The following is a 72,089-nucleotide window of genomic DNA, read 5'->3' as shown; positions in this document are numbered from 1 at the left end:
ATCCGTACAAGTCATCACTTGGCCACAAGATCGTCACTTGATCTATGAACTGAGCTTTATTGTAGCTTCTTCACATTTCTGAACAGTTGTTATAATATCCAAAGCAAAGTTAATAACTGTGACTGTTAGAAATGTCAAGTATTGACATGTATAACCTGGAGCAAATGTTGCCATTGTCTTTTAATTTACAGAGATCTGTACAAATAAGCTATGCCTAACAGGGCCTGTGGCATCTCTTACCCTAGCAGAATCCATCGTCTTTGCAATAGCTCTCGACAATCTTTTTCTGATGTGCAGTGAATAGCCTTGTGAAAATCCCAGCACTAATGCATCAATTTAGTTTCACTCATTATCCTATTAAATGCTTTTGGCTTTAACAAAAATAATTGTGTGTTCAAGAAAGTGGGAGATGATAGCACTAGCTAGAGATGGATCTAATGGAGGCTTGTTAGCTATGGCATCCCTCAGGTTTTTTTTTTCCTGTGTGTGAAATTATCTTGGTCTCCATCAGACAAGAAGGCCATCTTTTTAAAGTTGTGTCACTCAGAGGCAGTTTTTGCAGAGATAGACGAGATGAGGCTATGCACTGCTGCAAGGGTAAAAAAAAACACCCTCTCATTTTCAACCATTTGCACATTTTTTGTTGACTTCACGGATCCTCCTTTACCTTCATTATCCTCAGATTCATTTCCCCTCTTGACTGCTTATTGCTATAAATTGGGAAAACTCACGTAGTTTTGCTGGTGATGTCACAAACTCAACAACTGAACCTCAAAACAAACACTTCATGGGTTGCAGTAGAATTAAGGGCAAATAATGGCAAGGATGTTGGAGATAAAAAGAAGAAAATAGGCACCACGTTATGGGATGAAATAACTTCAGACCAGTCTCCACTTTCATTCTGGTTTCTGGTTCACCAACTTCATTTCTGACAACAAGCATAGACATTTGGTTAGCCCAGGGGTAGGCAACCTCGGCTCTTTTATGACTCAGGGACTTCAACTCCCAGAATTCCTGAGCCAGCTTGGCTGGCTCAGGAATTCTGGGAGTTGAAGTCCATGAGTCATAAAAGAGCCAAGGTTGCCTACCCCTGGCTTAGCCTGTAGGGTTAAAGGCAGGCCAAACTATTTCCCTACCTTCCCTACCCCTAACCCCTAAACCATAATCCTAAAACCCTAAAGCCTAAATTATCTATGGGTAGATAATTGCATGGGGTTCCCAGCTCATCAAATTTCCCTGAATTTTTCTCAGGATGGTTTGTTGGCAGGAAGCTCACCATTAAATTAGGAGAGCAATGCAACACACCAAGCAAAAGTCAAAGACATGTTGCTTTAGCTTCATGTGAGGAAAGCATAAGGCAGGGTTGAGCAACTATGGCTCTTTTGTGACCTGCGGACTTCAACTCCCAGAATTCCTAAGCCAGGCATTCTGGGAGTTAAAGTCCACACGTTGTAAAGGGGCCATAGTTGCCCACCCACGTCATAAGGGAAGGGATGGCACACCTGCCACACAGTGAAAAGGGGAAATGCATAAAAGTGCATGTTTGTGTACAAGGGAAGGAAACTCAAACTTTCTCTGAAAAATGACTGCTGTGTAATCTTGGTTCTCCTCTAGTTACAAAGTCACAGTGGAGGGATGCTTTCTGCATAAATGTGGCAGTTACTGAATTAATAACTCAAACATCAAGGTATCCTGTTGACATTTTCATAATCCTGATGGCTTACAGTCATCCCAAATGCTAAACAATTTCTTTTGTGATACATGGAGCTTCCAGTTTAATTGTCCATTTACATTCATTTATTCTGATAGGTATGGGGAAAATGTAACTAGGCTCCTTATCTTATAAAACACATTTTTGCCCATGAAATATAAAGTAGGTTTGAGTCTGATGCACATAATAGGCAGTCTGGGAACATCATACTATTTTTTTTAAAGTTGCATGGCAAAATAGATGGAATAAGAGAAATAAGTTACAGCAATCATTTTATCCATTCTAAACAAAAATACACTGAAGGCGATTTGTAAATACAATTTGGGTTGGCTTAGGCAATGCATTGCTAGGAATGGGAAACACACACACAGAGATATAGATATATATATGGAGATATATATATGAAATGACAAACTCAATTCAAGATGTGTCGCTTATCTTGGTTACTGATGCTTCTAAAAAAAACCCAGCCAAATCATTGTATAAGAAGATTACAACTAGATCCACTATTTATATCCGTTTGCAAAAGTTAAAACTAACACTGCATAACCCTTTGGGGTAATACTTATGTTTGGGGAAAATAAAATCGCACAATGCATACATCGTGGTGGGGTTTTTTGTTTGCTTCTCTTCAAATGGTTCCCAAGTGACTGAACAGACTCAAGAGGAAAACAAACCCTGATGTTAATTTCAGATGTGACTTTTGGCTGTGAGCAGCTGGTCCTCGGCTGATAGAAATGAAATCTCTCAGGTCGGTGATTTCCCTGCTGAAGTGTTAGGGAATGTTTATGAACTTACTAACTAGCTCAGCAGTGCAAAAGACTTCAACAAGTAGGCTGAGATGTGGCTATATGTGTAAAAAGATCAGAGCACAGAAGCTGTAGTAGAACAATTATAATATTGGCTATTTTGAGTAATGGATATAAATATAAAAATTAGTCTCTCTCTCTCTCTCTCTCTCTCTCTCTCTCTGTGTGTGTGTGTGTGTGTGTGTGTGTGTGTGTGTCTTTCTCTTCTGATCCAGCTTAAAAAAGTACTTTTTAAATAGCAATTGACTGAGAAACAGCACTAGCACAAAACAAAAATGTCTAAAGAGCTTTTGTGAGCCAATTTAGAGTAGTGGCGAAGGCATGAAGCTAGAAATTGGATGACTGTGAATCCTAGTTCCACCTGAGGCATAAAAGTCAGCTGGATCACTTGGGGCCAGTCCCTCTCTCCCGGCCCTACAAAGAAGGCAATGGCAAAACCACTTCTGAAAAACATTGCCAAAAAACAACAGGGACATGCCCAGGCAATCACCAGAAGTCACCACTGACTCAAACACACACATACACATACAATGCTATGAGCTATATGCTCTAGATGCCCTTGTCCACCAGTGACTACTAACCATGATTTAGAGCCATTGTAGAATAGCAGTTAAGGTGTTGGACAGGAGCATGGAGATCCAGGTTTGATCCAGGCATAGATATGGAAGCTCTCTGGATGACCTCTCTCTCACCCCAACCTACTTCACCGAATTGCTATTGTGGGGGGGGGAATAGGAAGAGGAGAGTGAGGTCACCTTGAGCTGCTGGATAAATTGCAGGCACTACATCTAATAAATCATAACCAGGTCTGCATCTTCCGTGCAGAAAGCAAGATGCCTCTCCAGACTATGCAAGCTTCAGGGATTAGAAGCCCGAAATTGCTTCCATCTCCACATTTTCCTGGTTGACTGACCAAAGGCTTCAAGTGACCAGTGTGGGAGGAACGTTCTAAAAGAATTAGACCTTTAGTTTCATCCAGCACAGCTTGTATGCAATGGTACAAGAGACTAAAGTTATTTTGAAACTAAGCTGATAGTCATCACCACCCACCCTTTCACAGTGAAGGATCTGGAGAGGATGAGTTTATTTTTTTGTTATAGCTTTCATTTAGGGATTTGCCGCACAGCAGGACCCAACTGAGGACATCGATAGTAAAATCAATCTAGCAGAGAGATCTAGATAGCTTGTTTTTCAAGACCCCCACCCCCACCCCCTCCCTTCCTGTGGTTCCCTGGTTGGATTTTGAACATGTTATCTTCAAGAGAAAACACTTACTCCCCCTTGTAATCAGATTATAACACTGACTTGCAATGCCTTCCGTGGTGCCTTTAATCAGATGCAAATGCATGTAACTCATTTAGACATTTGCATAATAAAAATGTTTCTGTAAAATGCCCTTAGTGGCAATTCCCAAATGTTTTGTTATTAACTTTGTTTACAAAATTAAAGAAAAAAGGTCACTGGGAAAGGGGGGAGGGGGAAGCAGCTTTGAATGTTTCCCTTGCTAGGTAATGAAAAAGGAAATCTGATCAGGGCACCTGTGATTTGGAATGATTGAAAGGGGGTGGGGGAGGGCAACTCAAAGTGAAAATAGTTGTCCAGGTTTTCCAAGTCTCCTTGCAATGGAAGATACAACCGTGAAGAATTTTTTTATTTTGTTTTCTTTTTGGAAAAGCCCAGCGCACTCATGTGCATGTCAGATGAGACTTAAACCCCGTGTTATTTACCTGTGGGGTTGTTGTTTTTTTTCTTTCATAGGAAAGAATTATTTTGAGGGAAAGAAAACTAGAGAGCAGCTACAAAATTAGCCTGCATTTTGTATTTCTTCCACTTCTTGGGTCTGATGAAAGGGAGCTTGCTTTGAGAAGATCACCTCTCCTGGCATGGAGTCGGGTTTTTAGTTATGAGATGTCCAAGGGGCATGTGTGAACATCCTATCATTGAATGTACACTTCATTCTCCAGTCAACGGCTTCCTTGAGATTTCATTCAGTCTCAAGGCAAAGCATCTTGAAAACACTACTAATAAGAGATAGGGGTGAGAAATGGTGGAAGGGTGTGTCTTTCCCTTAGAAAAATGTGCAAAACCCGCCCCCCCATCCATCCATCCATTTTAGCCATCCATTTTTACTCAGCTATAAAGGGTAGCCACGTAACAGAATAACAGAGTTGGAAGGGACCTTGGAGGTCTTCTAGGCCAACCGCCTGCTCAATCAGGAGACCCTATACCATTTCAGACAAACGGTTGTCCAGTCTCTTCTTAAAAACTTCCAGTGTTGGAACATTCACAGCTTCTGGAGGCAGGTTGTTCCACGGATTAATTGTTCCCTCTGTCAGGAAATTTCTCCTCGGTTCTAGGTTGCTTCTCTCCTTGATTCGTTTCCATCCGTTGCTTCTTGTCCTGCCTTCTGGTGCCCTGGAGAATAGCTTGACTGCCTCTTCTTTGTGGCAGCCCCTTAGAGATTGGAACCTTGCTGTCATGTCACCCCCCTTGTCCTTCTTTTCATTAAACTACTAGACATATCCAATTCCAGTAACCATACTTTATTTATTTAATTGTTCACGTAACATTTTTTCCCCCTGGAATTTTCAGAAATGGCAGACTCACAAACAAACATCCATAGAAAAAGAAATGATAGTTTTCATCCATATTTTAGCATGTACAGAAGTGCTTTGTCAGCTCAGCAACATATTGTTGTTTTATTTTGGTTCCCTTGTCAACCATCCGCTGTGTGAGTCCTTCGAGAATAGGGCGGTATATAAAATCAATTAAATAAATAAATAAATAAATATTGGACTGATTGACTCATTATAGAAAGCAAATTCCACCATGATTAACTATCATCTGTGTTTCCATAAAATTGCTGTCTTTGTTTTGGCATTATTATTATTATTATTATTATTATTATTATTATTATTATTATTATTATTATTATTATTATTATTATTATTATTATATTATTATTATTATTATTATTATTATTATTATTATTATTGCTGCTGTTGTTGTTAGTGCAATTTTCTAGAAACATTGTAAATCTATAGAAATATTCACACCCTTTCTTGTTTTCCTGGATCTTGCTGATAGCTGTGTTTCTGCAAGAAGTATCTCACAACAGAATTATTTTTATTTTTTATTTTATTTTAATTCCATTTATATCCCGCCCTTCTCCGAAGACTCAGGGAGGCTTACAAGCTTAGCAGTAGCCTTCATTCTATGTATATGCCTGCTTATTAGGGCTTTTTCACACACACCCCAAGCGGCATTATTACAAAGTCAGCTTAATTGCACCCAACAATCTGGGTCCTCATTTTACCTACCTCGGAAGGATGGAAGGCTGAGTCAACCTTGAGCCTGGTGGGACTCGAACCTGCACTAACAGAGTTAGAGTGACCTCTAACTCTGCTGTGAGCGGAAGACTTCATCAATCACATTTGTGTATTTTCTTAATCTCCTCTGCCAGGCTGATTGCCAAATTTACTCTCTTACAAACCTACCTGTCTTTGAAGTACACCAGGGTCCTAAATTTATCCCCGGCTTTGCCAGTTTAATTCCTATCATCTTCAAACCTTTTCACCTAAAGGAAAGTACCAGCAAAGAAGTTTGCAAGCCTATTTTCTATTTGCATCTATCTTTTCAGCATGTTTGTATTGCCTCTTCTCCTGAGCAGCCTCTGAGGACAAAAGGTGAGAAGGTATTAAATATGAATTATCTTCCACCAGCTTATTTGCTTGACATAAAGCTCTGGAATTCAGCCAGCTGCTCTCAGAGGCGATGCAAAAGATCTGCTATCTGGAGAATACAGTAAACCAACGAAATGAGACGTTTCCACTGGCTCCCTGTCCATCAGAGGCAGGCAAGATTTTGGCAAGAGAATGCCATGAACCCAGCGCTATAAAAATTAATGGGCTTAACTGCAGCTGTCCATAAAATTCCACAAATTATTTCATTATTTCAAAATGTTAAGGAAGGGGTTTCATAAAATTGTGACTTATTTACTCTGGGAAGTCTCTGGCAATATCGGACCAAAACGAAACCTTCCTTTTTACTCACTAAGTCCTCTACAGATTTCATACTTTTCTCCCTGTTAATTTTTTTTAACATTGTCCAGTAGACTAATATATTATGAAAAGCAATGGATTTAGGAGGCTCTTTCATTCCATATGCAAATAGAAGATAGGGAAGAAATGGAACTTCATAATTAGCTGGATTTACATTCTGGAAGAACAGAGAGATGGAAGACCTGTAGCAGAAGCATAGATTTTTGAATTTGTACTAGTTGACTTCAATTCCATGTTTCTCTACCATACCTTCAACTCATTTGATGTAATGGGAATTGAATTACTCAGCAATAATATTGGTGAGTTTTGGCCGAAGTGAGTTGCCCCATTCTAAACCAGAGAGCATATCAAATGCTGTCTTACAAATTTTGTATTTTGCTTCAACAAATATTCAAAAACCTTCTTCCCATCTCACACAATATAACCACGTTATTTATTTATTTCCCTGCTCCCCTAGGGCTCATGATAGTGCGTGATTAAAATAAAAAGCTATTACAACAAATCAATAAACCAACCCAATAAAACAAAAACTAATAAAATCACACTTCGGCAATAGGAGCGCGCTTTAGAAAGAAATCAAGGGGAAGGGGATTTTCCCTTATTCCGTTGATTACCACGAGGTCCTACCGAGACTTTTGGGGGGAGGAAAAAAAATCAGAATGTACTTATTAACACATGCAACTTTACATCCATCACGACCACATGGACGAAGTACCCATGGGGCACAGTGATTAAAAGTTTTCCTGAAAATATATTCTTTGGAAGGCTCTTTCTTACACTGCAATCCATGGTGGTGCAGTGGTTAGAATGCAGTATTGCAGGCTAATTCTGCCAACTGTCAGCAGTTCGACTGCCAGGTTGACTCAGCCTTCCATCCTTCTGGGGTTGGTAAAATGAGGACCCAGGTTGTTGCGGGCAATCTGCTGGCTATGTAAAATGATTAGAGAGGGCTGTAAACACTGTGAAGCAGTATATATATCTATATACTCGCTGCTCATCTGAGAATGGAAGGAACCCTGAGGTTGGTGCAGGAGGAGTTGGTACATTCCAGTGACTTTCTACCTAACTAACTTACTTGGACCGATGAAGCAGAGAAACATCTCAAACTAACAAGAAAATAAGTCCAGTTGTCACGTCTCAACCTTCAGACTGATGTGGCCATTGCACAGTTGAAATCAATTGGTTCTCCTTTCCAACTTCCCCATACTTGATGCTCAACAACTATTAAATACTTTTTCAGTATTCAAAGAGCTGCCCCATTTTTGCCAACCAAGTTTCACATCCAGTAACTAAATGATCAAATACTAAATGTGGAAAGGAATTTGTGATAGTCGATCATTAATTTGGCAGAGGTTTAATAGCTGACATTTTAATCTGCTGAGAACTGCAAAGGACGGTAAAATGATTTGCACCATTGTCAGAGGGGAAAAAAAAATCCTTCCCAGATCTCAGTCCTTAACGGCATTTCCTTTTACAAAACAGCTCTCACAAAAGTTAACTATAAGGAAGGAATATTAAGAACAATTCAACGTAAACTGCAAATAATAAAGGGGAAGGAGGTGAAACAGATAAATAACAAATAAAAAAACAATAAGCCCACTAGTAGGCCCAAAAAATACAGCATCTTTGCAGGTTTTCTTTCCACAAACTTTTCTCAAGCCTCAATTCCTTTAACTAGGAAATGCATTTGATCTTAAAAGTTGGCCAATCGTAAAAAGAGCCAGAAACTTGTGTTTCTTGTAAAACTGCACAGCACTGTGTGGGAGAGAGTTCTGTTGTTGCTATACAATAGGCTTCTGTTTAGACATCTAGCCTACATGCTAAATAATTCAGTGGGAGCAGGATTCATTGATCCTTCTCTCTTTGGGTACATATCACGGGAAAAAAACCTGAGGTTGTATTACTATCACTATGTCTTTGGAAATAAAGGCTATTGGACTCAACGAACATTTTTTTAAAAAATGTGGTACATAACACTACGGTGTTCCAGGTTTTAAATCTCACTTCTCTGCAAGTGAGCTGTTGATTCCCTTCAGCACATTGCAATTTTTATTTTTTTATGAAAGTGTAACTCCTGATAGATAAGAGCCATGTGGCACGGTGATTAGAATGCAGCACGGTGATTAGAATGCAGTACTGCAGGCTAATTCACTGCTCAGTATAAGAGTTTGATCCTGACAGGGCTCAAGGTTGACTCAGGCTTCCATCCTTCCAAGGTCAGTAAAACGAGGACCCAGATTGTTGGGTCGGGACTCTGTAAACCACTTAAAGAGTGCTGTAAAACACAATGAAGTGGTATATAAGTCTAAGTGCGATTGCTATCTAACATCCTAATATCTAGTAGCCAACCAAGAGCCCTGGTGGTACAGTGGTTAGAATGTAGTATTGTAGGCTAACTTTGCCTAGAGCCAGCAGTTCAATCCTGATTGGCTCAAGGTTGACTCAGCCTTCCAGCCTTCCAAGGTCGGTAAAATGAGGACCCAGATTGTTGGGGAGCAATATTCTGATTCTGTAAACCGCTTAGAGAGGGCTGCAAAGCACTGTGAAGCGGTATATAAGTCTAAGTGTTGCTGCTATTGCTATTTCCATTGTTCCTTTTTTCCAACTCCAATTTGTAAATTATGGTATAGCCCTAAATAATGGCAAGAATTAAAGCTAAAGAGCAGCTTATAATGCTAATGTGAGATTTTTTGGGGTTGTTAGATTTACTTGTATTATGGAATGTTCATTCCTGTAGACACAGGCAATATTGCTAGTTGAGAAGTCATGGACTCGATCTAAAACACTTCTCCTTTTGGCCTTTCTGATAAAATCTATGTATCGTTCGGGAAAATAATTTATCTGCCAGCTGGGTGATCCCACAACTCCTTGATAAAAAAAAAATAATCCTCTCTCTCTCTTTTTTTTAATCCCATTTATATCCCACCCTTCTCCGAAGACTCAGGGCAGCTTACAATCTAAGAAGCACAAATCAATGTGCTTAGCAATCCTCTCTTGATTTCCATGTTTGCATCTTTGCACAACCTGAGCTTCTTATGATGTAGCAAGATGCACAAGGAGCACAGACTGATACCAATAATAGTGCAGGATACAGGATGTAAGTTAAGGAAATAGTAAGATGCTACAGGAAGACCCCATTTAACTACGGACCTGTTTGGCAACTCCTTGAACTTATAGCAGCACTAAAAAAGCAAATGTGAGGAATGATACCTACAGAGGGGGAGATGGAGATGTGATGGACTACAGTGAACCGGCCAACTCACCATGGGACAATTCACCAAATACAAAAGTTAAATTAATTTCGATGGAAGCATGGCCAATAATAAAGAAAATCAATCCAGAAATACAAGAGTTACAATAATTTCAGCGAAAACGTGGTCACCAATAATAAAAGTAACTGAACAAAACAATTAATACAACATTGAATTGTGCCATGGCAAGTTGGCTGTAGCAAGCTGACCATGGCGAGTTTTCCTAGACCCTCCTGTAATATGTGTGGCAAACAATAAAGTTACTCACTTTGGCTACTCGCAAGAGGCTATGGCTGCTTGCACAGAACAGGTAGCTAGCTAAGTTTACAGCTGCCTGTGGTCTCTCAAAACTGTTGTATACGGCTGTCAGAGCCCTTCCCTGAATTGTAATGTCCCAACTTGGCAGAAATAATATATTAAATGCTTGGAGAGGAAATGTATTCATTCTAGTCCATGCATCTAATTTAAATGAAAATTTAGGTTCCCTTCTGACCTTGGCAATTTCTTTATCATAAGTTACGTTTGTAGAATGTTTTTCCTTTGTTGTTGGTGGTGTGAGTGCACTAAAAGCATTAAAACATAAAGGAAGAGGGAAACATATTTTAGCTCCTGCCCCACTTTTGCATGCAGGCAGGAAAGCCAACTTGAACAAGATAAATTTAATTACTATGATTAAATTTTTTGGGGAAAACTAATAAGGAACAGTACACACAGCCGAAGATTTAATGAATTCATTAACTATCCATAAATATTCAAGGGGAAACCTTATGCCATTGTAGCAAGGGGAAACAGCAGATTGAAACTGCTTTGCTCCCTGAGGCAAACAACTCTATCTTGTATCTTGATTGTATGTTCCCCCCTCCCCCAATCACAGTGAAAATGTCAGAGCCTAGGGATCAATCTACTGTGCCCATCAAAGAAGGATAACTTTTCAATAATCACCCAATTTAAGTACCACGGACAGATCATTCAGTTCAGTTGGTACTATTCCTGGCTATTCCCAAGGTAAGATCCCTGCCACATTGTGAGACAACAATTGATCATTAATCTCAACTCACTTGTCAGAACCCATTATAAATCCTCTCTTTTGCTTCTTGTAATCAAACAACTAATTGCATCGTTTGCTTTAGGAGCAAGGGAGTGCAATGACAAATGGATGAGGGTAAGTAATGTGTCTGGAGCGTGTATATTCATAAACTCTGCAGGCCCATTAAGACTAAACCAAGATTTCAACCATAATTGCTTAAACAAGCTATAATAGCCTGCTTTATATATTATGCTAAGCTATAAACCACAGTTAGGAAACCATAGTTAGGAAACCAAATAATGCGACAAATTAAGCCTTTTTCCAGTATTTATGTTAGTGTAATACCAGCGAGTGCCTGTTACTTGTCCCAGCTTCTGCCAACCTAGCAGTTTGAAAGCACATAAAAAAAGCAAGTAGAAAAATAGGGACCACTACAGTGGAAAGGTAAAAGCGTTCCGTGCGCCTTTGGCATCTAGTCATGCCGGCCACAAAACCACGGAGACGTCCTCGGACAACCACTGGCTCTTCGGCTTTGAAACGGAGATGAGCTCTGGCCCCTAGAGTTGGAAACGACTAGCACGCATGTGCGGGGGAACCTTTACCTTTACCTTTAATACCAATGAGAGTTTTGTTAATATTGGATAAGGAAAAGCAAATGGCTCTGAATTCTGAATTTTTGTCTTTCAGTTTATTCATCTGAAATTGCTAAGCTCACCATTAGAGGTTCTTTTTGGAGTAACCTCATCTCGAAAGTCAAAATATTATATGAAGAACAGAACTTGTTCAGTAATTACAGTACTGAACAGGATTATAGTCTGGAAGCATTTAGCATTCCATTTGTAAGTGCTAGTATTGAAATTTAGGGTTATAAGATGCTATTATATCATACTTTGTAAGCCTCCAAGGGTTATTGTATGTGCTTCTTAGAAATCGACATAATAAATGATCATTTAAGGAAGGATAGTCAGTATTACTGAAGTGTCTTCAATGTAGATACCTTAGGTCAGCTCTTGGCCTCTCCAGATAAAATTGAAAAAATTCTGGTCAGAAAGTCTTAGGATTGTTGATATCAATATTCCTAGGTTAGATGGAGCAGACATAAAAAGGTAAAGGTAAAGGTTCCCCCGTACATGCGTGCTAGTCGGAAACGGCATGTTAAAGATTTGTATCTTCTAATTTATAAAAGATAAGATAAAGCAAAACCATCTGAAAACAGACATTTTGCTTGCAAGCCTCTTGTGGATCACTTTGAAATTTGTCAAAAATTATATTAACCACCTTAAATATCCAAATGTTGATCACCTTTATAGTTTTAAGCACAATGCAAGTAGTATAAAAATAGCAATAGAGTAGGTGTTTTATTATATCTTCCCCAACCAATGGAAAGAAAAATGTTGAAACTCCCTGAGGAAATATAATACTCTTATTTTTCCTTTTTTTATTTAAGAACAACCTAAACTTTAAAAATGGATAACACGGGTCTGTTGCAATCATGACAATTCTTAACATTTCTTCTCTTCATAACACATTTTATTCATGTTAACTTCCACTGTGGGAGGCTTCTAAAATGTCACAGTGCTACTTTGGAAACGCTGTAAATTCTTCTTGACTTTCTGCATGTACAATTGGACTATTAGGACTACTTTCTTGGCTGGAAAACATATACATGACCACTAGATGGTGGGAGTTTGAATTTTCTGTGTCTCTTTGCTGACATCTAGTGGGGGTATGAATCCGGGCAACCTAGAGATAGTTACCATAGGACAGTGGTAGGCAACCTTGGCTCTTTTATGACTCGTGGACTTCAACTCCCAGAATTCCTGAACCAGAATTGCCTACCCCTGCCATAGGATAACGTCTCCTTGAATGTATAGCCAATAGGGACAAATCAGTGATTTATTGTCCAATAAACTGGGGTACAAAGGTGGGGCTAAGTAGTCCCTGCAACAGTTAATTTAATTTAATTTAATTTATTGAATTTATATACCGCCCTTTCCCGAAGGACTCAGGGCGGTTTACAGGGTATAATTTTTAAAACATTAATACAAAAATTAAGACCAATTTAAAAAAGATTAAACTAAGTCCCTGCAACATGTAAAACCCCAGTTAAAACCCCAATTAAAACTCAGCCTGAGCCAGAAAGCTCGAAGAGCCAGGTCTTCAGGTCTCGGCGGAATGATCGAAGGTCGGGGGCAGTCCTAAGCTCAGCAGGCAGCTGGTTCCAGAGGGCAGGTGCCCCCACAAAGAAGGCCCTCCCCCTGGGTATCATCCGCCGGCATTCTGTGACCGGCGGCATCCTGAGAAGACCCTCCCTGTGGGAGCGCACAGGATGAAGGGAGCTTGATGCCAGCAGCAGGTGTTCCCTCAAATATCCTGGACCCAAGCCATTTAGGGCTTTATAGGTCATCACCAGCACCTTGAATCTCACCCGGAGGGCAACTGGAAGCCAATGCAGCTCGCGGAGCAGAGGTGTTACATGGGAGTTAGACCAGTGTTTCTCAACCTTGGCAACTTTAAGATTTGTGTGCTTAGCCAGCATGAAGCCCATATATCTTAAGGTGGCTGGGGTTGAAAAATACCAGTGTAGTGGTTATCCAGAGTCTGGGAACTCAGATATCGTATGACAAAATAATCTAGCATGCCTAGAACACTATAGGAGGAACATCTGGGACAATCAGAGAGGATCCTCCCTCCCTGCTTCCCTTCCTTCCTACCTTCTTTAGAATAGAATAGAGCTGGAAGGGACCTTGGAGGTCTTCTAGTCCAGCCCCCTGCTCAAGCAGGAGAATCTATACCATCACCGACAGGTGAATGTCTAGCCTCTTCTTAAAAATCTCCAGTGATGCCTTCTCATTTTGCAACATTTCTGATTATGCATCAATCTGTGTGTCTCGCATGCCATTTTGTTTTCTCATAGCCATCTCACAGAAGGTATGGATTAAAGGATAGTGGCAGGATCGTGGGCAGGATCTGTCTTCATTTCAGCATCAGCTTTCTCCCTCCCCCCCACACACACCAAGAAACAGAAAAGAAAAATATTGAAAACTTGTACAAACATACATTTTCAGGAAGGAATGCTTTTGTTACACGTGCAACGTATCTTTTGCCTTAATACTTATTTTTTTGTGGCACTTCTCCTTAAGATAGGAGAAGGTACAGTAGCTCTTAAGATACGCGTTCTCCAAATATTTGGAGTGTTGCAAAGTGTATTACAAAACTTTGAATGGTGAAATCTAAAACAAACAAAAAAAGGAAAAAAATGACCTCAAGACAAATGTTTCAGCCTTTCCGAGTAAATGAGCAATAACAAACTCATCACCATTTTGTATGAGAAAAAAAATGAATAATGACAGCCTGGTACAATGCCCAACAGCAAACCATTTGTCCCTTACTCCAAAATATACACAGAGAGAGAAAGAGAAAGAGGGGGGAAGAGGGAGAGAAGGAGGGAGGGAGAGAGAGGGAGAGGGATGGAGAGAGAGAAGGAGAGGGAGAGGGAGGGAGGGAGAGAGAGAGGGAAAGAGTACATTTACAGCAAAGACTGTTGTGTTTCCCCATTTACCTCTTCTACAGACTTAGGAATGAATCAAAAGATGGCTCCCATTCATTAGAACAAGGGATGTCCAATCTTGGCCACTTTGGGACTGTGGATTTCAACTCCCAGAATTACCCAGGATGGCTGACTGGAGTTGAAGTCCACAGTCCTTAAAGTAGCCAAGGTTGGACACCCCTGCTTTAGAACATGAGAAAAGCCATACAGGATCAGGTCAAAGTTCATTCTAGTCTAGTATTTTGCTTCTTGCAGTGGCTAGCCACATGCCTCTTGGGGGCTCTCAAACAGGAGGTGGCATCATCTTACCACACTTGAGCCATAGTTCCCCCACTTCATGGTATTTAGAGCTGTGCTGTCCCCAGGCAGGGCATTCCTAGTTTGGTAATGAAACGTTTACAAGAAAACAACCAAGCTCAGAGAGCACCAAGGACCCCACATTCCACTGAAATCAATGGCCTTTAACAGATTTCTCCCCTATCCAGTCCCCTCTTTTAATGGCCTCAGGATTAATGACTATCCTATGGTCACATATTCCATAAGTTAATTAGGGGTGCATAAAGAACTCTTTTTTTCAATCTTCTAATTCTCCTTCTAATCTCCTTTACAGGACAAACTCTGAACTTGTATATTCTGCTTTCTCCCGGTATATTTCATCCACACTGTGCATCATTTTGCACATCTTAATCATATTCTTCCCAGGTGCTCCTTTCAAAACTTAAAAAAAAGTCCCAACCATTCTATTTTTTTTATTATTGGCCTATTTGTAGAATTAAACCCAATGGCCTTCCAAGAAGTCAAGGTGGCGTGCACAGCAGCCTCTTTGTTCTAATTTTTCTGATTTTAATACTTTGCTCATAGAACAATGAGACACAGGTTAATCCCTTCATCTCTAACTAATGAACTATGATGCAACAAAGAGTCCCCAGAGTTGTGGGCCAAGGGTGTTGGGCTCTGAAAATCAAGAGAGAGAGAGACACAGGTTCTTCTAAGCAGTTTCCTGCATTGTTCCTTGCCCACAGAAAGAAATCTTGCCAAATAAAAGCAAACTACTTGATCTCTATTGACGTGTTGGAATCCGAAGCTGAATTGGGGGGAGGAATGAAAAGGCCTGGTAGCCTTGAGTCACTGAATCAGCAGGAAGCAGCTGAAAGGAGACCCTCCCCCAAACTTTGCAATGTTAATCTAGTAATTGTAAAGTGGGTGCTTTAGTGTAGTGAGTTTCCTGTATGTTGGCGAACAGCAATAAACATACCATTCTGATCAGATCCTTATGTCAGGGGTCCCCAACCCCTGGTCCATGGACCGGTACCAGGTCGTGGCATGCCAGCAACCGGTCCACACAAACAAGCAAAGCCCCATCTGAGGGATGCAGGCAGTGCACAAAACCGCACACCCTCTGGTCCGTGGAAAAATCTCTCTCCACGGAACCGGTCCCTGGTGCCCCAAAGGTTGGGACCTCTGCCTTATATTGTTTCTGGTTTCTCGCATCTGACAACTCTGAGAATTCTTAGTGAGGAGCTGCCTTAACTCTCTTTCACCCAACCAAACGATCTAAACTTTGCTGTCTCTTGATTCTCCTCTGGAATGCAGAATCTCCCTTCTGGGAATCCAGACTGCATTCCACCACACCTGGACACATTTCTTTGGAGATTAGCTTTATTGGTCCCAGTTTACTTCTGCATCAGTATGTGTGAGATCCGGTACGTGGTTTGATATTCGTTAAAATTGTTGCCACAGAGGCATTCAATTCTGAGTCATGAGACCCAGAGGAATGCAATTCTGTTTAAATGTACATAGGAGAACCGGATGCATATTGGAAGACTCGTCTCCGCAAATGGTAGAAAATAACCAATCATTGGGCAGTTGACTTTCACATGAATCATGTTGAGAGATGTCTCGGAAGATCAACATTTTCCTTTCCTGCCTAGAGCAGGATTTCCTGATATAGCAAGAAAAATCTATAAGAAGGGAAAGGGGGAATGAGAAGAGACCCCCCCCCCTCCAACACATGACTGATCCTCAATTGTTTAATCACAGCTGCTGCTCTCCCCCTCCCCCTCCCCATCTGTAACTGTGCTAATGTTGTCATGGTAACCACAGCTCATTTTGTTCTGAGTCTATGGGTAGCAATAAGGCCCAAGAGATGTTAGCTGGCTAATTGAGCCTTGTAGCATGGGGTCAGACAGAAGGAGGGGGGGGGTTGGGAAAGAGGTCATAAGGTATTGGTTATTTGGGGGTTAGGCATTGTTTTATCCATTCTGAGGGAAGCTAGGAGGTCTTTTTCTGGAAAACAGCAAGGCATTAGTGAAATAGTTGCTCTTGATCCCCATTCCTATATTGAGGTTTGCCAGTACTCAAGACCAAGAACACGGAAGGATTTATTTACATTTTCTTGAGTGTCATCTGTCTGGAGCTGCAGAACACTATTAAGACAAGCCCACCTCCTCTTTCTCCCCCCTCCATGCAGCACGAATTATACCAACATCTGGAACTCCCAAGCATTTCCCCCCACAATCTCAACATATCAGATGAGGCGGTAGCTTACCTGATATATCTGACACCCTGAACAGATCATTTTTAACATTCTTCCTCCTACATTGCCAAGAGTTAGTTTGGTGTGACAGTGAAAGCATCAGGGTAGGCACCAGCAGGTTATAGACGTGATTAAATGATTAGGTGCCATCAAGTTGTTTTCCACTTGATAACCTGACCCTTCAGGGCTTCCAACACTGCATTCCTCACTATTGTAACTGAGTCCATCCACCTTGTTGCTAGTCATGCTCTTCCATTTCCTTCCACCTTTCCAAGCACTGGGGTCTTCTCCAGATAGATTATTACCTAATGTGTCAGAAGTAGGATAATTTGAGCCTAGTTATTTGTGCTGTGACTGAAAACTCTTGAGTCGATTTGCTTGATGATCCATCATTTTTGTTTTACTTAGCTGTCCACAGTATTCTCCAGAGTCTTCTCTGACACCATGGTTCAAAAACATCAATACTCAAAAATCCAAAACTAGCTTGAAGGCATTTTTTTCCCCATGTACCTGCCAGCAGCCAGCAGCTGACTGGCATATTGGCAATAGCAACCTGATTCTACACCTGCTGCTAGCTTCCTTGTCTTCTTTGGCAACCCCTCCCATTATTGTCCCCACCTAGGATGGACACTGTTTTTGAACTGTGATGTTGGAGAAGACTCAGGAGAGTCCCTTGAACTGCAAGGAGATCCAATCAGTCAATCCTAGAGGAAGACAATCCTGACTGTTTCTTGGAAGGACAGATACGGAAGCTGAAGTTCAAATGCTTCGGCCACCTAATAAGAAGAAAGGACTCATTGGAGAAGACCTTTATGTTGGGAAAGATGGTAGGCAAAAGGAGAAAGGGATTGGCAGAGGATAAGATGGCTAGATAGCGTCATCAATGCAATGAACATGAATTTGGACAAACTCTGGGAGACAGAGGAGGATGTGGGTGGGAGATCCATGGAGTTGCAAAAAGTTGGACACAACTTAGCAAGGGTGGACTCACCCTTGCCCCATCCTGGGTCTGGATGATTCCCAGCGTTTCATTTGAAAACTAGAATTAATCCGGTTCCAAATGCCATTCTTGGCAAAATACAATCAGCACATTTCTACCTTGTGTTTTTATCTAGTCTCTTTTTCTTTCCCCCTGCCCTTTCACAATTAACTTTTGTCTTCTGATTTTAATTTATTCTTTGACATTTTTTTTTCTTTTTCATTCCTCACTGGCATGTTCTGCCAATGGTAAATAGATAAATAACGACAAGGCAGCCGGAATGAAAATTATCCTGAACCGCACGTCTGATGGAGCATTGGAGCTGATGGCAGATGAAAGAAAGAAAGAAAGAAAGAAAGAAAGAAAGAAAGAAAGAAAGAAAGAAAGAAAGAAAGAAAGAAAGAAAGAAAGAAAGAAAGAAAGAAAGAAAGAAAGAAAGAAAGAAAGAAAGAAAGAAAGAAAGAAAGAAAGGAAGGAAGGAAGGAAGGAAGGAAGGAAGGAAGGAAGGAAGGAAGGAAGGAAGGAGGATCGCACCATCTGTTTTGCAAAGTGGATCCTCCTTGGGTACACAAGCTTTCAAGCATGAAATAGTAAAGAACCTGACATCTGCAGTATCGTGCGGCATGAATAATATATTGCTCTTCCTGGGGAGGAGATGGGGCCTAGCAGCAGCAATCAAAACAAAGGTCAAAGGTTGGAGTCAAACCATGAAGGCAACGGACATAGCTGGACCACAAGTTCCAACTTTTTTCTACATGCATTGTGAAGCCACACCCATGTACAAAAGGAGGGGAGTTTGTAGCATGACTTTATTGGTTAGATTTTTATCCTGCCTTTATTACTTAATATTTGAAGCTTGGGGTTGAAATGTTGGATTACCAGTGCTAGAAGGGAGCACACCTCAATCCCTTCTAGCACTGATGTTGTTACCAAGTTGGGTAATGAAACATCTGCAAGAAAACAACCAAGCACAGAGAGCACCAGGAACCCCAGAGTCCTCTTCCTGAAGTCTACAAACCCCACTCCCTTCTAGTATTGATGATGTTACCTGTTCTGCCCACCTAGCAGTTCGAAAGCACGTAAAAATGCAAGTAGAAAAATAGGGACCACTCCGGTGGGAAGGTAACAGCGTTCCGTGCGCCTTTGGCGTCCAGTCATGCCGGCCACATGACCACGGAGTCGTCCTCGGACAAGCGCTGGCTCTTCGGCTTTGAAACGGAGATGAGCACCAGCCCCTAGAGTCGGAAACAACTAGCACGCATGTGCGGGGGAACCTTTACCTTTACCTTTAATGCAACATCTGAAAAACAACCAAGCTCAGAGAGAACCAAGGATCCCACAGTTCTCTTCCTCCTCCGCCTCTTTCTCCTCCTCCTCCTCCTCCTTTTTCTCCTCCTCCTTCTCCTCCTCCTCCTCCTCTCCTACAGACCCCAATCCCTTCTATCACTGCTGGTGTTACCTAGTTGGGTAATAAAACAACTGCAAGAAAACAACCAAGCTCAGAGTGCACCAAGAAGCCCACACTATAGAATGTCTTGGGGTATATCTATTAGGTTAGAAGGTTTTAACTTTAGTCTGGCAAGACTGATGTCAGGCACAAGCCCAAAGACAACACAACGAAATCCAATTAAGTCCAATTCCAATTGTTTGCTTCCACCTAATAGACAGAATCTTGCCAGCTTGCTAGGCAACTTGATCCCATTACCTTACTAGATCGAAAGCAGCCAGATGGAAATGTGCTTTTATTTTCCATATACCTAAAAAAGCTAAATTGTCATTGGCAAGGGCTGCAGAAAGAAAGAGGAGGTTGTTTTAGAGCAAGGCAGCTGATCTAGGTTGTTCTTGTTTAATCATCTTCTTATTGAGCCATCTGCCCACCACTTAATAAAATCTTCTGGCTCTTTCTTCCACATCTAATTGGCCACACAAACATACACACACTAACGTGCACAGAGGCATCCAGAGACACATTTTCTGCTTCCAAAGTCACAGAGCTAGGAGATGTCAGCGACACAAAATTCTATTATTCTAAAGGTGGGAAAACAGAAATTGTCTGATATTGCGAATGACCTCAATAAAATATACATAGCTGGGAGTGATGACATGTTTTGCTACAAATACAAGTGCTTGCACTTAGGACACATTTTCTCAGCAGGAGGAATTTCTCTCTGCTGACTACAAAATATAGAAGGGTTGAATTTTAAGAGCTTTGTTTTAGATGTCCCTCTAGACCCTGGTGGGAAGATTGAAGTGATGGTACTTTAAGTCAAGGATAGATAACGTGGTGCCTTAGAGTCACAGGCATCCCAAATCTTTATTCTGCTCCTGGCACCTCCTTGAAGTACAGTTGCTGAATGCTGATGCCATGATTTGCTGCAATGTGGAGATGGGGAAACGTCTGAAGAGCATCAAGCAGGTTCTTAATGGTTGCCTTCTAGAGATCTCTGCGATGATAAATGAATTTGGGCGATCCTCTGGGTCATATGTTACAACTTGGAGAGAGTGGTAGTATCAACCCCCGTTGGGTAGACCAGAGCAGAAAATTACTCCTCAGGAAAGTTAAAATGACTTTTATCAAGGTTAGCTATAATAATAGAAACTTGCCAAACTAATTGTGCTGTAGCTCCAATCCCTTCTTATACTCAATGAATTAGAATGGTGTCTGCTGGAGCCTCTTCTGAATGCTATCTCCTTGTTCTGGACTTTAAAAATACATTTCAGCACCTTTTGCCTAGATAATGGTAGGGTAAATTATAGGTCCCCTCTCTTAAGGATGTCCATCTAGTGGGAGCCTTCTCCATGGTGGTCCCCTCCCTGTGGACCATCATCCCTGCAGAAAGAAAATTGGCCCTCACCTTGATAGCCTTTCGAAAGGCCCTCAAGACATGGTTTTGCCATGTCCGATGTATTTGGGTTTGCCTTTGTTCTATACTTGCACGGAGAAGCTGTACTCTCCAAAATTTTGGCAGGTCTGTTATTCTCCTCTGCACAAAATGTACTCATTCTAAGAATAGTTTGAGCAGTCCTGGAGATGAAGCAGCAGAGCTTATATATGACAAGCAAAATAGTTTGTTTGTTTGTTTTTAAAGAAAGCTTAGAAAACAATAACACCATTTCTCCTGTGGCTCATCTAACTAAGTAAAAAGATTTATTTATCTCGCAATATAGTATTGCTCAGAAGAAGTGCCCACATTAAAGAAATTGCAAAGGTCTTGAATATTTATGGATTGCTAAGAAAAACTGCCACGCCTCTTGTTTGTGGCTGTTGTTCCTTTGACTCTTGGAGACCAAAGAGAGTAGCCCAGGCAGTTTTCTTGGCAAGGTTTTTGGGAAACGACCAGCCTGCAGTCACCCAGTTGGCTTTCACACTTAAGGTGGGACTAGAACTCACCATCTCCTGGTGATTGGCCCCAAATCACCCAGCCAGTTTTCATGCCTAAGGCAGCACACAGCTTTTGTGCCTAAGGTGGGCTTCCAGTTTCTAGATGGTGCCTTCCCCACCCCTCCATCAAACTGACTTTCCTAATAACGTTTTTAAAGTTGGGCAATTTTGATTTTTATTGCCTCTGATTCCCCCGAAGGTTTTATTTTCAGCCAGCTGCACGGAGTTGAAGGGGATAAACTGTTACTTCAAAACAACCCTTCCATCAAAGGGACAAAGAACAGCAGACGGACGTCAGGCCCCTGGCAAAACTCACAGAAGACACTCTGAAATGAATTTGAAACACCATGGCTTGTATGTCTTTCTTTTCTTTTTTGTTAACAACTAGCACTTAAAACCAAGCAGCTCTTGTGGAGTGTGGACTGGTTGGATTGGATTTTCAAAACTACTCCACTGCTGTTACTTCCAGGTGGCAGAATCTTCCTTTCTCCTCTGAAGAGCCTTTGCTAGGACGAAAGAGGGACATTTGCGGTTAAGCTGGATGGATTATGCAGCCCAAGTGGCCAGTGTTCCTCTTCTTTGCTTTAAAACCCGCAACTCTACTTTTCTCTTGAGCCAGTCTGGTCATACCAACATACGTAATGAGATATTTGTCCTGCCCCGGTGCTGCGGGATCACAACTTTCCTTCAACGAGAGGAGATTGAGCTCTTTATGTTCAGCAAAAGAATCTGACAATTGTACTTTATCACAGCGTTTCCCAACCTTAGGAACTTGAAGATGCGTGGACTTCAACTCCCAGAATTCCCCAGCCAGCTATGCTGGCTGGGGAATTCTGGGAGTTGAAGTCCACGCATCTTCAAGTTCCTAAGGTTGGGAAACGCTGCTTTATCATACATAATGCTCCTGACTTCTCTCTTTCTCCCCTTTATTGCGATGCAAAAATAAAATTTCCACAAACTAACACATGACTTTGGGATGGGAGCCAAAAGTCAGAGATTTTAACAGGTTTGCAGCTATGTGAAGACCCCCCCTTTATATATATGTGTGTGTGTGTGTGTGTGTGTGTGTGTTTACGTTTACGTTTACGTTTACGTTTTATTTAATTTATATACCGCCCTTCTCCCTGGGGACTCAGGGCGGTTCACAGGGCATATAAATAAAATACAATACTATACAAAAGTTAAAACAGAGATTAAATCAATGCCCAATTAAAAAACAATAATACAATCTAAAATAACAATTTAAAACCCAGCTCCCCCATCAGGCCAGACCAGCCAATTCAAACAAATGGGTCTTCAGACCACGACGGAAAGTTCGGAGGTCCGATGCCGTCCGGAGCTCCACCGGCAGTTGGTTCCACAAAGCCGGGGCACCCACAGAGAAGGCTCTCCCCCTGGGGGCCGCCAGTCGGCATTCCCTGACCGGAGGCACCCTGAGGAGGCCCTCTCTGTGGGAACGCACAGGGCGGAGGGGAGTTGAAGCCGGCAGCAGGTGGTCCCCGAGGTACCCCGGACCCATGCCATGTAGGGACTTAAAGATCATAACCAAGACCTTGAACCTCACCCGGAAGACAACTGGTAACCAATGCAGCTCGCGGAGCAAAGGTGTAACATGGGAGTACCGGGAAACTCCCAAGACAACTCTCGCGGCCGCATTCTGTACCAGTTGGAGCCTCCGAGTGGTCTTCAAGGGAAGCCCCATGTAGAGAGCATTACAGTAGTCAAGGCGAGAGGTCACGAGCGCATGAGTGACCGTGCACAGGGCATCCCGGTCCAGATAGGGCCGCAACTGGCGCACCAGGCGAACCTGGGCAAAAGCCCCCCTAGTCACGGCCACTACATGATCTTCTAGGGTAAGCCGTGAATCTAGGAGGACTCCCAAGTTGCGAGCCCTATCCACGGGGGGTAAGAGCTCACCCCCCATAGGAAGAGATGGAACATTTTGAATGTCCCGGGATGCCGGAATGCACAGCCACTCAGTCTTGTCAGGGTTGAGCTGAAGTCTGTTCCTCCCCATCCAGACCCGAACCGCCTCCAGGCAACGGGACATGTGTGTGTGTTAAATATTTGTCAAGTCATTTGAATATGCCTTGCTAATTAACTCTTTCCTGTTTTGGCCTAACTCAAGGCTATCCACAGGATATAGTCACAACTTATGACAGCTCATTATTTGTGTAAATTATTCAAATTGCTAATAAAGAATTTTAGGGAGGCTGAAATGATCATTTCGAACTTCTTATGTTCTCATCAGTCAGTCATACCCTTTTTATCTGAGATTCGAACCTGGGCTGATTATATATTAGGCAGTTGCTTTAACTTCCTGAGCCACAGGTTCTTTCTCTATTAGCTAGGAAGTAAGGGAGATATATGTGTTAAATATTTGTCAAGTCATTTGAATATATATATACACACACACATATATATATATACATACACACACACACACACACACACACACACACATTTCTTAATGTGAAGAAGAAATCAAAATATGTCACACCTTGGGATAACCATGGTCCTGCACATTGCCACAGCAGTCCCTAACTCATTGGAAGGACGTGCAAGAAGACATCCTGATAGCCCCACTTAGGACTATGGTCTGTAGTTCTGCTTCACCAGCAGATAGTTTGCCAACTGCTGCTATGTATTCCTTGGACAGCAAAGTTGACTAACAAGCAAATGCTGGAGCGCCTAACACCAGACATGTCACTAGAAGGCAAAATCACGAAAATGCATCTCACTTACTTTGCCTGTGTCATGCAGGGAAATTCACTGGAGAAAGCAATTACGTTTGGAAGGGTTAGCAGTAAATGGAAACCAGGCCATCGAAGAACACAGTGCCTGGACCCCATCAAAGCTGACACCAGCCAGAGCAAAGAAGCAGCACAAGATCGGAAGAAGTGGATAACATCTGTACGGGTACCATCCTCATCATTTTACCACTGAGCTCATTATGGAAACAGAGACATGGATTGCAGGAAGCGATAGATTCCTTTCCAGAAACAAACCAAAAGGTGCTTTTTCAAGAGGCAACTGGGCTTCCTTGTTATGCTTTGAAGACATTTCACTTCTCATTCAAGAAGCTTCTTCAGCTCTGGCTGGATGGTGGGGAAGGGGAGGATTTATACTCCTCACAGACAGCTGGTCATTTGCCATTCTTTTAGAGAGTCATTGAGGCCACTTGGAGGTTGCCGAGTAGGGCAAATTGGCATGAAGCCTTCTTGGAACTGCTGAAAATATCACAAGAAAGTCCAGTTGCCTTTTGGGACAACCGTGACCTGGATGATGGAGAATCTCCATAGACTTTTCTGAAACAACTTTCTCACTTCCCAACAAGCATGGCTGAAATTCCTCCATCTGCACCTGTTCCCTTTGAAGGCAAAATTAACAGCGGAGGATGCATCAGCATGCTGCCGGTAATATCTCACTTCTGATCTGAGAATTGCAGGTACAGTTTCAGACTTCCATCCCGCAATGCTTTAAGCGAGTTTGTTTTGCCACCCGATGTAAAAAAATGCCCACAGTTCAGCAGCATTCATTCCTCTTTGCTTCTCCCCATCCACCCCACCCCTGCCGCAAACTAGACTGACGGAAAGAAGAAGGAATCCACTCCAGCCCTTTTTTTTTTGCATGGGAGAAACAAACGCAGAGATATTTTCAGTTTCAGCATCTGCGCGGAGTGTGACTGACAGAATGGGAACACAATTACATATGGAAAAAAAGGGGTTTGGGGCAAGGCAGGAGAAGGCTAGCTGAAGGAAGAGAGGAAGATTCCTTAATGCGGGGCAAAAACTGAGATTTCTTATAACCCTACTGACCTATATCTGTGGATAAAGAACTTTTGAGGCTGTTTTTAAAAAAAAATCTAAGTTTTTCCCCCCCTGCTTTGAGCCGTTATAAATTCAGGCAATAATAATAATAATAATAATAATAATAATAATAATAATAATAATAATAATAATAATAATAATAATAATAATAATAATGATAATGATGATGATGATGATGATGATGATGATGATGATGATAATGATAATGATAATGATAATGATAATGATAATGATAATGATAATGATAATAATAATAATAATAATAATAATAATAATAATAATTGCAAAAGGCGGCCTTACTAGGAACTGTTTCCATCCTGCGACGAGATCTATAATACCATCAAACATCCGCATCTGCCTATCCCAGGTCCTTGGTAAGGACTCGATAGGTAGACAAAAATGCCAAATCCAGTCTGAACATCTGTCTGACTGTACGATGATTAATAATAATAATAATAATAATAATAATAATAATAATAATAATAATAATAATAATTGCAAAAGGCGGCCTTACTAGCAACTGCTTCCATCCTGCGACGAGATCTGTAATACCATCAAACATCCGCATCTGCCTATCCCAGGTCCTTGGTAAGGATTCGATAGGTAGACAAAAATGCCCAATCCAGTCTGAACATCTGGCTGACTGTGCAATGAATAATAATAATAATAATAATAATAATAATAATAATAATAATAATAATAATAATAATAATAATAGGGAGCACCAGCCATAAATTGGTGTTCGTTCCCTATTTGCTATTGTGATTAGGTGGTAATGAGTGTCCTCTTCCATCACCACCCCTCCCTCCCCTCCCTTTTTAAACCTGAAAATTCTTTGTTTTACAAGCCTTCATTTTGGGATAATGGGCCCATAAAACACCAGGGCAGTGCAGTGTGGAGAGGGCTAAATTAAAAATTAATGGGCCCTGCCACTGTCTGGCTATGGAAAAGACAAGCAGGGGTATTTCTGAAGTCCATGGTGAAGCATACAGCAACTCAGGATCTGATAGGAATTCACATGGCAGCCTCCATTGAAATGTTTTCCAAAATACGTAACAGAGTTGGAAGGGACCTTGGAGGTCTTCTAGTCCAGCCCCCTGCTCAGGCAGGAAACCCTATACCGTTTCAGACAAATGGCCATCCAGTCTCTTCTTTAAAACCTCCAGGCTTGGAGCACCCACAACTTCCGGAGGCGAGTCATTCCACCGATTAATTGTGCTCACTGTCAGGAAATTCTCCTTAGTTCTAGGTTGCTTCTCTCCTTGGTTAGTTTCCATCCATTGCTTCTTGTCCTGCCTTCAGGGGCTTTGGAGAATTGATTGACCCCCTTCTCTTTGTAGGAGCCCCTCAAATATTCTTTTCATTAAACTAGACACACCTAATTCCTGCAACCATTCTTCATATGTTTTAGTTTCTAGTCCCCTAAGAGAGAAAGCCCTCAAAAGCTGCACATCTGCTAACCTCTGCATTTTTACCTTCTGCTAACCTCTACCATGTTTTCAGCACATAGAGATGACATCTTGGGGCAGTCTTCAAAATGTACTGAAACCAGGTTTGGACTGCTATTGAAAGATGTGTTCAAATTTATTTTAATGAAAGAAGAGAAGAGTGAATTCATTACAGTGAATTCTCCATTTAAAAATATTTTCCATCATACAGAAGATTCCCAGGCCTATGCAAGAGAGCCAGATGTTTGTGGTAAGGACTGAAGAAATTTCTTTGCCCAAAGAGCAAGCTGATGATTTCTATTCTTCTTGTGCTATGTTAATGGTCTTGCATCAGTCAGAAACAGAACAGATGCTTTGGTGTTTTGTTTTTTTTAAAAAAAGGCTGGCTGTTCCTTTTCAAAATGTTTAGAAAATGTTTTCTTGAAGCATTTAGTACCTGCAGTCTTCAAAGATTGTGTTGAACTGTAACCCTCAGTTGTGTAGTTTTATATGGAGACTTGCATATTTTCTACATCTGGCCTAGAGGAATGACGGATCATTGATAGAGATGATTAGAAGAAAAAGCTTAGCAGAATAATGGTGGAGAAGAAGGCCTTGAATTCATCTCAGAGGTTTAAGAAGGGGAGAAGGTGGAAATTCACATCTGGTTTTGAACCAAGGAAGCCTGAATCCATCCTTCCTGGTCATTTGTCAGTTCTACCATATCTCCTCATTGGGACAGGCAAGCATCATTGATGTTCATAGAAGTGGAAGGTATTCCTGCTAGTAATGACAAGAAGGTGACAATGATAGCCATCATATCATATCATAACTGGACCATCTTGTCCGGATGTAGATCAGTGAAGCTCCACTGGACTCCAAGGGCACTGCTGTGAATATCACATTTCACAGCTGGAAGCCCAGCAGATAGATCTTGTAGTTTAGCATTTCCAGGCAGATAACAACTACTACTACTACAATAACCAGATCGGTTGGTATCCATGGACTTAGTTGGAAAGTGTGCAAGTGTGCTAATTTACTAGGAGGCTTCCGTAGTTAGCATCCTTGGGAGAACTAGTGGGAAAGTGAGCAGTTTCCATAGAAACCTAATGGAAAAGGCCTTTCTGTCAACTTTATCCAAACAGAACCTTCTTCCAAGTGCAAAAAAGAGCCCGACATGGCAAAGAGAGAAAGAGAACTGATACAAAAGAGCATCTGCTGGTTTCTACCTCTGGCATCTTCAGCACAACAACAGGAAAGAGAAATAGGAGGATTTCTATGGGTCTTTGGTCGGGTACCAAATGCTGAGCTATTTGACATCTATGACTCTTCCTCAACAAAGGTGGTGCTTGCTTTTCTTAGGCAGAATTTTTTTTATTTTAATTCCATTTATATCCCGCCCTTCTCCGAAGACTCAGGGTGGCTTACAAGCTTAGCAGTAGCCTTCATTCTATGTATATGCCTGCTTATTAGGGCTTTCACACACACCCCAAGCGGCATTATTACAAAGTCAGCTTCATTGCCCCCAACAATCTGGGTCCTCATTTTACCTACCTCGGAAGGATGGAAGGCTGAGTCAACCTTGAGCCTGGTGGGACTCGAACCTGCACTAATTGCAGGCAGCTGGTGTTACTTAAGGAGGCATTAGCCCACTGCTCCACCAAGGCTGACACTGAGGTCTTTAAGCATGATCTCCTAAAGAGTTAGTTCCCATCTTACAACACAATACATCATCAGTGTGTCTCTGTGTTATGGCTCTGAACATTGATTTATTTGCAGTGGGCAACACATTGACCAAGAAACTCTTCAACTTGGTTCACCTGTTGTATTCAGTCACAGCATGCTTGGCTTAGTTTGTCATATGGAAGTTGTCATTTTGGTCATCATAACCACGGCTGATGACTTTGCATGTTTATGTATCTTGGCGATAAATGTTCATTCAACGAAAAGAAAAGCAAGCCATGGTTAAGAACTCCCCAAAGTTCCAGACAATTAGACAATAATGCAAATTATTGGTAGAGCTTTAAAGAAGGGCGTACCTGCGTTTGAAAAGATTTGTCAGCACGACGAATTTGCACAATTTGGGAAATTAGTGATTTCACCTTTGCACATGGGACCTGTTGGTGGCCAGGGGTTCTTTCTCCTTTTTAAACTTTTTTTTTTTTGGTAAATCTAACTTGCCATCCCAGATTGGACTTTGGTGGATACTATTATTATTATTATTATTTATTAATTTTTTATACCGCCCTTCTCCCGAAGGACTCAGGGCGGTGTACAGGGCAATAAATATCAAAATGTAAATACAAAAGTTAAAAAAGAGTTAAAAAGAATTAAATAATTATGCCCAATATAATACAATAATAAAAGTGTGTTAAAACTAAATCCAACCCCAAGCCCATCAGACCAGGCCAGATTGTTCAAATAAATAAGTTTTTAAATCGCGCCGGAAGGAGTGAAGGTCGGGGGCCATCCGGAGCTCAACCGGCAAGCGGTTCCACAGGTCTGGCGTGCCCACAGAGAACACCCTCCCCCTGGGGGCCAACAATCGACATTCTCTGATCGGAGGCACCCTGAGGAGGCCCTCTCTGTGGGAGCGCACTGGACGGAGGGAAGTTGATGCCGTAGGTAATCCGGACCCATGCCATGTAGGGCTTTGTAGGTCATAACCAGCACCTTGAATCTCACCCGGAGGGCAACTGGCAGCCAATGCAGCTCGCGGAGCAGAGGTGTAACATGGGAGTATCGGGAGACCCCCAACACAACTCGCGCGGCTGCATTCTGCACCAGTTGAAGCCTCCGAGTGGTCCTCAAGGGCAGCTCCATGTAGAGAGCGTTGCAGTAGTCCAGATGAGAGGTCATGAGCGCATGAGTGACTGTACGCAAGGCATCCCGGTCTAGATAGGGCCACAACTGGCGCACCAGGCGAACCTGGGTGAAGGCACCCCTAGTCACAGCTCCTATATGATCTTCTAAGGAGAGCTGTGAATCTAGATACGATAGTCTTGGGCCAGAATGCCCTATGTAAGACATTACATTGTAAGTCACTCAGAGTCATCCTCAACAGTGAGGTAGGCATCATGTAAATTTAATGAATACTAATACTTCCAGGTTGAAAGCACCAAAGTACTTCTATGGTGAAAGGATTTGCCGGTGACATCACTGTAGCCCGGGGGATGCCCAGTTGGGGGTTCCTTTTGCATCCCAGGAAGTTGCCCACCAAAGTGGTACCCATTTACCTACTTGCAGTTGCCTGCTTTTCGAACCACTGAGTGAGCAAGAGCATGTGACAGGAACTTACTCTGCCCCACAGCTGTAATAGGTCTCGAACGCGTGGCTGCCAATCATCAGCATTCTAACCTCATGAGCCACCATTCTTCTTAATTTAATGAATAATCAATAGACGCTGCAGATAGGGGCACTCTTGAGACAGGCAAATGGATGGTTCCTCCAGAGATAAGGGATGGGATTTTAATATTTCTTCCCTGAAGAAAAAGCAGCTCATTTAAAGAGATGGCTGCACTAATGGTGACCCCTTACTGTATCCTTGGAGAAACATTCTTATGAATGGACGTGAATTCTTCATTCATGAAGAGCAAGGTATTCTTATGAATGAACCAACCCTTTCACTAGTAACCAGATGAGCTAGATTTTCCTGGTGACGGAGAAGGAGAGGCGCAAAATCCTCGGTGAATCTTTTTATGTCTCTGATTCACCTCCTTGAGACAATTGTGGAAGCTTTCAGTAAAGAAGGCGCTTCAGCCACTGAAGATAATTAAATATTGTTGCCTTTGATTAGCCACAGGATGGAGGTGTGATGGCAATGATCATTGTTGTGTCAGAAAATTCTGATGAAGAAACAACAGGGAGTTTTGTTTATAAGCTAATGGGAAGAATATTTTTGCTTATTTGTTTTCAGAGCAGACATGGGAAAATTGCAGATTAGCATGCTTACTCCTGAATACCTTTCGAAGGGACGTGAAGAGCTTCTGCAAATTGCCCATTTTGACTCAGCTTCATGGCATTTTAAAACAATGTTTCATGCAAGGTTTTGCTTTCAGACATACTCAAACATTAGACTCCATATGTGTCACTTGTCAGATATGCCACCGAAGCGAAGAAAGGCCATAAATAAAACTATTTATTTTCTGGTGAGATAAAACTTTTAATTCAAATTAAAAATGGTTAAAAGGGGTGGATTGGATTAATCTTGTGCTTATAGAAATGGCTTCTGCTTATTAGAAATACCGAGTAAAAAGTTGAGGCTCTTAACTGTATTTATTGTAATTACTGAATAAGTAAATAAGTCAGAAGTCCTTTGCCTTTTTTTTTTCTCCCACACCTTCTTTGCCCTCCCCCCCCCCCCCGATCTTGGTTTTAATTTGAATTTTATATTATAAGATACTCTTATAAAATTTCTTGGGGAAAAAATGTCAATACACTGAAGAGCAACATTGTACATATGATGTGGTTTGCCAACCCTTGCAGTTATTTTGTCTTAAATTCTGCAAGTTTGGAGAAAGCACCACTTTCAATGTCGTTCAATGTCATCCTGTCCCCCCCCTTATCTCCACATTATTTTTACCAGCTTTATTTTATTTTTTAAAAAAGTAGAATCTTTTCTTTCTGTAGCTGCTGAGCATTTTATTATTGCTGTGTAGTTGTTGTTAGGAGAATGTGACAGGTTTCCCAGTATTTTTGCAAGCTCCCGCTGATAGCAATATAATGCTGACTGTCACAATAGCCCTATAGACTGCAGTGTTTCGAACTTAAATCTGTATGTGAAAAGGTGGAGGACGGAAAAACTGCCTTGGATATTGCCATTTTAACATCGGTTCTGGTTTTAACGTATCACAACAATGGATATAGAATGTGGGAAGGAAAATGCATTCAGGTGTCAAGTAATTATTATTTTTTTAATGTGTTTTTTTTTATAAAAAAATCCAACTTCTCTGACAGGTTTTGTATGTGTTTATTTTTCCTTATGGCTGACAGACGAGAGAAGGGAACAAGCAAACAACAACATCTAACCATAACACAGCAATCTGCTCAGCAATTCTAGATTGTAAGACTCAACTGATGAGAGGAGGGGAAGAAGAAGAAGAAGAAGAAGAAGAAGAAGAAGAAGAAGAAGAAGAAGAAGAAGAAGAAGAAGAAGAAGAAGAAGAAGAAGAAGAAGAAGGAGGAGGAGGAGGAGGAGGAGGAGGAGGAGGAGGAGGAGGAGGAGGAGGAGGAGGAGGAGGAGGAGGAGGAGGAGGTGGTTTTAAGGAATCCACTTGTGTGTGTGTGTGTGTGTGTTTGTGTATATACGCATGCATGCACGCACACATGCACGCGCGCGCACACACACACACACAATCACAAATGCTTAATATTTTACCAGCAACATATCTGGGTTCCAACATTTAACTTACTAATACATGTTAAATTCCTTTCTGTCTACCTTGTTTTTCTACCCATTGATAAAAGGTGTCCCACGTTCTAAAGTATACTGAATCTTCTTTCTCTTTCATTGTCAATGTCAATCTATCCACTTCTGCACAATCTAAAAAAATAAATAATTAACTCTTCCACCATTGGTAAATCTTTATTCTTCCAATCTTGAGCGAATACAATTCTCGCTGCAGTTAATACATGTAACATTAGATAGATACGCTCTTTCTCATAATTTCCTACAATGATGCCTAACAAAAATAATTCTGGCTTACAATCTATCTGGGGTTTTTTTCTGTCATTTTCTCTAACCAAAGATGGTAACAAAGATGGTTTTTGTCTACATTTCCAACAGTTGCTAGATATGTTTTTAAACATTTTTTGCTAACCTCACTGGTGTTAATCCACTTGTTAATGTTAATGGGACTCTTAAAGCAGCATCATTAGGTTTTTGATTTAAAAATGTTGCTTTGCTTTAGGAAATAATGAACAGCCTGTCAGAGTTCATTCCCAAGCTGAAAAAAGAACCAGGAGACAGTTAAGTAAACAGCTAGCTGCAGGTTTGTCTATTATCTATGAAAAAGCAGTCAACATCACCGGAAGGCAATTAGAAAGAAAATCCAAAAGTATCTGCTGTAATGTATGCAGAGCTATATATGTATTGATCCTAGATGAAAAATATCTCAGTTGCTGATAGTCTGGCAACCCCTCCCTTCCTTCTCAATATGTCTTGCTAAAGAGCTTCTGTGAGAATCAAGCTTGAAAAATAATTAGTTGGTGCTTAGAGCAAAAGCCAAGTTGAACACTGGAGTTGCATTCACCCCAGGACCAAGGCACTTTTTCTGAATTTTTTAATTCTGAGCATGCATAATTCAAAGAGTCAGTAGCACTCCTTTCCAACTACCTATTTATTATATACATCTTTTGGAGCATGGACGCAAGACTTCCAGCAATCTTTGGTGGCCCAAAGCTTTAGGATGGATCCTCTGTATGATGGAGAGGTTTTCAAGAGTGCTATTGGATGGAATAGAATAGAGCTGGAAGGGACCTTGGAGGTCTTCTACTCCAGCCCCCTGCTCAAGCAGGAGGACCAATACCATCTCAGACAAGGGACTATCTAGCCTCTTCTTAAAAATCTCTAGTGATGGAGCGCCCACAACTTTTGAAAGCAAAGCTGTTCCACTGGTTAATTGTCCTCACTGTCAGGGAAGTTTCTCCTCAATTCCAGGTTGCTTCTCTCTCTGATCAGTTTCCATCCATTGTTTCTTGTCTTGCCCTCTGGTGCTTTGGAGAATAACGTGACCCCCTCTTCTTGGTGGCAGTCCCTCAAATACAGGAATGCTGCTATCATGTCTCCCTATTTCTTCTTTTCTTTAGATTAGCCAAACCCAAGTCCTGCAGCCGTTCTTCATATGTTCTAGTCTCCAGGCCTTTGATCACCTCTGAATTTTTTTCCAAACTCTCAACATCTCTTTTGTGACTCTCAACATCTTTTTTGAATGTGAAGGCATCTCAAGAAAGCCTCTGGTCTAGTTTTATCACATAAGGGTTCTACCTACAACAGCTAATTTCTTGCCCTTCGGTGAATAAATATGAGATGGTAGTGAAGAGGGACCTCTGTAGACGGAGGGGAGATATGGATGGCTGAAATTCAGTCTTCACCAGCACTATTAAAAAGCTGCTTTCTTCCTGAGCACCTGGTCACCCTGTTAATAATGCAGCATTCTTCATTTTTCTCATGTTCACCAGGCCACCCCGAAGGCCTAATCAAATGAGTGCATCAAGACACCTTCTCTAGCGCTGTCAGGGCTGACTTCATCTCTCATTATTATCTTAATACATTATAGATTAGAGAATGATTTAATTGGGTTCCATGTGACAGATTGGAGAAGCGGGGGGGGGGGGAGAAGGGAGACAAAGAAGTGAGAGAAAGTCGTGCAGATAATGGGATCGTATTTCAGCACTCTTAACAAAAGTGTTTGCAGGTTTTAAAGAGTTACAGGCCAAGCACTTTATGCTAAAATCACCAATTGGGGATGCAACGTGCGACTTCATTCTCCAGCAAACAGAGAAAGACAAAGCCTAGAAGAAAACGGCATTCTAAGCCGTGCATTGAATCACGACGTGCAATTTAAGTTTGTTGTCTTTTAAAGGTAGACAAGGGTTTTTGGTTTTTTTTAAGATCACTTTGACCGAAATGCTAGGTTGCCTCTTCTATTGCCTAGAGAATGATTGCAAATTAGATTCACTGAGCACATTCACGTATCACCCTGAGCCATAGGAGAAGGGAATTGGTTATCCATGGACTAGTTGGATGGTATACCACTATTACTTCTGTGGTGTGTTAATCCCAGAACAAATCTTTGTCTGTTGTTACAGCAGCCCAGACACAACCATCGCAGTATGTTTTTGACTTTAAAGAATAGTTTTGTAGCTTGCCTCTTCAAAGGAACAAAAGGATCCCATTGAATGTTTTGTGAAGCTTTCTGTGACATATGAATGCAACCATTAGACAGAAGGTTTATATGAGTTGGTTGAAGCAATATAAGTGGTGGGTTCACCTACCACATTAAGCCAAAGCCGACCTACATGATGTTGTTTCATTGGCCAACAGGTATTTTCACAGACAATCTGAAAAAAAACCCCTACCATCCATCAATATATACAAAGAAGAATTCTGAGAATTTTTTGAACTAACTGCAGCATGTTTTGTTCAGCCTTTGAATGCCGCATTGTATAACCGAATCTCACATTCTGTTATGTGCTTCAAAGACTGTATAAGAGAAACATCACTGCACTATCATTCAGGGTTGCAGTTGACATATAGAGCCTTACTCAGCTAAAAATATCCCTTTTTCAATAGAGTATGGCATTTTTAGCTCCGTAAGGATCACGCATCACCGATAATTGCAACCAATGCTCCTTGCCACGTCATAAAGTAATCTGTATTATTTGATAACAATTAGGCATTCTGCCCCCCCCAAAAAAAATAATAATAAGAGAAAACATGAGATGAATTTCAAAGCTATATTCTATACAATGTGCTGCTGTTTCTGGGGGGGAGGGCTTTCCTTTTCACAAGATATTTCTAATGGATAAATTAATGCCTTTCACTAATTCCTTGCTTAGCTGAAAACGCCATTTTTCAAGAATTTATCAGTTGTTCTTCCTTCGTGAAGTCTGTGATGGTGTTATTTCATTCACAGAAAATCACAAACGTGTAGAGGAGAGAGGTAGGGTGGTGGAGAGAGAAGAAGGTGGATAGGCATTTATTCCTATTTATGCTAAGGCACAGATGCAACAATCCTGTTAATAAAAGGACATCTGCCCCAGTGCTCAAGAGGGTGAAGCTTCCAACCCATGAACAGTTGCAGGAATTGGGTAGGTCTACTTTAGCAAAGAGAAGGATCGGGGGTGACGTGATAGCAGCCTTCTAATATCTAAGGGGCTACCCCAAAGAAAGGGGGGGTCAACCTATTCTCCAAAGCACCTGACAGCAGGAGAAGAAGTAACGAAGGGAAGATCATTAAGGTTAGTTCCAACTTAGAAGTAAGGAGAAATTTCCTGAAAGTAAGTAGAATTATCAGTGGCACGACTTGCCTTTAGAAGTTGTGGGTGCTCCAACCCTGGAGATTTTAAAGAAGAGACTGGATGGCCATTTGTCTGAAATGGTAAAGGGTTTCTTGGTTGAGCAAGGTGTTGGACTAGAAGATCTCCAAGGTCCCTTCCAACTCTGTTAATTGATTCAACTTTCCCTCAGGATCAGGGAAGAACAGAAGATCATTGCTAGGTAAAGGTAAAGGTAAAGGTTCCCCCGCACATGCGTGCTAGTCATTTCTGACTCTAGGGGCCAGTGCTCATCTCCATTTCAAAGCCGACGAGCCAGCGCTTGTCCGAGGACGTCTCCGTGGTCATGTGGCTGGCATGACTAGACGCCAAAAGCGGCATGGAACGCTGTTACCTTCCCACCGTGGTGGTCCCTGTTTTTCTACTTGCATTTTTTTACTTGCTTTCGAACTGCTAGGTTGGCAGAAGCTGGGACGAGTAACAGGCGCTCACTCTGTTAAGCGGCACTCGGGATTCGACCCGCCAAACTGCCAACCTTCTGATTGACAGGCTCAGCGTCCTAACCCACTGAGCCACCACGTCCCTGAAGATCATTGCTAGACCCTGCTAAAGGCCTACTGCATCCATCAAGCTATTAAACATGAGTCCAGGGGAGTTTGCAGAGAGATTCGGGGGGGGGGAGGGCTGTATAAGCATGATTGCACTGTCACAACCACCATCTTGATATTTATTTTTACTGTATCCTGTGGAACATCCCTACAAAGGCCAACCAGAAGTCAAGAAGTTTATATGTAGGTATGGGGAAAGATGGCCTCTCCCAATGTAATTTCTCCTTCTGTAGTAAGTCTTCCTTTACCAGTCCTTTCACACCAGCAGCCCTTTGGTTGAACAGGCTGATTATTTCAGCCCTTCTAGTTTCTGATTTTTCAATGAACTTAACAAAACACCAGTTAAGTTTCCCGCTCTCTTAATAACTTTCTTTATTGAACTGTTTGGCTTTAAATTAGATATCTCAAGTGGAACCGTCTGAGTACTTGGAATAAAGGACCTTATCCGCTCGATTATTAAGCTAAAAGTTACGCCTTTTATATTGCTGCTATGATCTGAATAATTGGTGCTTGATCAGTTTGTTCTCTGTATCTCTGGTAGATGAGCATTTTTTCCCCCCTCTCCAATCCTCTCTTGTGCAGTTTAGCTTTCATCAAACTACGGGGCCTGGATTTTTATATGTGTGTCTGTGTGTGTGTGTCATTAGCCAAACTGAAAACAAAAGACAATATTAATTCATAAAAAGTACCGATTTAAAAAATGGATATTGCACTATACTTTATTTATTTGTGCCTCTGAGTCATTGCTGACTTTCAGCGACTGCCTGAGTAAGTCCCTGCAGCTTTCTTAGCAAGATTTCAGAAGTGGTTTGACATTCCCTTCTTCCTAGGGCTCAGAGAGAATGACTGGCCCAAGGGCACCCAGCTGGCTTTATGCTTAAGGCAAGACTAGAAGTCACCGTATCCTAGTGGTTGGCTCAGAGTCATCTAGTCAGCTTTCATGCCTAAGGCGGGATTAGAACTCAGGGTCTCCTGGTGATTGAAATGAAAAGCCCAATTAATTTTGTTTTATGAGAACTGATTTTGGTACCGGACTTGGATTTGACAGTTCTTTTAGTAAAGATGCTTTCAAAAAGACAGCTATTCTCTGTGAAATAGAACCTGCAGTTGCCCTGAAAATAAAATCATGTAATGCTAACAACAGACCAAGGAGGCAATAATAATAATAATAATAATAATAATAATAATAATAATAATAATAATAATAATAATAATAATAATTCCACCTGGTTGATACCTAGGATGCTGTCAACCATTAGTGCCAGTCAATTTTTGTGTTCAGTTGACTGAGTTTCATGTTTTATGAATAAAAGTTTTATAATAATAATAATAAAATAATAATAATAATAATAATAATAATAATAATAATAATAATAATAATAATAATGATGATGATGTTATTCATTATAGAGGAAGGTAATCTACAACTTAACTCAAACCTCTCCAAGCACAGGCAGCATGGTTTATGGTTTAGTGCAGGGGTAGGCCACCTTGGCTCTTTTATGACTCGTGGACTTCAACTCCCAGAATTCCTGAGCCAGCATGGCTCAGCTTGGAAACCTCTCCCTTTCCCCTCAGCATGGCTGGCTCAGGAATTCCAGAAGTTGACGTCCATGAGTCATAAAAGACCCAAGGTTGCCTACCTCTGGTTTAGTGGGAACTGAAAGGTTTCAGGCATGAAGAATTGGGATCATACATTAACTTCCGGTTAACATGACTTATTGCTCATGTCAATACACAAAAATCTAGTCAACTAAAGGTCAGCACTAAATTAGCATCAGATAAGAGTTAACAGAATTCAAGAGAGATTTGACTTGAACTGTTTGTGGGAACATAACAACTCTAGACTTAATACTCTCTTGACTCCACCCTTAGTCTCTGTCTCTGTCTCTGTCTCTTTCTCTTTCTCTATGTCTCTGTCTCTCTTTCTCTCTGTGTGTGTGTATGTGTGTTTCTCTCTCTCTCTCTCTCTCTCTCTCTCTCTCTCTCTGTCACTCTCTCTCTCCAACTTACAGCTGTGTTCTTTCTCTGTGATAAGAAGCACACATTTCATCTTTGTCAGCTATGAATATGGATCTCTTCCCAGTGTGTTCCAGTTTACAGAAACAGACAAATATACTCCTTTGTTCTTTCCACTTGCTTTCTGAACACTTTTGCCTGTTGTGTCATTTAAAAAAGAGAGAGAGAGAGAGAGAGAAAGAAAGGCATGGGATATCTACATAATTCATGCAAACTGCAGGAGTGATTCTCTCCTTTTTTTTATTTTTAGCAGACTCTGGATCACCCGAGTGCAGTGTTTTAATTGAAATTTGAGTATGCGGTACTCGATGATCTGGAACCACCTCCTCTAACTGGCATCCATCAGTAAGGTCTTGACATTGGCAGATGGCAATGGGTATTTTTTTAAAATTATTTTTACGCCGAGTGCCAGTCTCTTCACATTCTGAAAACTGTTTCGGAGGAAAGCACGCTAAGTAAAGCATTTACCTGGCATTTTATTTTACGTGCCAGGTATCCCACCTCTGTTCTATATAATTGCCTCTGCATACAAGCATTTTACATAAGGATGCTGAAAGGCTAATGGCCTGATAATTCATCTCGAGTTCAAATGCTTCTGTTATTGCCTTCCCAAATGGTGGAGATTTCACGTTCAAGCAGCGCAGGTTCCAAAGACATTCGTGACACACCGATGCCGAGCAGTCCGATAGCTTGGCTGGAGAGAAAAGCTGAAAGGGAATAAAACATGAATCGTTTGCAAAGAAGGAGGGGGAGGAGAAGAGGGACCGGGGAAGAAGTAGGATCCTTGCAGGCTAAATCTTCAACCCTTTTTTAGCCTTTGGTAAGCCTCAGAGTTGAACCCATTTGTGTTGGGGAGTTTCAGTGATCAATCTACAGCAAATATTAACAGAGGAAAAATCTGGCTCCTTCCACAGAGATGGAGGAGGAGGAGGAAATGGGTTGGACCTGTCCCTTTGCTTTGCAATTGGGCAACTCTTTGGAAATGTTTTGCTGAATGCCTTTTATTCCCTGCCCTCAGGTTACTCACTCATCTATCTCTGTCTCTATCTCTTATTAGAGCCTTGGTGGAGCAGTGGGCTAATGCCTCCTTAAGTAACACCAGCTGCCTGCAATTAGTGCAGGTTCGCGTCCCACCAGGCTCAAGGTTGACTCAGCCTTCCATCCTTCCGAGGTAGGTAAAATGAGGACCCAGATTGTTGGGGGCAATTAAGCTGACTTTGTAATAATGCCGCTTGGGGTGTGTGTGGAAGCCCTAATAAGCAGCCATATACATAGAATGAAGGCTACTGCTAAGCTTGTAAGCCGCCCTGAGTCTTCGGAGAAGGGCGGGATATAAATGGAATTAAAATAAAAATAAATAAATAAATCTCTATCTCTATCTCTATCTCTATATCTCTGTATCTCTATATCTCTAAATCTAAATCTAAATCTAAATCTAAATCATATCATCATCATTATCTATATCTGTATCTGTATCTATCTATATCTAAATCTACATCTATACTTGCTAACCACATGCTTGCTACAACCCCAATTTGGCAAGTTAAGCATCATTTTCAAGCCCAACCTCCCCCTTTGCCTGAAAAGTTTTCGATCAGGGTGTGCTACCTGCTCTAATATACGCCGGGGAAACAACGGACACTAACCTTACAATCAATACAAAAAATAAGAGTGGCGCAAAGAGCCATGGAAAAAGAGGCATGCTCGGCATCACAAGACAAGATAGAAAGACCGGCACGTGGATTAGAGAACAAATGAAAACATACGATGTCATCAAAATAGTCAAAGCATGGACATGGAAATGGGCTGGTCACATAGCAAGAAGAGCTTGAGGGCAGGTGGACCAAAGGCAGTCATAGAATGGATCCCAGTTGATAAAAAGCATCCACGAAAGAGACTTAAAACAAGATGGATCAACGACATCAGCAAGTATGTGGGCCCAATTGGTAAAAGGAAGCTGAAGACCGTTTTGATATCACACAGTCAGCCAGATGCTCAGACTGGATTTGGCATTTTTATCCACCTCTGAGTAAAGCTACCTTTTGCAATTGACTGGTGGTGAATTTGTCAGTGTTGATGGTGTTCAAGCTCTCTCTCTCTCCTCTCTCTCTCTCTCTCTCTCTCTCTCTCTCTCTCTCTCTCTCTCTGTGTGTGTGTGTGTGTGTGTGTGTGTGTCTGTGTGTCTGTGTATTTTCAATTCAATCAGACAAATCTCTGCAGTTTTTTGAGCAAGGTTTTTCAGAAGTGCTTCACCATTGCCTCCTTCCTAGTGATGGATCCAAGGTCACCTAGCCAGCTTTCATGCCTTAGGGCAGGACTAGAACTCACGGTCTCCCAGTTTGTATCCTGTCTTCACTACTACCTCAAACTGGCTCGCACTCATATCAGTAGATTATATTGTGTGGAAAGCGACCAAATCTTTTCGTAGCAGAACTCCAGTGCTTTTTGTAGGCAAGCAGATAAATGTGACACATCTCTCTGAATAGGAGTAAGAATGATATTCAATGTTCTACCTGCTAATAATTACATACCCCACAGCCAGAAAAGATGTGCAAGAAAAAAGGTTGGCATTTAGCAAATGCAATTTATTGGTCACCTTATAATTGAACACTTATTGTTAACTGCACCAGTATGCTAATTTAACCCAGGAAACTTAGCAAAAGGGCCAGCGGTAATAGCACTGTACCTGTGGAGATGGTTTTAAATCTAATGTTTTGATCTAATTCTAATTTCAAACAGTGAGGGACTCATTCTTCCATCTTGCTGTCTACAGTTCCTACAATGTAGGACTGAATCAGACTGGGACACCTACCATTTCCATAAATTACACCCAACCGCTCCTGCATTTCTTTGATGGTTAACTTCAAGGCATGTGACATGCTTGGGAGTTTCAAAGGGATGATTCAATTTGAAAGTGACAGCATCAAATTAGCCCTTTTGAGTTGAACCTTCAAATCTGTTGGAGGTTGAATTAAATAAAGTGCCTTTGCATGGCTTCCCAGAGAGGCAAAGGCAATTTCAGAGATTGGAAAATCTGTTTGAATTTCAAACAAAGTCTCAAAAAATGATTGCTGCTTTCTTTCTAGATGTGGGTGAAGCTAAAGGAAGGGGTTGAGTGAGATGATGGAGCACAGAGTTCTTCATAACAAGTTTATCTTTACCTCGGAGTCCTGTTCCTATCAGTGGTCGGGGAAACACTCTACTTCTGTTCTATCTCAGTCTCCTGGCCAGAATTTGCTTAGGCAGATTCATTTGGAGGGGTGCAGAAAACTAGATATTGCACAGTTCTAGTCTTGACTGGATTCATAGGTAGTCCTCAGATGTTACAGGGTATGTATGTGTGTGATTAAAAAACCATCTGAGTACAGATAACTTTGGATACCTTACATATATAAAAAAGAAGAACAGTAAAAGAGAAACAGATTACGTGTATCCAGAAAGAGCACGTACTACAAAATAATGCCTTCCTGGGGATCAGCCACCAGATCCACAATGCCTGGTAGAACTTCATCAGGTTGGAAGCTATACACATCTCTGGGCCAAAGAAACCATGGCAGAGAAGATCTTAGTGACTCCAGTCCCCTTTCTGTCAAGATAAGTGGCTCCAAATCAGGAAAAGAATGAAAAGGTTTTGATTTTATTGTCTAATGTAGCTATACTGACTTTTGATCTTGGACGATTTGAATAGCCTTCTGGCTTGTGTGAGCTCTGGGACAGGACATTGATCAAGAATAGTCTTTGAATTGATATTACATCATGAAGATTACTCTTGGTCAACTTTAAGTAGCCTTAAGGTTCTCTTAAATTGAACCCTGATGACTTCATGGTCCCAACCATGGAGTTTTCTTGGCAATGAATCAGAACTGAAGCTATTCCGCTGGATGGCTCTTACAAATTTTCAGTTTAGCCTACAGTAAGCTCCTGTTCTGTCCCAGCCTACGTGAGTCCTTGTTATGCTCACAAGGAGAAACCCCTCTTCCAAGAAACAGGCAGGAACCGCAAGAAAAAAACCAACCCCTTTTATTCTCACAGACCTGAGTCAATGTCCAAGGCACACAAACAGAAACTCGATCCTCAACACGAACGGTTGCCTTCAGCAGCCAGAACCTCTCACACCTTCCCTTTTATAATTCAGCCAAGCCATGGCTTCCTAATGCCTTCTCCTTTGCCTTTGGAGCCACCCCATTGCATTCCTCTGTCCTACTCGCTTCTCTTGCCTGCAGTTTTGTGCATCCTGGATTTGTCCCAAGTGTTCTTCATCACTGTCCAACTCAGGCTCCCAGTACAGCTGTGTCTCAGCCTGAGTGCGAGTAGAGGGGCCAGGCTCCTCGTCTGACTGTAAGTCTTGGAGCTCCTCAGAGCCTTCCTCTGACTCTAATGTCACTCCAGGCCCCTCCTCCTCCTCTCGTCTGACTGTAAGTCTTGGAGCTCCTCAGAGCCTTCCTCTGACTCTAATGTCACTCCAGGCCCCTCCTCCTCCTCTGATTCCTCAGACTCAGCTGCCGGATCCACTGGCTGGTGAGGAATCACAACAGCTCCATCAGAAGAGTCAACCTTCTGAATATTAATCAAGGTCAACACGGTTTACTTCTGAGTCCAAACAAAGTCACTCAGATATTATTCCCTACTGGGATGATATCAGTAGCCTTCATCCAAGCTTGAAAACAGCTCCCAAAATGGCTTCAAAACCTGGGAGGAAATTACTCAGAAAATCCAGTCTTGCACTGCAATCATCACCATCCCAAGAAACATTGAGCTACCCACTCCAAAGGTTGTAAGAACCCGCTAATCATTCTTGTGATGGGATCCATCTACCAGAGAAGCTTAAAAGTAATGGTGAATTTACATATGCATTCCTGACTCCAGAAAACCAGGGAACATATTTTTTTTCTCTTCATCTTATATTTCATAAGCATGATTAGCCTCTATCATTTCTAATAAATTGGAAGTTGCTTGCAGCACTTTGCACCTAAGTGGAATAGTAGCTTTATGGATGCAAAAAAGTGTCAAAGCCCCATATTAACATTAAACAGCTAATTAGCAGCCTAATCCTTGGGGTTTGTTTGTTCACTGTTATGTAACTTATTATAATGAAACTTGTGATGACTCAGTAATACATAATTTGAAAATAATTAAATTCTAATTGAAAACTTGCCCCTAAATCAAATAAATATTTATTTTCCAGTTTATAGTAAAGGTCACTACAGTTTTAGAATTTATTTATTTATTTATTTATTTTATTACATTTATATACCGCCCTTTCCCGAAGGACTCAGGGCGGTTTACAGGGTGATTAAAAACAAAAATACAAAAGTTAAAAACAATTTTAAAAAATTATAACCGTCCCTGAACAAATAAAACCCCAATTAAAATTAAAATTAAAATTCTCAGCCTGGGCCAGAGAGCTCGAAGAGCCAGGTCTTCAGGTCCCGGCAGAATGAACGGAGGTCGGGGGCTGGTTCCAGAGGGCAGGTGCACCCACTGAGAAGGCCCTACCCCTGGGTGTCGTCCGCCAGCAATCTTTTACCGGTGGCACCCTTAGAAGACCCTCCCTGTGGGAGCGCACTGGACGAAGGGAGCTTGATGTCGGCAGCAGGTGTTTCCTCAGATATCCCGGACCCAAGCCATTTAGGGCTTTATAGGTCATCACCTAGATTATTAAAGGTAGCATCTCAACTAAGGAACAGTCTTTTCACTGTTTTGAAGAAGTATTTATTCTTACTGAAAGGGATCTGGACTTCTGGTTTTGAGTAAATGTTGAAAATAAGGTGGTAGGATTTCCGCCCCCCCCCACTCTGATTCACACTTTTATTTTCAGGATATTGACCAAGAATAATCTTTGAATTGATGCTACATCGTGATGTAACATCAATTCAAAGACTACTCTTGATCAATGTCCTGTTCCAGAGCTCACACAAGCCAAAAGGCTATTCAAACTGTCCGAGATCAAAAGTCAGAACAGCTACATCAGACAATACAATCAAAACCTACTCCACCTGAACTCTAAAATCAACAGTATCCCATCAACACTCAGAGTTTCCACACAGCTCTTGCAAAGCTTGAATTCATCACTTCCAAAGTCTTGTTCCAATCATCTGATACTCTATCTCTCTTGAGCGTGTGTGTGTGTGTGTGTGTGTCTGTCTGTCTGTCTGTCTGTCTGTCTGTCTGTCTGTCTGTCTGTCTGTCTGTCTTCAAACTTGGCCCTTTTATGACTTGTGGACTTCAACTCCCAGAATTCCTCAGCCAGCATGCCTGGCTGAGGAATTCTTGGTGTTGAAGTCTACAAGTCATAAAAGGGCCAAGTTTGAAGACCTCTGCTCTTGGGGGAGAAGGACATCTTCTCTCCAAGTCTCAATCATAGGCTAACCAGGCTTCCATTCTACCTTTTACTTTTCTCCTAAAAACAGGAAGAAGACTTGTCTAAAGAGGAAAAGTAGGAGGAAAAGGAAAGCTGCTACTTCTCCCATTGCTAGAGCTGAACCCTATAACTCCTTAAAAGAAGCAACCTAGAACTAAGGAGAAACTTCCTGACAGTTAGAACAGTTGATCAGTGGAACAACCTGCCTCCAGAAGCAGTGAATGCTCCAACACTGGAAGTTTTTAAGAAGAGACTGGCCAGCCATTTGTCTGAAATAATATAGGGTTTCCTGCCTGAGCAGGGGGTTGGATTAGATGACCTCCAAGGTCCCTTCCAACTACTACTTCTTCTTCTTCTTCTTCTTCCTCCTCCTCCTCCTCCTCCTCCTCCTTCTTCTTCTTCTATTATTATTATTATTATTATTATTATTATTATTATTATTATTATTATTATTATATTATCATTTTACCATGATCATAAGTATGAGTGAATTAAAAAAAAGAAAAGAAATCTACGAACTAGTCACTTTCTAAAGTTAAAAAAATGCATATATTTCAAGTAGGAGACCCTATACCATTTCAGGCAAATGGCTGTCCAGTCTCTTCTTAAAAGCCTCCAGTGATGGAGCATCCACAACTTCTGAAGGCAAGCCATTCTCACTGTTAGGAAGTTTCTGCTTAGTTCCAGGTTGCTTCTCTTCTTGATTAGTTTCCACCCATTGTTTCTTGTCTTGCCTTTTGGTCCCTTGGGGAAAAGAATTGACCCCCTCTTCTTTATGGCGTCCCCTCAAATATTGGAATACTGCTGTCATGTCACCCCTAGTCCTTCTTTTCTCTAGACTAGCCACACCCAATTCCTGCAACGGTTCTTCATATGTTTTGGTCTCCTGACTTCATAATCCCAAGCAAACAAAACAGGATATTTCTGTTTTCAGATGATAAATACTCCTAAATCCTTCCTTGCTCCCTTTCCTCCCCTCTTCCATTTGTCTTCACAGTGTCAGACGTGGGGCAAAGATTCTTGCTCCAATCAAAACCCCTGCTTTGCTCAGAGGAAGACCACGCTGGACTTCTGAAGATACAATACCATAAATCAAAGATAATTAAATGCTGGCTGCTGAGTGTGTTTTGGGCAAAGCCATTGCTAGGAAAAAGAAGTGAGACTCTGATGCATAGAACAGTTTAGCAAGGTGAAAAACCTGACCTACACTCACCCCAGCTGTACATACTGGATTACTATAGGAATCTTGAACCCGGAACTCCCATTGATTTATGTAATATTACAGTACTCCTTTTTCATCTAAACATGGATACACGAGTTGGAAGGGACTTCAGATATAATAATGATAATAATAATAATAATAATAATAATAATAATAATAATAATAATAATAATAATAATAATAATAATAATAATAATAATTGATGATGATGTAGGTGGAACGGACCTTGGAGGTCATCTAGTCCAACCCCCTCCTCAGGCAGGAAACACTATACCATTTCAGACAAATGGCTGTCCAATCTCTTCTTAAAGACTTCCAGTGTTGGAGCATTCACAGCTTCTTAGAGGCAGGTTGTTCCACTGGTTAGTTGTTCTAACTGTCAGGAAGTTTCTCCTTAGTTCCAGGTTGCTTCTCTCTTTGGTTAGTTTCCATCCGTTGCTTCTTGTCCTGCCTTTAGGTGCTCTGGAAAATAGCTTGACTCCCTCTTCTTTGGAGCAACCCCTGAGATATTGTCTTCAAGTCTTCAAGTTGCCAAGTTTGGAGACCCTTGTCATAAGGCCTCAGCCACTAGGCCATCATTTCTCACATGATGCTACATATCAGAGCATTAGACCAATTCATTTAAGTTTAATTATTTTTTAAAATGCCAGTTAAAGCAAATCAGGTTCCATTTCAGTTCTGGCTTGGCCTTCTTCCTGGCCTTTGTCCAGATATAGTCCTCAGAAACCTCCCTGCCCCAAGAAGTCCTCTTCTTCCTGCCCTTGACGAGAAGGTCTCCAAAAACAGTTTATTGCTCATCTTTTCCCATGTTAATCTTTTGGGTGACTTTTTCATTAAAAAAAATGTGCATTCCATTTCACATTCTGGATGCACAATTTGCACGCACGATTTAGCCATCAGACAAAATGGCACCTTTGCCCATTAGGGTCTATAAATCTATATTCCTCTCTGCTCCACAAGCTGCTGGCACTATTTATTAGGGATGTTGAGAGGCAAGAAAGCACTTTGCTTCAAGGAGGCGAGGCAAGGCAATGCACCTGAACTGAAGCAAACAGACTTCATATTTTTTCTTAATGAGGCTCTTCTCATCTCCAGAAGCCTTGGCCACTAATTCCCAAATCCTAAAGAAGCTGATGCCACTGTGTTCATGCAGGGAGCTCTATCATCATCTCCATGAGTTGCCTGGAAGATGAAAAAAAATGCGCGGGTGAGTCTTCCAGCAATTGGACCTGTTGAACTAGAGCAAAAGAGACAGGGAGGGGTTTGCCTTTAAGAAGCAAAGCAGATGGCATTCTTCCCTGATGTCACTTCATGTGGAAGCTTCTCAGGAAGCAAAGCACCATTTTAAAGTTTTGTAGCCCAGAGATGTATGAATAATGAAGGCAGGGGAGATGGCTGCCTTGGGATCAACAAGACAGGATGGCCTAGTCCTTATGCCATGTCTTTAAAACTCCACTCCTGCCTGCAGAAGACCCCAACAGGAGCTATAATAGGAAGGAAGGAAGGAAGGAAGGAAGGAAGGAAGGAAGGAAGGAAGGAAGGAAGGAAGGAGAGTGGGAGGGAGGAGGGAGGAAGGAATAGAACAGGAAGAAGGAAGGAAGGAAGGAAGGAAGGAAGGAAGGAAGGAAGGAAGGAAGGAAGGAAGGAAGGAAGGAAAGAAGGAAGGAAGGAAGGGATAACCACGATAATCTTATGCCATCTCCTCCTTTGTTGCTGCTGCCCCCAACTCATCTCAGCCAACAGTAGCACCGTTGCCACTGACCTCTTTGTCGTCTCCTCAGTTAATGAGGTAGTACTTTGTGGTGACCATGGGAGACCTTATAGGCTCAGGTCTGCTGATGTTGTGGTGAGACAGAGCCAATGGAGATGCCTTCTGCTCCTCTCTGAGAGATTGCAGCTTGAAGGAGCTCAGTTTCTGAATTTTCCTCCCATTAGGAGACCTTATCTGGGTCCCCCACAGCTTTACTTCTAGTATGGACCATCGTTCTGTCTGATCGCCTGATGAATGGTAATAGGGTAGACAATCCTTGAGAAATGTCCTTCAGGCTCAGTGACCAAGATGGTCACCTGTTTCCTGGACCTCCAAAACCAGCCACAGAGAAGGATGACAAGGATTGTATAGAACATACTGTAGAATCATAGGGGCTGGCAGAGACTTTGGGGGTCTTCTAGTCCACCCCTCTGCACAATGCACGAGACCTTCTACCATCAATGGTTATCTATTCTATTTTTGAAAACCTCCAGTGATGGAGCACCCGCAAGCTATTTCATCGATTAAGGGTTCTGTCAGAAAATGTCTACTTCGTTCCGAGTTGGATCTCTCCTTAACAAGCTTCCCCCCATTGCTTCTTGTCCTGCCCTCTGGGGTTTGGGAGAACAAGTCAATCCTCTTTTCTGTGACAACCACCTCAAGTACCCGAGGACAGCTATCACATCCCCCCAATCCTTCTCTTCGATAGTCTGGACCAGGGGTGGGGAACCTTGGCTCTTTTATGACTCGTGGACTTCAACTCCCAGAATTCCTGAGCCAGCCACGCTGAGGGAAAAGGGAGAGGTTTCCAAGCTGAGCCAGGCTGGCTCAGGAATTCTGGGAGTTGAAGTCCACGAGTCATAAAAGAGCCAAGGTTGCCTACCCCTGTCCTAGGCCTAGGCCGCTTTATGACTCATGGACTTCAACTCCCAGAATTCCTGAGCCAGCCCTGCTGAGGGAAAAGGGAGAGGTTTCCAAGCTGAGCCATGCTGGCTCAGGAATTCTGGGAGTTGAAGTCCACAAGTCACAAAAGAGCCAAGGTTGCCTACCCCTGGCCTAGGCCTAGGCCTCTTTATGACTCGTGGACTTCAACTCCCAGAATTCCTGAGCCAGCTATGCTGAGGGAAAAGGGAGAGGTTTCCAAGCTGAGCCATGCTGGCTCAGGAATTCTGGGAGTTGAAGTCCACAAGTCACAAAAGAGCCAAGGTTGCCTACCCCTGATCTGGACATACCTAGTTCCCTCAACATTTTTGATCTGGGGAACTGCTTTCAGGCTAAAAATTGTACACGGCCAATTGTAAAGTGTGTGATTTGCCAAGTCCTCGGCTTACAACAGTTCACTTAGCGACTGTTCCAAGTTACAATAGCACTGAAAAAAAGGGACTTCTGACTGTTTTTCACAGTTACGGCCTTTGCAGCCTCCCCACGGTCACGGGATCTAATTCAGACGCTTGCCAACCGGTTCATACTTATGACCGTTGCTGTGTCCCAGGGTCACAGGATCCCCTTTTGCGACCTTCTGACATACACTCACTTAACAACCGTGTTACTAACGTATCAACTGCAGTGATTCACTTAAGAACTGTGGCCAGAAATGTCGTAAAATGGGACAAAATTCATTGAACAAATGACTCACTTAATGACAGAAATTTTGGGCTCGATTTTGGTCGTAAGCTGCGGACTACCTGTAGTTCACAATACGTGAAAAAGACCCCTGGATTAACTGATTGTGGAGAGCGCTTTTAGATCCCACCATTCTGTCTCCTGCACCATCTAATTAAGTGGAAACATTTTACGCATTTACCTCCAAGCTATACATTGCTGAATAATAAAAATTTTAAATCACAGGACATACCTGCGAGGTATTTGCCATCATGTATCCCCTTCCCATAAGAAAGAAATAATTAACATGCTTACAGTGTTTTCTGCAATTACAGTTACCCATCTCTGAAAAAAATTAGTGAAACTTTCTCACTTTTGCAAAACTTTTAAACCACGCACACACATTTTGGCCACCTTTCTCTAAAATTATTCGTTTTTCATGCACGTTTCCTAATATACACCTTGGCTCAAGCAATTTTCCTGCACAAAGTAGATTTTTCCACACATACTCAGTCTATACATCTACCTAAAACCCGTGAGGAGGGGAGCCATCACTTTTTTATGGTATGTATACGTTGTGTTGCAAAATGAGCAGAGCAGCGTAGAGTTCAGATTCTGCTCTATGGTGGGCTGGAGAAGTGGAAATTGGAAAAAAGGCCGCCATGAAAATACATACTGTATATGACTTTGTGCCCAATCCTTAGGTAGGGTACATTAGAAACCTGCAACTCTAAGTCCAACTGAAATAAATCAAAGTGAATTTATAGGTTGCCAAAGGAATGTTTATTCCATCCAGCTTGAGAAACTCATTAGTAGAGAACTAATTTGATGACAATGCTCTTCACTCCGGAGCTGAGTTTAGAAGTTGTGTCTCCAAGTCATCCATCATCTTCGCTGTTAAATAGCTGCAAACCTCCCTAAACCGTTTGGCTTGCCACCCTTTGCAGGACTGGCTACTTTGCCAGTCATAGATCTCTCTTCCAATTGAAAAACAGGGCATAAATTCGACTGCCGAAGCAAGCATCCTGTCAAAATGATGTAATCTGCACCCATGGGAAATATTTATTTGTAAACAAAAGTTCCTGATAGGCTAGAGAAAGATGGATGAAATAGCTGGCAGATAAACAGGCAGTATTTCTTTCGATCCATTCACATTCAGCCAGAGGAAAGAGAATTTGCTTTAAAAATTCTTCCCAAGGAGAAAAAAATGGGATCGGGGATGGGGTGGGGGAACTTTCTCGTGGAGAGAATGTGGCATCCATGGGGGTGTGGGAACGCATGTGGTTCATTGCAACACCCTCTCTTATCATGCCTTTGGTAAGACCACGCCAGTTTTGGTTGCCACGATATATAAAAAAGAGGTTGAGACTCTGGAAAGAGTGCAGAGAAGAGCAACAAGGATGATTAGGGGGCTGGAGGCTAAAACATATGAAGGAAGACATACAGGAAGACATATGTTGCAGGAAATGGACATATCTAGGTTAATGAAGTGATGACAGGGGTGACATGATAGCAGTGTTCCAATATTTGAGGGGCTGCCAGAAAGAAAAAAGGGTCAACCTATTCTCCAAAGCATCAGAAGGCAGGATAAGTAACAATGGATGGAAACTAATCAAGGAGAGAACCAACCTGGAACTAAGGAGAAATTTCCTGACAGTGAGATCAATTAATCAGTGGAACAACCTGCCTTCAGAAGCTGTGAATGCTCCAACACTGGAAATTTTTAAGAAGAGACTGGACAGCCATTTGTCTGAAATGGTATAGGGCTTCCTGCCTGAGCAGGGGGTTGCACTAGAAGACCTCCAAGGTCCCTACCAACTCATTCTGTTATTCTCCACTAGTGTCCGGTCTTCCGGGTGCCACACTTCCATTAAATCCAAGGGAAAAGATCCAGAAGAAACATTTCCCAGTGTTCTTGTAGCATTGCTCTGAAGTTAGGTTGACAGGGCCATCTGGCCCAGAGGCCACCACTTTCCAAATTTTGGCACCCTCCCACCTTGCTGAATTTACTGTTAGCCACCATACTGCTACAATCGTGGCCTGAGCCAAAGGCTTTATTTATTTATTTCCACATTGACAGGCCAGGCATATTTATTGCAGTGTGCCATCCCAATGAACCTTTATTTTCTGACTGATAACACACTGAGGGTTTGGTGATGGCGGGCTTGGCTGATTGCTTTCGAGAAGCCAAATGACACATTTTAACTGTTGTGCTTGTGTCAGCTTTTACCTTGAGGTTCCGGTGGTAATTGCTCTTAATTGCTCCTGGAGAGAGCCAACCCTGACTTGATGCCTGATGGAGCAAAGACTTTGACTATTCTGCAAAGTCTGGTGCCCTGTGACCTGGTAAACTGCCCTGTGGGGACTTTTAGTCTCAACGTCCTATCTATTCTCCAAATTAGTTCAGAAATAATTCTTTCCCTCTGTGGGGTGTGCTTGCCTGCCACTGAGATTGGGTTGATGAACTAAGACACCTTGGAACTGAGATGTACAGATTGCATTGTCAAAGTCTTTAACCTGATTATTTTTGGTCTTTGTCTACGTAAATATGGGCCATCTCTCCGAGACATCACTAACTCTCCAAGGAAATGTGATCCCTAAGAAATTGTGGTCCTGCTATTTTTTTTAAGCCTCTTGGATTTTTGGAGGTGATATTGTGAAGACCGAAGCAGATGGCTGCTCTCCAAGCAGAAGCAGAAGCATCTCTCCAAGAATTGCTTAATTAATTCAACTACAAATTTAAAATGACATTTTCTTGCCCTTTAGGTCACCACCACCATCACCACCACCTTAGCAAGAGAGCCCAGCTTGGTCCAGAGCAGGGGTAGACAACCTTGGCTCTTTTATGACTCGTGGACTTCAACTCCAGCTGGCTGGCTCAGGAATTCTGGGAGTTGAAGTCTACGAGTCATAAAAGAGCCAAGGTTGCCTACCCCTGGTGTAGAGATTAAGACAGCAGGCTCAAAAAACAGGAGACGATGAGTTCTAGTCTCTCCTTAGGTGCAAAGTCAGCTGGGTGACCCTCTCTCTCTGAATCCAGGAAGGAAGCAATGACAAACCACTTCCAAAATCTTGACCAGAAAACTGCAAAGGTAACTCAAAAACACACACAAAATAAATAGCCCCCTCCCCAAAGATGGAAAGATCACGATGCTGATAGATTAACAAATGTAAAAAGACTTGTCAAGTAAAATTCAGCTCCTACTAACCTCATAATTGCAACCCTGCTGGAGTTGGAAGGTCCTTGCCACAGTAACTCAAGCTATCAATCTCACATTTTGGGGTTACTGCAATGCACTGTATATTAGCAAACCAAAGTCACTATAGTCATTTTCAAATTGTTTTTATTTTGCTATTTATTATAATTCCTTCGCAAGTTTGACAGAAAGGCTGCCAAGTGTAAAAACAAAGAAAAGATATAAATGAAAAGCTACAGAAAGAAGCAACCCAATCGAACAGCAGAAAAAGGGAAAACTATCTATATTGATGTTTAATTAATGACTGTATATATGCAGCATATACACATTAATCAAATGTCAAATAGATTTTTAAATCTGTCTTAGCAGGAAAAATAATTAATGATTATCTCACATTGCAAAGTTAGGGAAAGATCGTAATGGAGGAAAATCTATGTGGTCACATCAGATCAATCAACATTACAAAATATCCTTTTTAAAAAAACTGTGCCACAGGAAAACACACTGACTCATTTATTGATTAGCAGATAAAATTGACTTTTCAAAAATGGCTGTTGCATATCTCTTAAATCCAATCTTTAAGAAGAATACTACTACTTTTCCCAATTTCTCAAAATAATTCTTTTAGCCAGGCCTGATGTAACCATAACTTCTCAAAAACAGTCCAATTTCCAAAGATTTGGGCATAATTTAATAGAAGATCATCATCTTCAACACTAAACATTTTATGAATGAAGGCAAATATACGTGTCCCAGGATAATGTTGCAGGTTCCAATGTAGGTCAGTCTCTGGGACCAGAGATTAAGTCATCCAAGCTTTCAGACTTGTGCTGGATCCCATCCTCTAGAGCTTCTGAAGATGGGATCCAGCAGAAGTCTGAAAGCTTGGATGACTAAATTCCTGGTCCCAGTGACTGACCCAGATTGGATCCTGCACTAAACATTTTCCCCACAAATACATTAAGATGTTATTCCAAAAAAGGATGTCATGATAGCCACGACAACACAATTGCTGCACTGATTACTGGTAAGTTTCTGATTGTGAGTCAAGGTTTTGACCTTGGTAATTTAGCACCAAAGTATTTACAAGGCCACTTTTTCTGCATCAGAGATAGTTCCATCCAATTCATCCAGTAAAGAGCTCTGGATATCAGCCATCCACAGACACATAGACATTAACAACATCTATAGGCTATGCAAAAGAGAGAACCCACCAGCCCAAAAGAGAAAAAGATCCCACCAGTATAGATTAACCCCAAGGTCAACTTCAGACTAACAATCGAGTAAGCAATACCCCAATCAAGAAACTGCCACAGAGCCATTAGTAAACAGCCCAACCAAAGAATTGATTGATTTGATTTTGATTTATTATATTTATATGCCGCCCTTCTCCCTAAGGACTCAGGCCGGCTCACAACAATAAAAACTAAAAAAAGAACATGAAAATACCAAATTTAAAAAAAGAATTAAACAGTAGATATGTTCAATACATAGTAATTTAACCCCATAAAACCAAATTTAAAACCATAGTCAGTCCAGGCCCGACTGTTGGAACATCCATGTCTTTAGGTCACGGCGAAAGGACCGAAGGTCGGGGGCCATCCGCAGCTCCGGAGGCAACTCATTCCAGAGTGTCGGCGCGCCCACAGAGAAGGCTCTCCCCCTAGGGGTCGCCAGCCGGCATTGCTTAACCGACAGAACTCTGAGGAGGCCGACTCTGTGGGAGCGAACTGGGTGATGGGAGGATGACAATGGCAGCAGGTGGAATCCCTAAGACCGCCCCCACCCACCCAGACAGGCAAGACACCAGAATATAAACTGAGAGTAAACCACACTCCTTACTAGCACTGATGATGTTACCTAGTTAGGGTAATGAGATGTCTGCAAGAAAACAAGCGAGCTCAGAGAGCACCAGGGACCCCTCAGTTCTGGAAATACCAGGAACATTTAATTATCCTCCATTGGGAGGTGAAGGTAGAAAGTCTAACAAGCAATGTTTCTCAGTAGCAGCCCTATGTTACAGATCTCTTTGCTACTTATGCTTAGATTGACATCCTCACTGTTGGTCTTCCGGAAATTGTTAAAGATAACTGAATTGTTCCAGAGGGCCTTGGAGCAATGAGTGGCGACCATTGAACTACTGCTTTGCAATAGTTTATATCTTTATTAGTTTATAGGTCCTTCCTCTGCTTTTATGTTGTAAACTACAGGGAGTCATTTTTATTGAATCCGGTGGTATATGAAGACTATAAATAAATGAATACTCAAAGCCAAATTTACCCTCTTCTAAGCTGTTTGAATTCTCGGTTGTTAACATAGGGATTAGGAGGTGAGGGACAATCATAACCATGGCAACCGAACAGTCATAACTTCTTAATATAGTTTAATAATAATGCCAGGAGCAGCCACATAGCAGAAGGTAACTGGTACAGCTGAGGTACTACCTTCGTAGGAAATCTCTTTTAGAAGGTTAATTTGGAGAAAGTTTGCATCTATTTGAAAGATGCATAAGATTTAGCCAAAGTTTTTGGATGTCCAGAGTGTGGCACTGCAATTCATCTGGGTCCATAGATAGCATGGGGAGAATTTGCCAATCTATTCTCACACTTCTGCAGTTCACATCTGTTTTTTTTTAAAGTCAAACAAACTAAGGAACTGGGTTGGTTGGCATCAAAGGTAGTTCTGTTATATCTGAGCTGCAGGAATTGGAATGACCCTAGGTGACAGCAAATGGACTTTTCTATGTCTCTCTGCTCCCATCTAGTGACCATATGGAGCTATGCAGCCCATATTTAGTAGCCTTACTAAACTTTAATAGCCTTAGTACTCTGCGTTTGGCTGTTTTCTTGCAGATGTTTCTTTACTCAACTAGGTAACATCATCAGTGCTAACCAAGAAGCCTAACAAGAATCAAGGAATGTATGAATGGGCACGCCGATATCCATAGGACTCAGGACTCATATCATAAAGATTTGGAAAAAAAATATTCCTTGCCTTCCAATTGCAAAGTCATTAGATCTCATTAGTAGTCAAGAATGTTTTTCAGTTTCATGGCAACTCTCCAACATGTATACTTATCAAAGCAATTCAGACCCAAGGCAAATAATCAGCTTAATTATTGCCACAGACATATGCAATTGTGTGTGTGTGTGTGTGTCCTGCCTTCAATGCACCCAGATATTTGCAGAAACAAATAAACAAAGGGAGAGTGTGGTTGACTCCTTGATCTGTAGCTGTCTTAATTTATCCCCGTCTTAGAATACCTGCCCAATTTGCCCAGCAAAAAAAGAAGTCATATCTCAAGGTTACGATGTCGTCAGATAGCTGTATATTTTATATCTTATACCGTAGCACTCTGGCAATAAAGCAAGAACTGGGGGGGCGGGGAGTTGGAAATTATTTGTTACTTTCACACAATGTATCCTAGAAAGAATGACATGCTGCAGCTACGGAAATAAATTAACTCTGTCTCCATCATTGTAGCTTCACTCAGAGGAACAACAACAACAAAAAGTGGTTCTAGGAAATTTCAAGGGCAACCATTTATATGATGCAGCTTGGAAGCTCATAAGATTTGCATCTGTGTACGTGTCTGTCTGTCCATTATTGGATTCTTTTCAGAAATAAACAGATCAAGCAAACTGAGATGGGATCAAAAACAGATATTAAGCCCCAAAGATGATTACTTGCTGGCTGGGGAATTCGGGAGTTGAAATCCACAGGTCCTAAAGTTGCCAAGGCTGGACACTCCTGTCTTAAAAGAAGTTTATCTGGACATATTTCTTAGATTCTCCTAGTAGACTCACATCTATTTCTTCTTAAAAAAAAACAGCTATTGTAGATATCTTCAGAATGCATCACATATCTCTTCAACCTCACAATAACCCTATGAGGGAGTTATTGCTTTAAGACAACTTGCCACTTTGAAGTTCTGCCTGTGGAAATTCAAGGCAGGAAATTCCGTCTTCAAAGCAGAGGTATGGCAAGGTTTTCTGGGTTGATTGCATTGGTCTGCAGGCACAAAAAAGACAAGGAAAGCATGTTTCTACAATGTGTTTGCATCCCATGATTTACACAACTGTAAACAAACCACACAGACATAGCATACTACCCTAAAACATGGCAGGCTAATTACTGGAGCACCAATCTTGGAACCTCTTAAAGATAACAGACATATTAGAGTATGTAGCATAGTATATAATGGATGCATTAAATATTATCCAGAAAGAAATTATATCCTTACAGATGGCTTAGCACAAATGCCAATTGAGTCGGGTCATCCACTAAACCAGGAGTAGGCAACCTTGGTTCTTTTATGACTCGTGGACTTCAACTCCCAGAATTCCTGAGCCAGCATGGCTGGCTCAGGAATTCTGGGAGTTGAAGTCCACGAGTCATAAAAGAGCCAAGGTTGCCTACCCCTGCACTAAACCATGATTATAAAACCAGTGGTTCAGCCAATATCTGTTGAAATATGTGTAAAAGTGGCTAAGGTTTCTTATTTGGAATTATTTGCCATTTTGTGGCAAATATAGTCTGGAGTCACAGGAGGCTGTTCCCCAGAGGGCAAAGAGACAGCAGAGCTTGGGGTGTCTGGTAGGCAGGAAGAGACCAAGGACAGACCCTCCCTAGCAGTTGACGGAGTATATCTACTATAATCATGCAGAAAGTTGTTTGTTTGTATGTAGATGAAGGATAAAGAAACTACTCAGAAGTAATTCCATGTGTTGTTCTTAGTTCTTTGGGCCTGACCCATATTCTTCCGATAGATGGAAAGCACCACTTCCAAAAGGGCATTTAAAAATGCCAAGTACTCTGGCTCTTCTTTTTAATTTTGGAAATATATAGTTGGTGTATAATTAAAATGAGAAAGGAAAAAAAATCTGATTCGGCAAAGTTATCTTTAGAAACAAATATTCTGCAAGAGTGCAGTTCAGCTCCTGGAGGGAGGGAAACTCTCCAAGCTTCTGTGCTTTTTTCCAGTTTAACCCTTGAAACTTTCTACTGGTGGTGGGAAATATTTATGCTTCCTAGCCGCCGCCAACGCCCAAAATAGACATATTTCCCAACAAACACATTTTAAATTAGTTGATTGGTTCCTCTCTTCTTTCTAACCCAAATGTAGCTACTCCTGTTGCATTATTTGCTTTTTCTAGTCCGAGGCAAATTTAAGAGATGTTGAACCACTAATGAACTGGAGAATGACTCATTCCTTTGATTTTCTGAAAGTCATTCCATTATCTGTCATTCAGCTCCAACTCACCCATCCGATTTAAAGCTTGATCTGCAAAAGAGCATCTTTACCCCCCCCAACCACTATTTTCAGCTGATAAAGAATGACCACTTCTGGATAATTACAGTCTCACCTTTAATTAAACCCCCCTCTGTGCTGTGATGCCAGCAGAGCACTTGACAGTGATTAAGAAACTCTTATTCTGTCATCTTTTATTTTGCTAAATGTAATGATTGCCTTTCTGTGATCTTTGTTTAATCTGGCTCTTAGCTAAAATCTCCTTGGGTCGCTGATGTTCTGTGCCTCATACATAATCTTCCCCGTCACTCCAGCAAGGAAAAAGAAAAAGAAAAAAATCTCTCGCACGTTTCTACAAAACCATCTCTGAAGTACTAAGACCTGCCATTTATGGAGCACTTAAGCTGTTATTAATTAGCGGTCTACCTAATATTTCTCTTTTATTTTTAAACTGTTCTCATTCAGGACTATGAAAAGATATTGCCTTTGATTTTTTTTTCCTTCCAAAGCAGAAGAATGATTCACTGAAAGGTGCCTAGCCAATGTGTGGGATCTTGCAGTTAGAAGAGCCTCATAAATTGAGTTTGATTCCTCTTGACTGTAGCCATGCAATTTTCTTGACAGCATCAGAAAAGAATTTGCCATTGCTTTCTTCCACGAGATAGCTGGATGAGTGGATAGACTGATGGACAGATGCAAATAAATAAATAAATAAATAAATAAATAAATAAATAAATAAATAAATAAATAAATAAATAAATAATAAAATCTAGCTTTCCATAGATGGTCTACAGTAAATGAAAAGAGAAGGGTTTTCTGTAGCTACCAATAACAATGCATGACCACACCTGGAATACTGCAGCCAATTTTGGTCACCCTATCACAAAAAAGATGTTGAGAGTCCGGAAAAAATTCAGAGCACAGCAACTATTGCTAAGCACATTGATTTGTGCTTTAGTTTGTAAGCCACCCTGAGTCTTCCGAGAAGGGAGGGATATAAATGGGATTTAAAAGGGGGGGAAAAACTAAGATGATCAAAGGCCTGGACACTAAAACATATGAAGAACGGCTGCAGAACTTGGGTTTGGCTAGTCTAAAGAAGAGAAGAAATAGGGGAGACATGATAGCAGTGTTCCAGTATCTGAGGAGCTGCCACAAGGAAGAGCGGGGCCAGGTTGTTCTCCAAAGCACCAGAGGGAAGGATGAGAAACAATGGTTGGAAACTGATCAAAGAGAGAAGCAACCTGGAATTAAGGAGAAACGTCCTGACAGTGAGGACAATCAACCAGTGGAACAGCTTGCCACTAGAAATTGTGGGCGCTCCATCGCTGAAAGTTTTTAAAAAGAGACTGGGCAATCACCTGTCTGAGATGGTGTAGGTCCTCCTGCTTGAACAGGGGGCTGGACTGGAAGACCTCCAAGGTCCCTTCCGGCTCTATTCTATTCTTTGAATACGTATTAGCATAGAGAACATTCTGAGGATCAGGGGTCATCACCGACCTGTACAGAAATGACCATTGGATGATAATCTACAATAGTGGTGAATATCTGTGGCTCATATATAGAATGAGAGTGGAGGCGCATTCTCTTTTTTTTCTTTTTCTTTAATTCCATTAATATCACGCCCTTCTCCGAAGACTCAGGGCGGCTTTACAAGCTTAGCAGTAGCCTTCATTCTATGTATATGCCTGCTTATTAGGGCTTTCACCCCCCTCCCAAGCGGCATTATTACAAAGTCAGCTTAATTGCCCCCAACAATCTGGGTCCTCATTTTACCTACCTCGGAAGGATGGAAGGCTGAGTCAACCTTGAGCCTGGTGGGATGCGAACCTGCACTAATTGCAGGCAGCTGGTGTTACTTAAGGAGGCATTAGCCCACTGCTCCACCAAGGCTCTTTGCTCTCCAAGCTTTGCTCTCCAAGCTTGTGGGTTGGTTTCTGAATGTTTCATTACCAGGCAAGGTAGCATCTTCAGCAGCATTTAGGGAATGTCAGTGTTGGCGTTCTTTTGCTTATAAGGGCTTTGTGTGGTCAGTAGGTCTTGTGATGGGGGGGTCACATCAGGTAAGGGTCTAGTGGTAGGTAGGTGTTGGTCACATCAGGTGAGGGTCTTGTCCCTTTCCTACATCAAAGGAAAAATAACCCTAGAATGAGACATACCATAATATAACTGCTTAATACAAGCCTGTCTCTCCAAAGTATGGCATTCACAAAATCATAGAGCTGGAAGGGAACATGGGGGTCTTCTAGTTCAACCCCCCCTACCCAAAACAGGAACCCTTAAAGGATCCAGGACAATGTGGTTCTCCAATCTTTTCTTGAAAACCTCCATTGATCATTTATATTCACTCTCAGGAATTTCCTCCTGATTTCCAAGTTGAATCTCCCTCTGACCAGCTTCGACCAGTTGTTTCTTGTCCTGCTCTCGGGTGCTATGGAGAATTCAGAAAGAAAGAGGGGGTGGGGGGGAAGATAAATTTAAAAAAAAAACCTTAAAAGAATTTTGAATCTATCTTCCTTCTACGCCCAACAGTATGAGCCACGCAGCGCATCCTGTATCATGAGCAAAGGCACCTAACCCTGCATGCAAATAAATAAATAAAGATGGGGAATTTGGAACAAAGGCAGGTAAAAGATGGTAAACAAACACAGTCGGTTGTCTGTGAAATAAACCTGCATTGTTAGAAGCTTATTAGCATTGGCTGCTCTTTATCTCAGTCTACCAACAATCCCAGGAAAATGACAGTTCAGAAGCTTCTGTTGGAAAAGAAGTAAAAATTGGCACTAGGGTTGCCTGCTTTCCAGTATGTGTTATTCTCTGGCCAGGGGACAAAAAAACCAGCATCCACCATGAAATGAATCTGACCTAAAGGGAATTCTTTAGCTGAAAAGGATGGAGGGGGGGGAGGAGAAATAGACCTCCAAAGACTGAATCGTCCTTTTGTCCATTTTCTGCCACTTCCAACATTTTTTTAAAACGTTCTTTGTTTTCTGTCTACGGGTATGAAAAATATGGAAAATTAAGGTAGACGTCTCAGGTAACTGCCATCCTTAACTTGTAGGACCATTGAAATGAAAACATCCCGGGATGAACATGTTCCTTCTCTTGCTACACCATCGGAGATTGTCTATGCTGTCTGGGGACTTCTGGGACTTGAAGTCCACAGATTTCTAAGCTGCCATGATTAAGAAAGATAATGGTTGTACAAAGCACCAATGAACCAAACCCTGATGGGCCTTTAGAGCTCTCTAAGCTTGGTTGTTTTCTTCCATACATTTCATTACCTAACTAGGTAACATCATCAGTGGCAGCACCTGATCATCTGGCACTGACGATCTTATCTAGTTTGGGTCATGAAAATAACCAAGCTCAGAGAGCACCAAGGATCCCACAGTTCTCCTCCTCCTCCTCCTCCTCCTCCTCCTCCTCCTCCTCCTCCTCCTCCTCCTCCTCCTCCTCCTCCTGCAAATCCCACTCCCTTTTAGCATTGATGACCTCAGTTTTTTGTTTTTTTTTAATTCCATTTATATCCCGCCCTTCTCCGAAGACTCAGGGCGGCTTACAAGCTTAGCAGTAGCCTTCATTCTATGTATATGCCTGCTTATTAGGGCTTTCGGCCCCATCTCAAGCGGCATTATTACAAAGTCAGCTTAATTGCCCCCAACAATCTGGGTCATGAAACATCTGCAAGAAAACAACCAAGCTCAGAGAGCACCAAGGACCCCTCATTTCAACACTGAGCTGCAAATATTCTCCTTTACTGTATTGCAACCTAGCCCTGTCCCCTTTGTTCTGAACACCTATCCTGCTAAGAACTTTTCCCCAGTCAATTTACCAGAGTCTAGGGATTTTACAGTATATTTTGAAGGACTATGAACTATCCCATGCTCAAGTTCTCAATTTAAGCACAAGAAAAGGGTATTTCATGCAGTACATAGATTACAGCACCCACCTCTGCAAGATAAAAGCTTTGGCTGTCGTTTGTAATTGTAAAAACAGGCTAAAAGAATCCCACAAGGACAAAGTCAAAGTTAGAAGCTCAATGAAAGGGGCAGAAACTATTTGCACCTGTATATTCCTCCTCTCCCATTTTTCTTTTAAAACTGAATCAGTTTTTTATCCACAAAAAGTCCTAACTCAAAACTCTAATAAAGGATAGGGGGGAAAAATTACAGTGATTGTGTTTGGAGTGTGCTATGATTCTTGGATTCATAGCACACTCAACACCATACGTAAACTAGATGGCTGGGGATGTATGTTAGGTTAAGTTTCACTTGACTAACTTGGGTTGGGTGAGGATGTCTTGGAATACAGGCATGGTTTCAGCTGGAAGTTTGGCTCTAGCCTCAGCCAATAGCTGTAGCCCTCAGAGGAATGCTAGTTTAGCAGAACCAGCATTTGGAGATTCATGGGAAAGCCTTTTTTGGTGTGTGACTCCCAGATACTATAAAAGTACTTCCTGTGAAGGAGGAAATGAGACTGTCTGGTGAAGAGCATTGCTGGTGAGTTTTCTTTTTTTGGGGGGGGGGTTGTGTTTGCAGAAGGAAAACCTTACTCTTGGTAGGAAGATGCTTAATAGAACTGCCAAGCATGGAGTAGAATACTAGGCTAAGGGTTATATTCTCCCTCTGAAAAGATATTGATTAGGGCAGGAAAGTATGTAGCTATCAATAAAGGTTGCTCCTTTATAGCTTTATGGTATGTAAATTATGCCATTAGCTTGTACAGTCAACGGCAGGCATTCTGTAAAACTAATTGCAAATGAGGCAATGACTTGCTGGTGTGCCTGTGTTTGACTTCGGAAGGTGGGATGTTAATAGCAGGCAAGCAAAGGTGCTGATACAGCTGATGCCTGAGGAAACTGAGGCCCATCATTCTTTTAGCTCTGCATCCGAGTTCACACCTACTAAGCCATAATGTGGTTAGCTTGCTTGGTGGGCTGTGTGAACCCAGTTACTTTGGTTTTGTAGAATCTTCTATAGCAGTGGTTCCCAACCTTTTCTATACCCTGCGCCCCTAGAACACTTCTGATTTATTCTCACACCCCTTGCAAAAGTCCGAAACAGCGGCAACATATGGTGCAAATACACTACAATTTAGAAAACCCAAGTTTTTACACCCCTTGGAATATTGCCTTGCATCCCCAGGGGGTGCAAGCATCTCTGGTTGGGAACCCCTGTGCTATAGAATAGAAGGTTGCTCAAATTTATCCACTGGTGAATTTATTCAATAAATCATGGAGCTTTCGGCTATGATACAAACCACGGGGCAATGTTAAACTAAGTCTTTCACTATGGTAACTAAAACCAGTTAGCTAGTTTAGATGCTTTATTTTATTGCATACACAGGGGGTATACAGGGAAATGGAAGAGATCATTTATCCTTCACCTCAAACTACAGAATGTCCTCCTATTAACAAGATGAATCAAGTTGCTGTATTGAAGCTGGTTTCCCGCCAGAGAATGTAAGCCCAAGTGATGAAAATGGAGATGGACTTGGCTTCAAAATCTGTTCTTGGTGCCAAAGTTCAATTCTGGTCCTGTAAAACAGTCTTTGTACTTCTTCTAGGGCAGCCAGTCCACATGAACCTAAATAGAGAAGGCATCTTCTAGATGGGACCAATGAAGTGCTATCAAAGGAAGGGAGAATCTTCTGCTCTCTAGATCTTTTGCAGTATTTCCTACAGTCCTTGTCTCTGATAATGCTGGCTAAGCTGGGGGGGGGGGCGGGAATATGTTCCATCCATCCAAGCTTATCTTACTCTGGTATTGTTTTTCCCCCCTCTGAGTAGAGATATGCAGTTTGGATAAATTACTGGACTGCTTGGCCATTATTATCATTTTCTAAGATTGCCTGCGGGGACTAGGATGCTACAGGCAGATGTTCTTCTTTCTACCAGTACGTTTCTGGGAGAAGAGATTGTCTGTTGTTGATGCACCACAGGTGTCTCTGGGTCCAGTTGTGTCTACCAAACTCTTTCCTGTTACTGCACTATTGGCTGAATGCCCTCTGATTCAACATTAGTAAACATATCATGCTTCCTCTTGAAATCCAATACCACTTTTTTTTTTCACCTAGTAGTTTCAATGAGCAAATTTTTCATTACGGTCCTAATAAAATATCAATAACTCACTGTGATGTTCTCATCCAGGTTATTTCTTGCTGCAACTTGGCTGCTGCTTGCCATTTCTATCCTAGATCGGTTCCTTGGCCTGTTGTGTCGCTGCTGATTGAGCGATGGGAGATAAGACAAGCAAGTGTGAATACTCCAGCGTCCAGGAAGAAGCCTTTCCATCAAACGAGGACGGTCCTGAAGACACCCCTGAAGTTCCTGATGCTGGAGAAGACCTGTATCCTATTGCTGACGTTCCAGTTGAAATGCCCTACCTAGAACCGGAATCATCGATGGTTCAAGAAGGAAATGAAAAAGTAGAAGAGGCTGAAGCGGGAGAGGAAGTGGAACTTCCACCTGAGGAGGAGCTGCCACCCAACGAACAGCCTCTACTCCCACCGGCTTCTGGAAATGACCCCAACTAGCCTGCTAGAGATGGTTCTTCTGCCCCAGAAGGATCTTGAATTTGCTAAAGAGTTCTTGAAATGTGGATTGTGAATGTGAAATGTTACCGCTTGGGAACTCTTTCTTTGCTTCTGCTAGAAATGACCTTCTGAGTTCTAAGGTGGCTCAATTTTTCATCTTGTGTTCCAGGAAGTCCTGAAATATATCCCAGGTGCAGTCATAGGAGACGAATGACGGAATCCTGAAGCACTGCAATAAACAGGGCTGCTCTTAAATCTGGCTGTCATTTTTCAAAATGTAATTTGTAGATCCTTGTCCTCACCACTGCTTTGCTCTTATTAAGTTACCATTGTGCCTAAAACTATGAAATAGATATTCCAATATATCACTGCTTAAATAAGCTCCATTAGTATTTTTTCTAATTATTTCTGGAGAAGCTGCTGCATCGTCTGTCTTGATGAAACGTTTTGTAGTTGGCTGCCAATAAAGTGCCATTTTGTAACTGCAACTTAGGAATTTTTGACTTCATCAGCAAGACGCATTCAGGTTATTTAAGATGCATGGAGACGTTGCTTCCCCCCCCCATAGTTTTAGTCACACTTCACCAAACAAACAGATGCTGATTCAAAAACTCACTTCAGAAACTTTGTCAAACTTTCCCCCCCCCAAAGCTACCTGAATTTTAAGGTCTTGAAAAGGTGACAACAGGCATTCTACTAGAGAAGGAAAGGAGAAAAGATAAAGGAGGGAGGAAAACTGGAATATCGGAAAGAGGGCCAAGAAACAGGCTAGATTATTTTCTGGAAAATTGGTGTTTTTGGGAAAACAGGAGGAAAAATCTCAGACGTTTCTCATATTTCAGCTCGGCATAATGCTGAATAAAAAAGCACACGATCACTTTAACAAGCTGCAAACAATATGTCCAACTGCTTTTAGCAATATTAAACAATAAAAAAATTAATCAATTACATTGGCAATGTTCCCTTCAATTGTAGGCAGCAACGTTGATGAGCAGTTTTGCTTACTATTCTTTGGGGAGAGGGCTGAATCTGTCTAGCGTAGGGGTGTCTAACCTGGGCAAACTTAAGACTTGTGGACATCCACTCCCACAATTCTGGCTGGGGACTTCTGGGAGTGGAAGTCCACAAGCCTTAAAGTTGCACTTTCTGCAGCCCTATCGAAACACCTGCATGCAAAGAAAAAACTGCCGCAGAACCCCTGTGAAAGCAAAGACATTCATCCAGTTATTTGCTGAGGCAAAGGAGAAAGGGGGGGGGCAAAATGCTTCTTAATTAGACAGAACATGATCGTTCATAATCAGGGTAGCAGGAGGAATCCTATTCCCCTATTAGATTAAAACCTCTGTCAGTGTATAATGTTTGATGCAACTGCAAACATGCTGGGACATCTTAAAACATATTTTTAATTGTCCTCCAGAGCACCTTCTTGCCAGCAATTGAGGCCATCTCTGACCTTGTTGAAACAGGTACAGTAGATGCGCACAAGAGCAATGAGTTGACAACTTCCAAATTCTCCCTTGCTGCGCTCCTGCAGTTATTTGAATCTACAGGTTTTTTTTAAAAAAAATTAAGGTCAATTCAAGTGAAATGTCTCTCAAGTCCTCTTTGGTCAAGGTGAGCAAAATCCATTCTTGGGTGTCATGTTCCTTTTTTTTTTCTCCTTGCTGGTTTTTTTTTCTTTCCTTTTTCCGAGGCTTTGGAATCGACCAAGCATTTTACACATAATCAAATCAAGAAGCAAATTAAGTTTCCTTGGAAGCACGAGGGGAAACAGCCAGCCAAATATCTCAGGGGCCTGTCTTCATTTACCATTTCCAGTTGCTCATTTGCATGTCTCAGATGAACTGAAATTAATTCTGCGGGATGAGATGAACAATGGAAACTTTGAGCTGGCAATTATGCTCTTGTGTTCTAAACAGCAACTCTGAAATCAAGCCTATTATGGGAGATTGGGGGAAGGAGGGAGGGAGGGAGGGACGGATGGACGGATGGAGTGAGTGAGGGCCTTCAAGTCACTGCTGACTGTTAGTGACCGGACAGATAGACCTTCTCTCAGGAGACCTGTCCCGTCTCATTCCTTCAGCTCTCTCCATAGTACACCAATCACTCTTACCTTCAAGTTCATACATCTTTCTGAGTCAATCTCCACCCCAATGGATTTTAATAAAGAGGATGGGGGAAAAATCACTTCCATGACTGTCCCAAAGGTGCTTTTCCAAGAGGCAACTGGACTTTGTTTTTCCTTGAAGACGTTTTGCTTCCCATCCAAGAATCTTCTTTAGCTCTGACTGAATGGTGGGGATTGGAAGGGTTTATATATATGACCAAAGCAGTCATAGAATGGATCCCACTTAATATAAAGCGTCCACGAAGCAGACCTAAAACAAGATGGATTGACGGCTTCAGCAAGTATAAAGGTAAAGGTAAAGGTTCCCCCGCACATGCGTGCTAGTCGTTTCCAACTCTAGGGGCCGGTGCTCATCTCCGTTTCAAAGCCGAAGAGCCAGCGCTTGTCCGAGGACGTCTCCGTGGTCATGTGGCCGGCATGACTAGACGCCAAAGGCTTACGGAGTGCTGTTACCTTCCCACCGTAGTGGTCCCTATTTTTCTACTTGCATTTTTACGTGCTTTTGAACTGCTAGGTTGGCAGAAGCTGGGACGAGTAACAGGCGCTCACTCTGTTACGTGGCACTTGGGATTCGACCCGCCAAACTGTCGACCTTCTGATTGACAAGCTCAGCGTCCTAACCCACCAAGTATGGTGGGGCCCAATTGGCAAAAGAACGCTCAGGACCGTATTGGTTGGAAACATGCGGAAGAGGCCTTCATCCTGCAGTGGATAGACCATGGTTAGAATGATAATGATATATAATCATGGCTGCAGGAATATAAACCCTTCCATTCCCCAACATTCAGTCAGAACTGAAGAAGCTTCTTGGATGAGAAGCGAAATGTCTTCAAGGAAAAACAAACTCCAGTTGCCTCTTGAAAAAGCACCTTTGGGACAACTATGGCCTGGATGTCTGAGTATCTCCGTAGATGTTCCTGGATGCAATGAAATTACATTTTAATGTACGCCGATTACTGTACATTCAAAGTGACAATAAAGTTATTAAAGTTATTTCTTCTTGGCGCAATACACATAAATTGGATTTTTAGTTGGGAATTACTCCTGAAGGAGCTCAGGATTCCCTTTCTAAGTAAACAAGGATAGGAACACGTTACTAGAAAGCTGCTTCACAGAGGCCAGTGTCATGATGGTGTAGTTACTGGCTCCAGTTCCACCATTTGGTAAGTCTGCTTCTAGAGTTCTATTCCCAACATTGAGACAAAGGAGACGCATTTGAACAAGCTTACACAACAGCCTCTGGCATATGTTCTGTATGTTGCAAAGGTGACTTGGGAAACAACAGTGTGACATAGGATTGTATCAAAATAAATATACAGAGCAAATATACACAGCAACAGACGGTGATTTGATCATTTGTTTATGTTTCTTCATCACATAAACTCAGCAGTTACTTATTAATTCTAAAAGCGTCAGTGATGTTTTTCCAAAACAAACCATAGAAAATTTCTTCCTTTGTTCTCCAATATTGGGTCACAGAAAAATGAAACCTTGGCTGGCTAGGATGTTGAACCATAACCTGGTTGGGTTTGCTTTGGATTAGCCATTGTGGCTTGCAAGCCATGATAGATTGCAGGTGTGAACAACCAGTGACCTTGCTAATATACACAGCTGTGAAATGGCTGGATTTTGGCCCTACAACTATGCCAATTTTGTTTTCAAACTTGAAGATCACCCTTGACCTTGTTTCTTTGTGGGTTTTTTTCAGCTTTTCAGATTGACAAATCATTTTGATTCCAGTCCTTAGAACTGCCTGGAATTGGCTCCAAAGGCAATTTTCAGGATGTTGGGAGATGAACCAAGACAATTGCCTTCCAAATAAACCATGATCACCCTAAAAACAGGAGGGGGAGGTTAAAAATTTGGCCATACCAAACAATCCAAAAGATCATTTAATGATAGCAACAGGATATAAACACTCCTCTGCTGCCATCTACTGCACATTGGGATTTTTGCAGCCCAGATATGATTACATCCTGTACTTATCATTCTATAGCAGGGGTCTTCAAACTTGGCTGCTTTAAGACTTGTGGACTTCAATTCCCAGAATTCCTCAGCCAGCAGCCAAGTTTGAAGACCCCTGTTGTATAGTGACAGTACCATGTAACCAGATAGTCTTCAGTAGCTTCTTAGTAGTTTGGAAGACGGGTGGCGTGTAAGTTTAATAAATATAAAGATGGAATTACAGCTGCTCATCACTCAGATAATATGAATGAATAATCTGTGTCCTAGCCTAATTCACTTTTACAAGTTTTATTAATAGTTTTGCAAAGAACATAAAGACACCAACTCACGAAGAGCAGAAGCCAGGAATGCAGAAAGGAAAAAGCAAAAGTGCAGAAAGAAAGAAGAAAAAGCAGCTTCTGATTTCCTTTGCAGCAAAAATAAGTACAATTTACAAACTCATCTCTTATACTAGGATTACAAAAAAGCTGGGGTTTTTTTATCATCCAGGTTTTTTTTCCCCCTTAATCATCAGAACCACAAATGATAAGTGGGGTTTTTGTTTTTTTCTATTTCATGCTAAAGGTCTGAAGTCAGTCATAAATGTAAGTAATATTTTCACTGATCCAAAAAGTTAATTTAGCCATCTCTGCAAGTTCCCTCATCTTCACCAATTGTCCCTCCATTGTGGGTGAAATTAGACTCAGCCTAATTTTATAAAGCTGGATCTTCTTGTTGCACTTATTAAATAATGTGTGTGTGTGTGTGTGTGTGTATTACTCTTATTGATTTAACACACCTAAATGTTGAAAGCAATCTTGCTCCTTTTGATAGAAAATACTTAAGGCTCTTGATATGTAAACCTAGGATGGCTTTAATAAAATATGCCTGGCTTGTGGGAGATGAATTAAGGAAGGCTGTAACTCATTTTGAACTAATTTCTCCCTAGAAACACTCTTATCCTGACTGATAAAGAGACCAAGCATATCCTATATGGGAGCTATATTTCACAGGAGCCTGTTTGATTGGTTTTTCTTTGAAGTCTTGGATCTCAGGGAGCTCCTTGAACAATGTTGAGCGGAATGCTTAGGCTCATCATAAAAAATCAAGGCAATTCAATTTTCCTCTAACAAGAACAGCCAAATGACCTCCTTAACCTCTGTCAACAGAGGAGCTGATGGCTACACTGCTGAACAGAATTAAGCAGCTATAAACTTCAGGACTTCAAATGAGATCATGACAAGCAGGTTTTTCAGAGTGGCTCCGAGTTCTAGAAAGCCTTCTCCCAAATGTTGGTTTACACCTAATGCTAAATCATAACAGATTTTTGCTTTTGAAATTGCAGGTCGTGCAAACTCAACCCTTAGAGGCAGTGGTGGGATTCAAATAGGTGAACAACCGGTTCTCTGTGTGGATGCCGCTTCCGGAAGTACATTCTGGGCCTGGGTAACAAAAAAATTAGCTCCCAGTTCTACCGAACTGGTGCGAACTGGCTGAATCCCACCACTGCATTAGATACATTCGTGGAAGACAGGTCTGTTAAGGACTATTAATCTTGAGGAGTCAAATTACCTTCCGTCAAGCACAACATTCCTCTAAGTAGCTCTTGTAGGGGAGCAATGGTGATCAATGGCATTGATTACTGATTAAATATTGGACAGCTATTTGTCCGGAACGCAATAAAGTCTCCTGCCCTGGGCAGGGGGTTGGACTAGAAGACCTCCAAAGTTCCTTCCAGCCCTATGATTATCTGATTGTATGTTCTCACCCCCTGTTTGCAAACACTTGGAAGCTTGACCATTGTAAAAAATAAGATATTGAACCAAGATAGGGCTTATTCTGATCCCAAAGGTCTTTTGTTGGATTCTTATATGTGGAGTGAAGTTCTCAGGGGTGGCTTAGTTAGCAACCAATCTGAATCCAGGGAGACGATGTCAACTGCGAACCGGCTGAATCCCACTCTACACACATAAACCAGGCTAGTAAGTTCAACACGTTAGCTAACAATATCCCGGCTTAGTCTAAGTTTGGAAGGGAGGATTTCAAGTGCAGCTTCATCTGCCAAAAGTCCCTTTTCTGCCCAGCTGTTAAAAAAAATAGAGATCTAGATTACTTGCTATCTGATCACCTTAAAGCTGTGGTTAGCAAAATAGTATCCTTGGTGTGCTGGAGGACAGTGCTCACAACTTGTTAAGAGTTTACGAGAGTTGTAAACATCTGAAGTCTAAAACATCTGAAGAACATCAGGTGAATTAGATAGATTCTAACCAGCATAAATCTAGGGATCAATCATTTTCAACCTATGCATTATTTTGTCATTTTAAAAGACATTCCCCATCAAAAGTGATTGATTTTAATTATTAAAAAGCAACACAGAGAGAGCCAAGATGGATGTCAGCAATGTTTATCTAGAGTTGATATCTGCAGCTGACTGATTTGCTGTCTTATCAGATATTGGGGTACTTAATCTGATTTTGGCCCAGCATATTATCCACCATATCTGAAGTGAGTGTGGCATGTAATAACTATGGCTTGGCTGACAAACCATGCTTAACTTAAATGAAAATTGTGTATAGACCAATGTTTGAATCTAGCACTTAAGGGTGGTTTGGAAGTCCCATTTTGCTGACAGCAGTAGAAACTTTTAGGTATTTTTCTTAAAAATAAAACACCAACATTTCACCCAGATCTACTTATGGAGGAAAGGTTTTGTCATAGTTACAGGCTGAACAAGTTTCTTAGCTGCATGGATCTACGGAAAGAGGCAAAGTTATGCCTTGAGGCAATTCCAAATGGTGCCAATTGCTTGGTGATAAAATCAGCCTAACAATGTCAGGATCTCTGCTTCTGAAAGCCACAGAACTGCAGATAAATTAGGAATTGGACAGGTAGAAATCCATGGCACATCACTAATGGAGAAAGGGAGTTTTTCTCTGCAATCATTATAACAGTCTTCCTTTTAACAGAAGCAAATTATTGGCTCAGCTTGTGCAGCTTGGAAGAGACGTGTAGCCAAAGGAGATCCACTGATCGTGATTATCACAGTCAACCAGGGCAATGGATCTTGTGAAGTTGGCTTCCAGCTTATTAGTGAGTTTAAAGATTATTTAGGAGCAAAACAGGTTGCTGTGGAGAGGCAAGTAGTTAATAGACTGGCTTTAATCTTTCACCAAGCTGCAATTTGCTTAATCATGGTTAATCAAATAATCCAGTAAGTGCCTGGGTTTGTTTCATGAACAAAGCAATAAATTGTGGTTTATAGATCACAAGGCAAGGCTACATTGTGGTTTTGGCTGAAGTGCATTGTATGACTCAGAGAACAGCAATGAAAAATATATACTATGTCTTGCTGGAAAAAAATGGTATAGTCTTTTGCTTTTAGATTCTTTAATCTCCAAAGCATCACAGCCAGTATTTCAATATTTTAGGTTGAAAAACATTTCCTGAGAGTTGTCTGTCTCCTTCCTTCCTTCCTTCCTTCCTTCCTTCCTTCCTTCCTTCCTTCCTTCCTTCCTTCCTTCCTTCCTTCCTTCCTTCCTCTACCACACTTTCTCTGAACTTGGATCTAGCATGTCATCCATATCCCCTATTAACAATTCCTACTAACATCTGGGAAAAAATATTTCCTAGAATTGTTCCTTATCTGTATCTGGAACATAAATGGAGGCCAGGGTTAACATCCTATCTTCTTTCTTAATTTCAGGATTAGAATTTGTCTACCAATTCTGATTATTTTAGTACTGCCCTGGAAGGTAAGTTGTAATAAATTAGCATTCCATTTTTCTTACTCTTTCCCAGTGCTGCATATTCCTAGTCTAGTTTCGTTGGTTCCAATAAATTATCATGGTTTTGTTTTATATGCGTTTCTTGCAGAGAAGCAACACAAGCCTTGTTTAGAAAAAAATGCACC

Source organism: Vipera ursinii (assembly GCF_947247035.1).
Source record: "Vipera ursinii genome assembly, chromosome: 8".
Classification (NCBI taxonomy): domain Eukaryota; kingdom Metazoa; phylum Chordata; class Lepidosauria; order Squamata; family Viperidae; genus Vipera; species Vipera ursinii.
The sequence above is the reverse complement of the archived record's forward strand: the minus strand, read 5'-3'. Positions refer to the sequence as shown.